The 72,089-nt window shown below is 45.8% G+C and overlaps 1 protein-coding gene and 1 long non-coding RNA gene across 27 annotated transcripts; one reads left to right on the top strand and one right to left on the bottom strand.

The window, feature by feature from the left end:
* Window positions 1-26,968: 26,968 nt before the first annotated feature.
* On the bottom strand, window positions 26,969-33,757 carry LOC123105474 (uncharacterized). 25 transcript variants are annotated; one of them, XR_006450861.1, is made up of 10 exons: window positions 32,586-33,757; window positions 32,390-32,493; window positions 32,007-32,076; window positions 31,769-31,927; window positions 31,122-31,630; window positions 30,942-31,011; window positions 30,116-30,821; window positions 29,513-30,029; window positions 28,270-29,430; window positions 26,969-28,154 (listed from the first exon to the last, which is right to left on the bottom strand). It is a non-coding gene; the product is annotated as an uncharacterized lncRNA (long non-coding RNA). The 25 variants fall into 25 exon arrangements; XR_006450858.1 differs by having other exon boundaries at window positions 31,769-31,891; XR_006450855.1 differs by having other exon boundaries at window positions 26,969-27,341; window positions 28,052-28,154; window positions 31,769-32,076; window positions 32,390-33,757.
* A 13,027-nt stretch (window positions 33,758-46,784) lies between these two features.
* LOC123105473 (uncharacterized) lies at window positions 46,785-50,211 on the top strand. 2 transcript variants are annotated; one of them, XM_044527548.1, is made up of 2 exons: window positions 46,785-48,392; window positions 49,911-50,211. In XM_044527548.1, the coding sequence occupies exon 1, from the start codon at window positions 46,838-46,840 to the stop codon at window positions 48,353-48,355; it is 1,518 nt and encodes a 505-aa protein (XP_044383483.1). In that variant the 5' UTR covers window positions 46,785-46,837; the 3' UTR covers window positions 48,356-48,392; window positions 49,911-50,211. The 2 variants fall into 2 exon arrangements, with proteins under 2 accessions (XP_044383483.1, XP_044383482.1); XM_044527547.1 differs by having other exon boundaries at window positions 46,795-48,347.
* The last annotated feature ends 21,878 nt before the right edge of the window (window positions 50,212-72,089 follow it).

The raw sequence follows: 72,089 nt of genomic DNA, 5'->3' as shown, positions 1-72,089 counted from the left end.
CCCGATCGGATTCGATCGACAGGGGCGCGGAGGGTTCGGAGTCCGGAGAGGAGTCCGGCTCCTTGGAGTCATGAGTCTCGTGGAGTGCGGGGCTGGCGTTCGGCTCGACCGCCGTTGGGATCGCAGCCCCCGAGGCGGCGTCCAACCACCCATCCTCGATCGGCGCAGTTGGCTTCAAATTAAGGGTCAAAGCCGATGCGGGTGCGGCCTCCAGGGAACTGTTCGGCGGCAGAGCTAGATCATGCCCGCCGTGACAGTGCGGCGCGCTCGGCAGTGGCTCGACTCCGTCGAGGATCAAGTCCCCTCGGATGTCAGTCGTGTATTTTAAACTTCCAAACCTGACCTAACAGCCAGGGGCGTAGCTTTCGATCTGCTCCAGATGGCCAAGTGAATTGGCCCGCTGTGCGAAGCTGCCGAAGACGAAGATCTGTCCGGAGAGGAAGGTCTCACCCTGGACTGCATCGCTATTGATGATCGTAGGAGCCATCAAGCCTGACGGTGACGACACAGAGGAACTCTCAATGAAAGCACCAATGTCGGTGTCAAAACCGGCGGATCTCGGGTAGGGGGTCCCGAACTGTGCGTCTAGGCCGGATGGTAACAGGAGGCAAGGGACACGAAGTTTTACCCAGGTTCGGGCCCTCTTGATGGAGGTAAAACCCTACGTCCTGCTCGATTAATATTGATGATATGGGTAGTACAAGAGTAGATCTACCACGAGATTAGAGAGGCTAAACCCTAGAAGCTAGCCTATGGTATGATTGTTGTTCTGTATGTTGTACTACGGACTAAAACCCTCCGGTTTATATAGACACTGGAGAGGGTTAGGGTTACACAAAGTCGGTTACAATGGTAGGAGATCTGCATATCTGTATCGCCAAGCTTGCCCTCCACGCCAAGGAAAGTCCCTTCCGGACACGGGACGAAGTCTTCAATCTTGTATCTTCATAGTCCAGGAGTCCGGCTGAAGGTATAGTCCGGCCATCCGGAAACCCCCTAATCCAGGACTCCCTCACACCTACTCATGTGTTGGGATCAAGAGATTCCAATCCAACCATTTGAACCTTGATTTCTATCCTATCCCAAGTTGCTTTCCACTCAAATCATCTTTCCACCATAGCCAAATCTATGAGAGAAAGTTGAGTGTTGGGAAGACTATCATTTGAAGCACAAGAGCAAGGAGTTCATCATCAACACACCGTCTATTACCTTTTGGAGAGTGGTGTCTCCTAGATTGGTTAGGTGTCGCTTGGGAGCCTCCGTCGTGATGTGGAGTTGAACCAAGAAGTTTGTAAGCGCAAGGAGATCGTCTACTTCGTGAAGATCTGCCCGAGTGAGGCAAGACCTTCGTGGGCGATGGCCATGGTGGGATAGACAAGGTTGCTTCTTCGTGGACCCTTCGTGGGTGGAGCCCTTTGTGGACTCACGTATCCATTACCCTTCGTGGGTTGAAGTCTCCATCAACGTGGATGTACGATAGCACCACCTATCGGAACCATGCCAAAAATCTCCGTGTCTCCATTGCGTTTGCATTCTTCAATCTCATCGATTTACATTCTTGCAAATTGCATGATTTAATCTTTCCGCTGCTCATACTCTTGTCATGCTTGCTTGATATGTATTGTGTGCCCATTAAACTATGCTAAAATCCACTTTGGTTTAAAGAAAACTAAAATTGCCACCTTTTCTAAGTCAAGGTCTAATCACCTTTTCTAAGAACTTTGCACCCATTGTATTTGAACGTAGAGCCTATCACACCTTAGGAGCCCCATTGCTTGATCATTTTTAGCAGCCGAGTTGTGTCTAGAAAAATGTTTTGAGTCATTTAGGAATTATATATCGGAGAGCTTAGGAATTCTTTTTACTTCCCAGTCTCCTCATCGCTCTGGTAAGGCATCCTGACGTAGAGTTTTGACTCTTCTCTTCTCAAATTTCACTAAAAAAAATTTAGGATCACGCGAGTATCTTGGAATCGTTCCGATGGCTTATGATGAGAACATTGTCTTGGTGCCTCCTGTCAGGGGTTTAGTGGAAGTGTCCCGGGGAGTTGAACTCTGAGGTGTTGTCATCATAATTTTATCGTTGCAATTCTGGAATACTTGAGATATTTTCGCCGACATCGAAAATCTCTTTTATGCAGTTCGTTGGTGAGATAACCTCGACGCCACCCAGTACTGGGGCGGGAGTTCGGGAGTATCGCCATAACTTGTATAACAGATGCTTTTCGAAGGTTGAGGTAGATGGTTTCCGAAGGTTTCTGGGTTATGTGTTGAAGGATGGATACAACTGGATGTAGGTATTGCTAGTTTGGGTGAGATATTATGCTTCCCCTGTATCCCCAACACCTGATTGCATAACCGGAAAATTTCGGGAGTTTCATAGGTGGGAATTCTCGTAGCTCTAGTTCTTCTTCCACGGATATTGGTTTGAGATTGGGAATTCTTACCGATTATTCGTTCTTGATCCGTACCTTATTGATTTAATTCTTCTACCTTAATTCTACGTGGCTTCGCAATTTATGGATATGTGACTACTTCAAGAGAAGTGCATTCGTTCATTTTGTTCGGATGTCAAGACTTATGTTGCAATTTTCATTCCGTTGGATTCAGCTTCATTTTTCTATCAATGTGCTAATGGATGTCAACCTCTTCAAGATGGCTCCTCCAACGCGCACGACTCCGAATCCTGATCCGCCACCACCTCCACCTCCTCCGGAGGCATGGCAAGCTGTGATGGCCGCAACCAATGCAAACACACAGTTGATCATGCAAATCCTCCAAGAGCGCCATCAAGGCAGTCAAGGGAATCAAGGCAACAATCAGCACCACTTTGCTACACTGAACCAGTTCCTTGCTAATGGGCCGAAGACGTTCAGCAATTGTGTTGAGGCTTCCGATGCTGACGATTGGCTTGTGGATCTGGGTAAGCATTTTGAGTGCAGCAACGTCAGGCCTGAAGATTTCGTCAAGTTCGCTTCCTTCCAACTCAAAGATCAGGCTGCAAAATGGTTCCAGCAGTACAAGGATTCCAGAGGTGGACGTCTGATCACTTGGGATGATTTCCGTCGAGATTTCCGAGCTCATCACATCCCTCAAAGTGTGGTTGAGAGTAAGCGTCAGGAATTCCGCAATTTGAAGCAAGGCTCTTTGTCTGTCTTTGACTACAACAAGTTGTTCTAGAAGCTCGCCCGCTTTGCCAAGCAGGACATCCCTGATGAGAAGAGCATGATATACCAGTTCAGGGGTGGTCTCAGAGAAGAAATTCAGCTCGCTCTTGTCCTCTTTGAGCCGTTGAGATACATGAGTTCTACAACATGGCACTGAAGCAAGAGGCTGCTCAGTTGAGGTGTGATGCTTCCAGGAAGTGAGTCAGAGATGCTACTCCTTCTTCCTCTACTCAAGTGGCCAAGCAGCAGAAGTATTGGCTTCCTCCTCCTCCGTTCCATCAGCCGTATCAGTAGAAGAGCAAAGGTGGCAGTGGTTCTTCCCACCCATCCAACCCAGGCTTTCAGAACAAGTCTTCGTCTCAACCTCCAAGATCGAGTGCTCCGTACCACCGTCCACTTTCAGAGGTTACGTGCAACAAGTGCCAAGAAAAGGGTCACTATGCCAACAAGTGTTTCAACCAGAGGCGTCTTCCTCCTCCTCCTCCGGTGAGATCGGCAAGTACAGCAGTGGTCAAGCATAACCCCAAGCATGCCAAGGTCAACTTGATGAACGCAGCTCAGGTAGAGGATTCTTCAGATGTCATCATGGGTAACTTTCCAGTTAACTCTTTTCCCGCAAGAGTTCTTTTTGACACTGGTGCATCGCATTGTTTCATGTCAAGATCATTTGTTTCCAAGCATGACTTTGTTTCACAAATGTTGGGTAAACCTATGGGAGTGGTTTCTCCGGCTAAGTCTATGAGGGCTACTTCAATAGTCCCGGATAATTCTATCATGATGGGTGATTTCAAGTTTCTGGCTTCTCCAATGGTTCTTGGTAACTCGGATATTGATCTTATTCTCGGGATGGATTGGCTTTCTAAGCACAAGGCTCAGCTTGATTGTGCAGCCAGGCAAATTCAATTGACTCATTCGTCTGAGGATGTAATTGTCTTTGCCGTGAATGATGATACCATCCGTCTGTTTTCTCTCAATGAGAAGGGTGAACTCGATGCTATCTCGCAAATTCCAGTCGTTTGCGAATATCAAGACGTCTTTCCAGAAGAGCTCCCAGGAATGCCTCCGCACCGGCCAGTTGAATTCGTTATTGATCTTGAGCCTGGTACGGAACCTGTGTGCAAACGTCCTTACAAGCTCGGACCTGAAGAGTTGAAGGAGCTGAAGAAACAACTCGATGAGCAAGAGAGAATGGGTCTCATCCGGCCTAGTTCTTCTCCGTCGGGTTGTGGTGTTCTTTTTGTGAAGAAGAAGGATGGATCGGACCGACTTTGTGTTGATTACCGGCCATTGAACAAGAAGACCATCAAGAACAAATACCCACTTCCCAACATCAATGAGCTGTTCGAACAACTCAAAGGTGCTCAAGTATTCTCCAAGCTTGATCTCCGCATGGGTTATCATCAGATTCATATTCGTGAGCAAGATATTCCCAAGACGGCTTTCAAGACAAGCTTTGGTTCATATGAATACACTGTCATGTCTTTTGGCCTCGTCAACGCTCCTCCGACGTTCTCTCGCATGATGAACTTCATCTTCAACGCCTACACCAATGACTTCGTTTTGGTCTATCTCGATGACATTCTGGTTTTCTCCAAGAACAAGGAAGATCATGCCAAACACTTGCGTTTGGTGCTTGATAAGCTCAGGGAACATCAGTTCTACGCCAAGTTCTCCAAGTGTGAATTTTGGCTCGATGAGGTTCTTTATCTTGGTCATATCATCTCTGCCAAGGGCATTGCCGTGAATCCTGAGAAGGTGTCTACAATTGTGAATTGGGAACCTCCTCAGAACGTGAAGCAACTCCGCAGTTTTCTCGGTCTCGCAAGCTATTGCTGAAGATTCGTTGAAAACTTTTCTAAGATCGCGAAGCCTCTCTCAAATCTTCTTCATAAGCACATCAAGTACGTTTGGTCTCCGGAGTGTGATATTGCTTTCAACACTTTGAAAGAGAAGTTGATCACTGCTCCAGTTTTGACTCCGCCTGATGAATCCAAACCGTACGAGGTCTTTTGTGATGCCTCTCTCCAAGGTCTTGGCGTAGTGTTGATGCAAGAGAAGAAAGTTGTTGCGTATACCTCTCGCCAGTTAAAGCCTAATGAGAAGAACTACCCCACTCATGATCTCGAGTTGGCGGCAGTTGTGCATGCTCTTTTGACTTGGAGACATCTTCTATTGGGAAGAAAAGTGGACATTTTCACTGATCACAAGAGTCTCAAGTACATCTTCACTCAGCCTAATCTCAACCTCAGGCAAACTCGATGGGTCGAAATGATTCAAGAGTATAATCCGAGTATCGAGTATACTCCAGGCAAGGCCAATGTGATTGCTGACACTTTGAGCAGGAAAGCGTATTGTAATAGTCTGATTCTTAAGCCTTATCAACCCGAGCTTTGTGAAGCTTTCCGCAAACTTAATCTGCAAGTTGTTCCTCAAGGTTTCCTTGCCAACCTTCAAGTCTCTCCTACCTTGGAAGACCAGATTTGCGAAGCCCAGCTTCTTGATGCTATGGTGAAAAAGGTGAAGACTGGGATTGCTAAGAGTTAGTCCAAGTACAAGTGCTACCGCCTTGATGACAAGGATACTCTCTTCTTCGAGGATCGAATTGTTGTACCCAAAGGTGAACTTCGTAAAGTGATCATGAACGAGGCTCACAATTCTCTCCTCTCCATCCACCCTAGGAGTACGAAGATGTATCAGGATCTCAAGCAAGCTTATTGGTGGACTCGAATGAAGCGCGAGATTGCTCAATTCGTGAATGAATGTGATGTCTGCAGAAGAGTGAAGGCAGAACACCAAAGGCCAGCAGGTCTCCTCCAACCTCTTGCCATTCCAGAATGGAAGTTTGACCACATTGAAATGGACTTCGTGACTGGGTTTCCAAAGTCCAAGCATGACAATGATGCTATATTCGTTGTCATCGACAAGCTCGCCAAAGTGGCTCATTTTCTGCCTATCAAAGAGTCGATCACTGCATCTCAATTGGCGGAACTCTATACCTCTCGAATTGTCTCTCTGCACGGTATTCCACAAGTGATATCTTCAGACCGTGGCAGCATCTTTACCTCCAAGTTTTGGGATTCTTTTCAGAAGGCCATGGGCACCAACATCCGCTTCAGCACTGCTTTCCATCCTCAAACAAGCGGTCAAGTCGAGCGTGTCAACCAGATTCTTGAAGATATGCTCAGGGCTTGTGTGATCTCCTTCGGCATGAAATGGGAGGATTGTCTTCCTTATGCTGAATTCTCCTACAACAACAGTTTTCAAGCAAGTTCGGGCAAGGCCCCATTTGAAATTCTGTATGGCAGGAAGTGCCGTACCCCTCTCAACTGGTCTGAAACCGGTGAACGTTAGCTGCTGGGTAATGACTTAATCACAGAGGCAGAAGAAATGCGCAAAGTCATTCGTGATAACCTCAAAGCAGCCCAATCCCGCCAGAAGAGCTACTATGATAGTAAGCACCGTGATTTGGCTTTCGAGATCGGAGATCATGTTTACCTCCGCGTCTCTCCTATGAAAGGTACTCGTCGCTTTGGTATCAAAGGGAAGCTTGCCCCTAGATACGTGGGACCTTTCAAGATTGTCAGCAAGAGAGGCGACCTCGCCTATCAACTCGAGATTCCTTCAAACTTTGCAAATGTTCATGATGTGTTCCATGTCTCTCAGCTTCGAAAGTGCTTCAAGACTCCTGACCGCACAGTCAACTTCGAGGACATTGAGCTCCAAGAAGATCTCTCCTATCGTGAGCATCCAGTGGCTATTCTTGAAGAGACTGAACGCAAGACTCGCAACAAGTCAATCAAATTTCTCAAAGTCAAGTGGTCACACCACTCCGACCGTGAAGCTACCTGGGAATGCAAGGATCACCTTCGTTCTGAGTACCCGGCGTTCTTTCAGTCCTAGATCTCGGGACGAGATCCTTTCATAGTGGTGGAGTGTTGTAACGCCCCAGATATAACTTTCCCAATTTGTACTCCAACTCTTGCCATTTCCGGCGTTAAGTTATATTTATTTCTCGGGTTCGGGTCTTTGTCTCCGTGTGTTGTTTTCGTTATCATGCATCTCATATCATGTCATCATGTGCATTGCATTTGCATATGTGTTCATCTCATGCATTCGAGCATTTTCCCCGTTGTCCGTTTTGCATTCTGGCGCTTCGTTCTCCTCCGGTGGTCAATTCTAGCTTTCTTTCGTGTGTGGGGATTAAACATTTCCGGATTGGACCGAGACTTGTCATGCGGCCTTGGTTTACTACCGGTAGACCGCCTGTCAAATTTCGTATCATTTGGACTTCGTTTGATACTCCAACGGTTAACCGAGGGACCGAGAAGGCACCGTGTGTGTCGCAGCCCAACACCCCTCCAATTTGGCCCAAAACCCACCAAACTCTGCTCCATCACCTACAGCATTCGATCATGATCGCGTGGCCAAAAACCACACCTCATTTGGACTCTCCTAGCTCCACTTATGCCTATAAATAGGACCCCCCGAATTTCGGATCTCCCCTCTCCCCGAAACCCTAAAAAAAATCCCTTCCGCCGCCGCCGGACGTGTCCGCGCCGCCGCCTCCAGCCTCCCACGCCTCGACACGTGGCAGCCGGCCACCGCCGCCGCCGCGGCCCGCCCAGGCCCGAGGAGGGCCCTCTCCCGCGCCTCGCCGGGCCCGAGGCGCTCGCCCGCGCCGCCGCCCGTCTTCCCTGGCTCCGGTTGCCCGCGCCGTCGCACCCCTGCCGGAGCCACCCCGCGCCATCGCCGGCATCGTCGACCCCGAGCCGCCGCGCCTCCTCCCGGCCCCGAGCGCCGCGCCTCCTCGATCCGAACGCCGCCCCGCCGCCCGCTCCCTCCTCCGACCTCCCCGGCGCCGCCCTGGCCTTCTTCTCCCTCGTCGGCGGTCTCCACCGGCTCCGGCGCCGGTCGTCCTCGGTTTCCGCGCTCGGTGAACAGTGCATGTCGGATCCGGATCTAGATCTAAAAACCCTAGGGGTTGACTTTTTCCCTCTCACCCTAATTTTTTATGCATACTTTGACCTGCCATATCTCCACATTCGTAGCTCCATTTTGGACATATAGCATATCAAAATGTTTGTCTCGACGAGTACATCATTTCATTCCATTGCATCATTTTCATTTGAGTTCATATTGATGCCCGAAATGCTGTTAGAAGGAGGCTTCATGAGTTAATTGTCAGATCTGCTAGTTAATCTTAGACTTTTGTCATTTTTGCCATGATTATTGTGTGCATGATATGCCTGTGAGTCCTTCATATGTTTTGTTAAGCATCTTGTTATCTTTCCATAGGTGCAACCCATGCATTTTTAGGATGTGTGTGGTGACTTGTGCAAGCTTGCAAAGAGAGGCACCCGGTAAATCTGTTTTCAGGGACTTGGTAGATTTCACTAAGTCTGGGATTGTTTAGTTCATGATGCCATATGTTCTTGCTATTTCTTAGTGATCCGTGCCTCTTTTGAGGATGATCAGTAAAGGAGTTTTGTTAATCTTGTTATGCTCTATCCATCCATGCCTTTGTTTGCAATTATGGAGCACCCTAGCTTGAGTCAATCGAGCTCTACTTTTGCTTCGTGGTGAATCTGGGCAGATCGTCAACTTGTTTGCGATTTTGCCGATGTTATTGTAGTTGATCCGTGCATGCTATGCCATTGTTCTTGCCATGTCTAGCTAGCATTTTGTGCCTTCTTAATGGATGTATACTTGCCTTGCCATGAATTGCTCCATAGTGAGTGCATCGAGCTCGTTTACATGTCTTCGTGAGTTATATTTCAGCATGTCTCAGTTTTCACTAAGTCTGAAAACTGATTGTGTTTTAGCTATGTTCGTGTGCTTGTTAGTATATTTTGTGATCCCTTTTGGCTCAAGGTCACTTAGGGTCTTTTGTTAAGCCTGTTGAGTAGCTCCATGCCATGTTCTTCTTTGGCTTAATCAGGTCCTGTAGCATGTTGTTTTGTTGCTCCGAAGAGGGCTTCATGATCTGAAATTTCAGACAAGTGTTAATTTCACTAAGTCTGAAATCTGTTTACCATTTGCGTTTTTGCCATGCTTGTTTGAACCTGTTAATGGATGAATTGGCCGTGGCTCAGTGCTAGTCTTTTGTTAAGCATCTTGTGTGCATCCCCATCATGTATTTTGTTGTCATGTTTGGTGGCTGTAGCATGTTCATTTCGTTGCATTTAGAGGCCTACTTGCTGTAAATCGCAGACCGGTGCCAATTTTGAATCGCTTGCCATTTCCAAACCGTAACTCCGATTCCGGCGTTCTTTATATCGTTTTCAAGCGATTTCATCTCATCTTTCCAGTGGCACACTTGATTTTCCAAGTTGAGGCCAGATTCATGCATTTTCTGTCATATCTTTCATTTCGCATCCCGCATCGCATCCCACATAGCATACCATCATTGCATCTTATTGTTTGAGCTTGCACGTGGTTGATTGTATCCTTGTTTCTTGTTTGTCTTGTTTGGGTAGATCCGGGAGACGAGTTCGCTAACGAGGAGCCCGTTGAGTTTGCTTTTGAGGATCTAGTCAACTCTGACAGCTTTGCAGGCAAGATGATCATACCCTCGAAATCAATACTATCTTTGCTATGCTAGTTTTGCTCGCTCTTTTGCTATGCCAATGCTACGATGCCTAACATTTGCTTGTCAGCCTCCCAATTGCCATGTCAAACCTCTAACCCACCATGTCCTAGCAAACCGTTGATTGGCTATGTTACCGCTTTGCTCAGCCCCTCTTATAGCGTTGCTAGTTGCAGGTGAAGTTTGGAGCCGTTCCTTGTTGAAACATTTATTTACTTGTTGGGATATCATTATATTGCTATGTTATTTTAATGCATCTATATAATTGGTAAAGGGTGGAAGGCTCGGCCTCTCGCCTAGTGTTTTGTTTCACTCTTGCCGCCCTAGTTTCCGTCATATCGGTGTTATGTTCCCGGATTTTTGCGTTCCTTACGCGGTTGGGTTATAATGGGAACCCCTTGACAGTCCGCCTTGAATAAAACTCCTCCAGTAATGCCCAACCTTGGTTTTACCATTTGCCACCTAGCCCCTTTTCCCTTGGGTTTCGCGGACTCAAGGGTCATCTTATTTTAAACCCCCCCGGGCCAGTGCTCCTCTGAGTGTTGGTCCAACCTAGAGCACCGTGCGGGGCCGTCCCTTGGCAACTTGGGTTACGTTGGCTCCCGTACGCTTAGCTTATCCGGTGTGCCCTGAGAACGAGATATGTGCAGCTCCTATCGGGATTTGTCGGCACAGCGGGTGGTGTTGCTGGACTTGTTTTAGCATTGTCGAAGTGGTTTTGTTGTACCGGGATGCCGAGCCTGATCGGAATGTCTCGGGTGGAGGTCTATTCCTTCGTTGACCGTGAGAGCTTGTCATGGGCTAAGTTGGGACTCCCCTGCAGGGATTGAACTTTTGAAAGACATGCCCGCGGTTATGGGCAGATGGGAATTTGTTAATATCCGGTTGTAGATAACTTGAACCTTAATTTAATTAAAATGAATCAACCATGGGTGTTACCGTGATGGCCCCTTCTCGGCGGAGTCCGGGAAGTGGACACGGTGTTGGAGTAATGCTTGCGCAGGTTGTTCCTCTAGATTCTCGCTCGCGCTTTGCCTCCTCTTCTCGCTCTCTTTTGCGTATAAGTTAGCCACCATATATGCTAGTCGCTTGCTGCAGCTCCACATATATTTGCCTTACCCCTTCCTATAAGCTTAAATAGTCTTGATCGCGAGGGTGCGAGATTGCTGAGTCCCTGTGGCTCACAGATACTATTACTACAGATGCAGGTCCAGGTGATTCCGCTCCAGGTGATGCGTATGAGCTCAAGTAGGAGTTCGACGAGGACTCTCAGCGTTACTATGTGTCTTTTCCTGATGATCAGTAGTGGTGCCCAATTGGGGTTTGATCGGGACCGTGTCGCATGTTGGGTTATTTTCCATTTTGGCGCCGTAGTCGGGCCATGAGTGTTTGGATGATGTATGTTATTTATGTACTTTGATGTGACGTGGCGAGTGTAAGCCAACTATGTATCTCCCCTTTTATTCTATATATTACATGGGATGTTGTGATGATTGCCTAACTTGCGACATTGCTTTCAGTGCGGTTATGTCTCTAAGTCGTGCCTCGACACGTGGGAGCTATAGCCGCATCGAGGGCGTTACAGAATGAAAGCTACATCATGTGATCAACTTGGATTCTTTCTGGGCGCAGCCTGGCTACCTAGATCTGCACATAGACCAGCGGCTTCCTGAGTTCCCGACCATCAGCTTGGATGACCTGAACGTTCTATGGTGCCTGTTAACAGAGGAGGAGTTTGAGGATGATGGGTGGATTATCATGGTTGCCAACAATGCACATCTGCTGTCATGTGAGTCTCTGGGTGCGGAACATCACCATAACCACTTTCCTGATACCCCCCTACTTCCAACTGTCTTCTGCAAATACCTTGAAAGTCCAACAGGGTAACTAGCTAGAAGATGTTCTCAATATTAAAATGCTATATATGATTCCCATCTAATTAACTTGGTTGCCTTTGCTTAGCTTTCTGTTGGATATATATGATACCGTAACACTTGATTTTGCTCGTGTATCTGACCTTATGATATAATATACATGTAATAGCTATTGTACCATTAGTCCTCTCTCAAGATTTCTTTTTCTTTTTTGCTATTTTGCATCATGAACCTCTAGCGTCGCTGTGTTATTGTGATAGGTATTATTTAACTGAAGCATTTAATGTATATACATTGTTGCCATGAATCTTCTGTTAAGCTGTTCAAGTGTTTGAGTTTTAGCTGCTCCAGTTGTACATCAATAATATCTTTGGTCCTTCTGCCATCTACTCCCTTCGTTCCTAAATATAAGTCTTTGTAGAGATTTCACTATGAACTACATACGGAGCAAAATGAGTGAATCTACATGCTCCATATGTAGTTCATAGTGAAATCTCTATAAAGACTTATATTTAGGAACGGAGGAAGTAGTTGTCCTCGTGAGTCTAGAATCCTACATTTCTCCTCGTTGGAACTTTTGCTCTTTATGGGCCTATCCATTATTATCTTCTTTTTTTGAGGAATTACTATCCATTATCTCTGCATATAGTTGATTTGTTATTACTTACTCCCTCCGTTTGGAAATACTTATCATTGAAATGGGTGTATCTAGATGTATTTTAGTTCTAGATACATCCATTTTCACCCATTTTGATGACAAGTATTTCCGGACGGAGATAGGCAGCTTTCTGTTGCAATTAGTCTGGTGTGCTATTTTCAGGTGAATTCTAGGAACTACACTATTTTGATTGCTCTCGTATACAGCATAAAAACTATATTGTCCTCTATTTTCTCTACGGGAGCAAATGTCTCATGCCTTTAGATGATATATGAAGCTTCTTGCAGATATTTTTCTGTCGGCAAATGTAGTATTAGAGCGTGTGTTTCGTTGGTGGACGCAGCGAGCGGGTTTTTTGGCCCGCTCAGGACCAGGCCGATCGGTCCCAGCCCGCTAGCACAATTGGCCGGTCCAGATTATAAAACAAGGCCCGCTCAGCACCTCTGTACGGTCCGCATTTTAACCGAGCCGCTCGGTCAGACGGAGAACTGCCGCCGCGACGTGGGAGCTGTCATCGAGCTGAGCATCCTTGGTCGCGTCAACCAGTCGAGCCTCATTCCATGCGGAACCACGGCGGCTACACGTACATGGTGTTCTAGTTCGCCGAGAACAGCGTCGCTCAGCGAGTGGCTCCACGTCCACGACGGCGAGGTGCGCGGTGGAGCTAGTGCGTGCAGGTCATGCTGGACGTGCCATGCGGGCTCAACTACCTGCACAACTACACAGACCCTCCGTACGTGCAAAAGAATCTCACGAGCAGGAACATCCTCCTCGACGCATGCTACCATGCCAAGCTCTCGAATTTCGGCCTCGCGCGCGCGATCACGGCCGACGATGGCCTTTGGATGACCCAGCACGTCGTCGGCAGCTGTACACGCATTGAAGCGGCGGCGCACACGCACGCATGCCCTATGACCACGGTGTTATTAGAAGTGTTGTCAAAGTTTCGGGAACATCAGTTTCGTCAGGCGTAGATATACTGTTAAAACTTCAGTTTCGTCGGTTAGCATTTTCTTCAGTTAGTGAAATAAGCCAAGCTGCGACCTGGTCTTAGTTTCTTATCGTAGCCCGTCGCTCTAATCGGATCATGGGATGGCGCGATACTAAACGATCATAGCGACGATGTAGGGTAGCGGGCGAGGAACGCCTGATGTCCCGGCCGTGGCCTGATTTTCTGTTTTCATGTCTTGCGATGTTGATGGCCAGTGCTCTCGGAGTCGAACAAGAGACGCCATCAAGACGCAGCATCACGTCATCCAGCTTCTAATGTTGCACGCCTATACCATGAACAACGCACGCAGCTCACGCTCCCTCTCCGTCGCTCGCTCCCTCGGTCCTGACCCTGACCGAGCTTTCACCTTGCCGGTCCGGTGTATGAAAAAGGGACCGCCGAGCTGCTCGTTCCGGACTGCCGACGGCCGGTTCAAATGGCGGCTGGTCAGGACCGGACCGTCCCGGACCATGTCCACCAGCTGACTTGTGGGTCAATCAGGTTACATTTTTTTGGCTGCTTCTGTTATCTAGAGCCCCTTTTTTTTAACATAGAGCTCTTTTGTTTAGCGTGTACTCTCTCATTAAACTAATACTAGCAACCTTTTAGATTATTAAAGTAGTAATGATCTAATAGGTCTTTTTAGTTTACAGAGAGAGTACTTATTATATCACGTTACTGGATATTGGACTAGTGAAAAACCATTCTTCCTCCATGGTAATGCCATTGGGTAAAAGTCTTGTAGTATTAGCCTCGCTGACCTTCTTAGGTATAATTGTTAGTGGCAAAAAGCACTAAGGAAAATTTATAATGAATTTGATGACACCACTAATTGGTCGGGCCCACTCGCCTGGGTGAGATGGCAAAAAAAATTAAAAAATCCACGTACACCCTTGGAATCGGTCTTCTTCTCCCATCTGTTTTCTCACTCTGTAGCATTGTGACAAACACCTCGCAAGCATACCTGCCGACTGCCCTCTACTCCTCCTTCGAGTTTGACTCTAGCTCCCGTGGCATGTCACCGGAGTACTCCGTGATCGCACCCGATCCTTAGGGTTGTCAACTGGTCCCGTTTAATCCCGATTAAAGTACACTCGTGATATGATAGTTCAAAAGAGTTTTTTTTTGACGAAAATGAACTAAGATGCTAGCAAAAATAATTAAATGGGACTGGCGTATGCCGTTTATTTGCCACTTACATTCCTACCGATCATTGGTCCTCTCGTGGCTCATGCACCTCCACCGGCGTGCCGTAGACCACCGCCGGAGATGGCGCGCACAGCCATGGCAGAGCACTAGCCCGATGTGAGCTGGCGGGGGTCGGAGGTGGCAAAACCAAGGCATGGCTAGGCGTTCGCGACCCCTCCCCCCCTGTCACATGTGTTGTTCCTGGCCGTGGTCGTTCCCACTTGTGGCCGGAGGCCGGTGCCGTCCCCTATTCCGGTGGTCGCCCCGCCCCTTGTCTCATGCGAGGACCTGCGCCGTCCCCGCCCTCATGTGCGTCAGTCAGCTGGCGAGGTCTGTTACGCCTTCTGGGCCGCTGTCACTTCAGGTTGGATCCCACGCCACGACTTGGTCCAGCTGCTGCACTAGAGGCCGAGGGTGTGGACGTGGCTGCCGGAGAAGAGCTCGTGGGCAGGCAGCATGGCCGAGACGGACGAGCACCCGATGCCTTCAGTGGCCCAAAACAATGCATCAGCTATCTCTTTATGCGCAGGCCATCATTCACGCGGCCAGTAACACGAGCAATAATTAAATCAATGACAGGGTCTGCAGACAGAGTAGTATCAGCAGGAAATAAACTTAAAAAGTATGATGTAGCCATAGCCGCCGTAGATTCATGGTCCTTGTGCGTCACCCCTGCATCATCCACAAGCAGTTTAATACGATTTTTCCGAGCACGCCATACCGTTTTTCAATGGGAAAAACTGGGCAAGCATGCACACACGTGATATTTGCATCTCTTCCCAGCACAAGAGTTCGTTCATCCGGTCAGTTGCCTCTCTAATTTCCTTCTTGTCGACGAGAAAACGAGACTTACTAATTTCCTTGATGACATTACCAAAAAAATTACGACTCCACTCCTACAAGTTTTTCATCATGTTACGCAAACCAGTAGCGATGTCATCAATATTAAGCATTGATCCCAATTTAGCCCATGTGTTCATGATTACCTCCGGAAGAGTATGATCCATCTCCCACATCACTTCATACTGGCGGCATCTTCCTCCCAGACGCCTGCTAGGGCTCCTGCAAAGCACACCAAAGCAGAATGGGAAGGTGATCCGAGATGGGAGCCACGAGGTGCTCCACCTTGGCGTGAGAGAAGATATCTCTCCAGGAATTATTTGCAACAACCCGGTCAAGGAGGACCTTGACGTTTGCCCACCCTCCGCGTTGATTGTCATAAGTATAAGGTAGATCTGCAAAACCAAGGTCATCCAAACCACAAACTTCAAGAACATCACGAAAGTCAATCATGTGATCTGCTGACCGTCAGTTCTGACTTTTTACCATGCTACTAGTTCTACTTATTCAATTTTACTGGTTATCGTGTTTTTGAACAGAGTCCTAAAATTTCCTACTCACCCTCTCTGGTCGATAAACCACAATATTTAAATTGCCGAGATTCCTCAGTGTCTTGAATTACCGTACCCATTAATCATGTGCTTCCAAACCTAGAACATATCTATGGAACTTGTGCATCAAGCAACCAGGGCGGAGAGTCAAGTACAAGAGGATTTGCGTTATGCCAAGACCTCCGCTTTTACATAGAAATATATGCGCATAGTTTTAAAAAAAATATCATACGGATAAAAAACGTGTTCATGTTTTTTAAAATTTTGCTCACATATTTTAAATAGTTAAAAATGTTTGTATTTTAAGCAAATGCTCATATAAATTTCTAAAATGTTTTTTCTTATTATAGAAGCCTAATCATTAAGGACGTGGCTTGGACATAGCTGACCTTTTTTATGCACGGAAGAAAGAAGCACAGAAGAAATAGAAAGCTTTGCAAATATTATCAAAAGGACCCAAATAGCCAGCGAACGATCGCTGGAAGAGGTGGCATTTGCTAATGTTCTTGCTGCCATTTTATGTTTGAGAGGTTGAAAATTTCTTGAGAGGCACATGGCAATCTCTAGAAAGAAGAAAAATTTGCGGCAAAAGGGTAGAATTTGCCATTATCTATCACCTAAAAATACCATAAAAAACATTCGTTACCTATCCTCCTCCCAAGGAATATTCGCCAGTTAATATTTCTGTTGTTAAAAGGCCTAGGTGGTTTTGTTGAACAATAATTTTTTTTGAGAGAAATGTTGAACAAAATCATTTTTCTCCCCGCAAAAACCGAACAACATTATTTTTCTCTTTTTGCATTGGATTATTTTTTGAGACAATCCGCAAAGCTTTATTATGTCGTCACCAGTTGAGCCGGGACGAAAGAGAGGTTTCCAGGGTGACCTAACCACACACGGCGGCCGACCCCGAGTTTCAGAGCATGCTTTGCTAAATTGTGAGCCTCTATATTGGAGCTCCTAAACTCATGAACGAAATTACAGGAATAAAAACTACTAGAGTGGGCTATGATTTCATGCACGATCGCTCCATATTCCGCCCTGTTCTTCTCCTTGATGCTATCTATCACCTCATTGCAATCGGAGGCAACATGTATTGACTGCAAATTCAGATCTTCCGCCAATGCTAGTGCTTCCCTCACTGCCAAAGCTTCCAGGATGGTCGGGTTGGTGATCGACATGAAGCCCAGTGTAGACGCCCCCAAGAACGAGCCATGCTCGTCTCTTGTTATAGTTGCAATGGTTCCCACGCCGCACCTTTCTGCAACTGCTGCATCCACATTAATCTTTGACATATTACGTGGTGGCTTAAGCCATTGCTTGGGTCTTTGATTCACCTGGCCAGGCGTTCTCTCTGTAGGAGCCCTTTTCTGAGTCTGAAACTCTGAAATATATCGTTGGATGAACATGTGTGTAAACATTGGAGATTAATGTATATCCTCATAGACAGCTTTCCTTTTCGCACTCCAGATAGCCCATAGTGTGCATGCCAACAGCATAAACTGTTGCTCATCTAGTGCCTCATTCAGGGCAAACAGCCATTGCCTCGGGTCCTCATCACTGTATTGGCTCAGCTTATCAACTAAATCTCCGTCAGAAAGTGCCCAGATGTATCGTGCGTTAGTGCAGTCTAACATTGTATGGCGCCAAGAGTCCCGTGTGCCACATAGCCTGCAAGCTTCAGAGGCACTCATGTTTCTGTGAGCCAGAACATCTGCAGTCGGGATGGAGCTTCTTGCTAGTCTCCACAGAAATTGTTTGATCTTTGGGGGTAGATGGGCTGCCCAAAGCGACGACCACGAGCTACTATCATGCCCAGTAGCCGAGGTTCCCTCCTCCCCATCTATCCACGCCTCCCTAACGATCTTTGTCTGTATGATCAGTCTGTAGGCCGATCGGACTGAGAAACCACCCTTCTTCTCCGCACTCCATGCCCAGAAGTCAGGAATGTTTCTTGTACAAAGTGGTTTGCTCAGTATTGCCTCAGCATCGATTGGCAAAAATACCTCCCGGACTAGTGCTTCGTTCCAAGTGGCAGTAGCAACTATGATCAGCTCCGAGACCGTCGCCGGAGGCGTTGGGATCTTGGATGTGATTGGCCTCATCATGCCATGTCTTGGAAGCCAGTTGTGACTCCAAATACGCGTGGTTTGCCCATTCCCAATGCGAAGTATGATCCCAAGCTTAAGCATGTCCCGTCCATCCAAAACCGCCCTCCAAATCTGAGATGGTCTGCCGCCAAGTTGAGCTTCGAGCAAAGTGGTCTCAGGAAAGTATGCAGCCTTTAATATTCTGGCGCTTAGGGAGTCCGGTTCTGTAAGTACTCTCCAGGCTTGCCTCGCAAGCAGCGCAAGGTTGAAAATTTCCATGTCACGAAAGCCCAGACCGCCCAAATGTTTTGGCCTTGTCATGACATCCCACGCCACCCAGTTGGGTTTTCTTCTGCCTGCCTTACTACCCCACCAGAACTGGCGTATAATTTTCGTGATGTTGTCACACAGGCCATGGGGGAGTCTGAAGCAGGCCATAGAGTAAATCGGCAGAGCTTGGGCCACCGCCTTAATAAGTACCTCCTTGCCTGTTGTCGATAGGAGATTCTCCATCCAGCCTGTCACCTTCTCCCAAACCCTATCTCATAGGTATCTGAAAGTTCCCATCTTTGACTAGCCCACTTCAGTTGGCATACCCAAATATCGATCACTCAGAGATTCATTCTGGACGTTGAGCGTGTTTTTGATGCTATCGCTGACTAGTTGGGGGGTCCCCTTACTGAAGAAAATAGATGACTTACTGTGGTTAACCCTCTGTCCGAAAGCATTACAGTATATATCCAACATGTTTGACACCTCAGTCGCCCCCTGCACACTTGACTTGAACAACAACATGCTATCATCGGCGAAGAGAAGGTGGTTGACAGCCGGAGCTGTGGGTGCCACCTTTATCCCACTGAGTGCTGATGATTGAGAACTAGTTTTTAAAAGGCACGAAAGGCCCTCTGCTGCGATCAAGAAGAGGTAGGGGGAGATCGAGTCTCCCTGACGGATGCCACGTGAAGGCAAAAAACTCTCAAGTCTTTCTCTATTAAACTGAACCGAAAACGATACTGAACTGATCATCCCCATGACTATGTTCACCCAGTGTTGGTTGAAACCCAGCTTGATCATAATTGCTTGAAGATAAGACCACTCCAACCTGTCGTAAGCTTTCATCATATCTAGTTTTAAAGCGCAAAAGATGTTGGACTTCGCCTTGCTGCGTTTCATAAAGTGTAAACACTCATATGCGCATATGATATTGTCAGTTATTTGTCTACCTGGAACGAAAGCTGACTGCTCTTCGGAAATGATGTCTGGTAGTACCAATTTCAGCATGTTCGCAACAACCTTTGACGCTATTTTGTAGATGACATTACATAAGCTTATAGGACGGAATTGAGTAAGCAGGGTTGGATTTATCACCTTGGGTATAAGCACCAAGACCGTGTCATTCACACATTCAGCGCTCTCCTCCCCTCGGACGATTCTCAAAACCGCCCTTGTAACCTCCTCCCCACATAAGTCCCAATGCCGCTGATAAAAGTGAGCAGGAAAGCCATCCGGCCCCAGGGATTTTGTGGGAAACATCTGAAAGAGCGCTACTTTCACTTCCTCATTTGTGTAGGGTGCCAATAGTTGTTCATTCATTGCTGTTGTTACTTTGACTGGCACATGTTGCAACACTTGATCAATTCCATTGACCCCTTCCGATGAGTACAAATCTCTATAGAAATCAAACACCATGCTCTTAAGTGTTGCTTTGTCATCAACCAAGACGCCTAGGGAGTTGGATAATGCTTTGATCATATTTTTCTTCCTCCTCTGGCTAGCTCTCATATGAAAAAACCTCGTGTTCTTGTCGCCCACAGCTAGCCATTCTATGCGTGACCGCTGACGCCACATCATCTCCTCCTGATGGTATAGCTCAACGAGTCTCTCGCTGATCTTGAGTTCTGCATGCGTCGGCCCCACCCTATCTGGCTCACCTCGAAGTCGATGTAGCTCCGAGTTTAAGTGCTTGATCTCCTTCCGGACTGACACAAAGGTCTCCTTGTTCCACCTTCCCAGATTGTTTGATAATCCCACAAGTTTTTCCTTAAGCCCTTCCATGGTTACCGGCTTCTGGTCATCGCTCCACTGCTCGATGATTATGTCACGCTAGTGCTCATGCGCCTCCCACATTACCTCATATCTGAAAGGGGGTTTCGCATGCGGACGCCCCAAGTCGCCTCTCAAGCTGAACAAAATAGGACAGTGATTGGAGCCAGCTGCTGTTTCAGGTTTCAGGTTGGCCTCCGGATACCGAGCACTCAGCTCAGCCGATATTAGGGCCCGATCCAACCTGCACCTAGTGTAAGTGCCACCTGCTACTCTTTTTTCGAAAGTTCAGAAATTACCATCATAGCCTACATCCATAAGCATGCAAACATCAACAACATCTCAAAACCCTTGGATCTGCGCATTGCTACGTTCTCCTATTCCCTCATGTTCTTCCGGACGTAGCACTTCATTGAAGTCGCCTATGCATACCCATGGAAGGTCACTTGAACTTGCTATTCCCTTCATGGTGTCCCACGTTTGATGTCTCAAGTGTGTCCTGGCCTCCCCATAGAAACAAGATGCTCGCCATTTATCATGACCTGGTTCGTCGACGGAGCAATCTATATGATACACTGAGTAACCCAAAATTTCAACTTTTATTGGATTGTTCCAAAAGATACCGAGGCCGCCACTCCGGCCATTACTACTAATAGCAAAAGAATTATCAAAGCCCAAAGTGCTTGTTAAATTTTCTACCCGTACTCTATCAAGTTGAGTTTCGACAATACAAAGTAGGGTAGGGACAAATCTCTTCACTAGTTCGCGAAGTTCTCGAACTGTCGCGGCTTTGCCCACACCGTGGCAGTTCCAACTTAGGATACTCATTGAGCCCGGCGGTACTCCTCACGGGAGCCCGCCGATTTTCCTTCCGAGCTACTGCCCAACTGCTTGATGATACTCTGACTCTGGTTCCCTTGTTCTGTCATTGACTCCATCCGAGCACGCTTAGGATCCTGCTTTGGGGGCGGGCTCACTAGCAGCTGTGGTGAGGGTAGAGCAAGTAATTCTGCCCCCTTAGTCGTCGTCTTGAACCCCCTCTGTATGTTGGCTATGGCATTTGAGACTCGAATGCATTTTATGTTTCCATCCGCATCAACCATGTGTTCATCCCTATCTGGATTGTTTGGTGCTTGCTGTCCTGAACCTTTGGCCTTTCCCCTGCTGTCGCTTCTTGCTCTCCCCGGTCCTGACCCTGCGCCCATTGACCACTCTGCCTTAAGACTCTTGAACACAAGTGCAGATGGTGGATGCACACCATCGCCATGCTCCTTGTAAAGGTGTCCCAACCTTCCGCAAACCGCACACCAGTTTGGAAGGCGCTCGTACTTCACCCGGAAGATCATTCTCTTTTCTCTTACTTTCAATGACACAACATTCTTTAGGGGTTTCCCTACATCAATCTTGACCTACACCCGGTGGAAATTACCTTCAAAATCATGCGATGCTGGTTCAGCGTATACGAAGTCGCCTAGCTTCGATGCAAGCAATGGGATCTGGGATACATAGCCATCCGGGAAGTCGTGGATCTGAGCCCAAATTTCCAACCGATCCAGCTTGATAGAGGACGGCTTGGAGAAGCCATCATATGGTGCAATCACCACCGCATCCCCTCGAAAAGCCCAGGGTCCGTCCATCATTACTCGCTCCCAATCCCCTAGACAAGAAAATTGGAGAGTGTATAGGTTGTCTTCCAGGGGGCGTATATTGACCTTTTGAGCAAGGTTCCAGGCCGCACACATGTTTCTATAGAACCAATATTGGCTGTACTGTTTTTCAGTGTTCACCCTAGCCACCGCCATCCATCTGGTCGCTTCCAGCGGCACAGATTGTTGGTCGATCACCACATCATCCAAATCCTCCTCAGAGAGGCCCAGCTCCTTCATCATAGCAGCCAGATCGTCCGGATCACCCGATCCTGAAGCTTCTGCCGCCATCTTCTTGATTCCCTTGCCCGAAAGTGGAAAAACAACCGGGCTGTGTGACCTAACCCTAACCAAAACCCCCGCCGCTAGTTCGTCGCCCGATGGGAGGAGAACGAGGCTAGGCGTCGCTCCCGTCAGAAGACAGAGAGGACTCGGCGGGAAGGGGTAGGGGAGAGAAAACTCAGAAAGTAGAACGGGGGACCAATGAGATGGCCCACTTGGTTTGCCTGGCCCAATGAGCTGTCCCTAGTTTTATAGAGTCTGTAGCCTTCTCTCAAAAAAAGAACTTGAGTCTATCGCCCTTCCTTCCTTCCCGTCAATCCGTTCCCCACGCAAAGCAAACCTAGGTTTAGGTTAGGGAGGCGGCGGCTGCTTTATTCCCATCGCCGATCGCCATGGACACCGGAGGCACGCCGGAGCTGGAGGAGGACACCGTCGTCCTCCCCGATTGGGTGGTGCTGGACCGCAAGGGCAACACCCTCTGCTACAACAGCCCAGAAGCTGCTCGTGTCGCTGTCGACAAGAACAAGACCGCCGCTCCGGTCGACATGGACGGCGGCCCCTCCTGCTACGTGACCTTCACCCTCACGGCTCCTCAAAAAGGGATCTCGTACCTCAACCTCCACTTGCCGGAGGGACCTCCAATTGCCTTAGACACCCCGCCCGCCTATGCCTTCCTCCGGGTAACCGACAACAACCTCGTCCTTTTCGACATCTCAACCCGCAGAAAAAATTCAAGGAAATCGTCCTCTTCGACATCTCCAACCCGAGCCGGACTTGCTGCCGGGAGCCCCCGGCAGATCTGTTCGTCTACAAGGCCGGCGGTCCTCGCCCCTCGGTGCAGGTGATACGTCTCCATCGTATCTACTTTTCCAAACACTTTTGCCCTTGTTTTGGACTCTAACTTGTATGATTTGAATGGAACTAACCCAGACTGACGCTGTTTTCAGCAGAATTGACATGGTGTTGTTTTATGTGCAGAAAACAAATATTCTCGGAATGACCTAAAACTCCACGGAACATCTTAGAAAAAATAAAAAAATCCTTGCCAAAGATGAAGACCAGGGGGCTCACACCCTGTCGACGAGGGTGGGGGCGCCCCCCCCCCCAGGGCGCGCCCCCTACCTCGTGGGCCCCCTGGATGCCCTCCAACGCCAACTCCAACTCTATATATTTGCGTTTGGAGAGAATAAAATCAAAGAGAAGAAATCATCACGTTTTGCGATACGGAGCCGCCGCCAAGCCCTAAAACCTCTCGGGAGGGCTGATTTGGAGTCCGTTCGGGGCTCCGAAGAGGGGGATTCGTCGCCGTCGTCATCATCAACCATCCTCCATCACCAATTTCATGATGCTCACCGCCGTGCGTGAGTAATTCCATCGTAGACTTGCTGGACAGTGATGGGTTGGATGAGATTTATCATGTAATCGAGTTAGTTTTGTTAGGGTTGATCCCTAGTATCCACTATGTTCTGAGATTGATGTTGCTATGACTTTGCTATGCTTAATGCTTGTCACTAGGGCCCGAGTGCCATGATTTCATATATGAACCTATTATGTTTTCATGAATATATGTGAGTTCTTGATCCTATCTTGCAAGTCTATAGTCACCTACTATGTGTTATGATCCGGCAACCCCGAAGTGACAATAATCGGGACCACTCCCGGTGATGACCGTAGTTTGAGGAGTTCATGTATTCAGTATGTGCTAATGTTTGTTCCGGTTCTCTATTAAAAGGAGGCCTTAATATCCCTTAGTTTCCAATAGGACCCCGCTACCACGGGAGGGTAGGATAAAAGATGTCATGCAAGTTCTTTTCCATAAGCACGTATGACTATATACGGAATACATGCCTACATTATATTGATGAATTGGAGCTAGTTCTGTGTCACCCTATGTTATGACTATTACATGATGAACCGCATCCGGCATAATTATCCATCACTGATCCGGTGCCTACGAGTTTTCCATATACTGGTTTACGCTTATTTACTTTCCCGCTGCTACTGTTACAATCACTACAAAATACCAAAAACATTACTTTTGCTGTCTTTACTTTTGTTGCCACTACCACCACTATCATATTACTTTGCTACTAAACACTTTGCTGCAGATACTAAGTTTCCAGGTGTGGTTGAATTGACAACTCAGCTGCTAATACTTGAGAATATTCTTTGGCTCCCCTTGTGTCGAATCAATAAATTTGGGTTGAATACTCTACCCTCGAAAGCTGTTGCGATCCCCTATACTTGTGGGTTATCAAGACCAATTTCTGGCGCCATTGCCGGGGAGCATAGCTCTATTCTTTGAGTCACTTGGGATTTATATCTGCTGGACACTATGAAGAACTTGAGAGATCCAAAAACCAAGATCTATTCCTCAACTACGAGGGGAGATAAGGAACTGCCATCTAGCTCTGCACTTGATTCACCTTCTGTTATAAGTAAGTTTGCGATATCTACACCTGCTTTGCTATTCGTTCTGATATGTCACATGTTATTGATGATGCCACTTCTGCTATGCATGATACTTGTGATGAAACTGCTTCTATGCCTGATACTATTGTGCCCCTTGGTGAATTTCTTGATGAACAAATTGCTAGGGCTAGAGAAAAAGAAATTATTGAATCTGAATATGATGATGATAGTGATGATGAAAATATGCATGTTATTCCTAAGGGCTATCTTTTTGATATGGAATCTTCTGCCGCTATTTTAGCTTGCAAAGATAGATATGAGCTTAAGAGGTTATTAGTTAAATGGAACAAAGAATCACTTAGAGATAAAATGAAACCCGACCCTGCTTTTGCTACTTCACCTATCTGTGTTCCTGATAAGGATTATGAATTCTTTGTTGATCCTGATATAATTACTTTGGTTGAATCTGATCCATTTTATGGCTATGAATCTGAAACTGTTGTGGCACATCTTACTAAGTTAAATGATAGAGCTGCCCTGTTCACTAATGATGAGAGATCGCGTTACTTCTATATAGTCAAAATATTTCCGTTCTCATTAAAGGGTGATGCTAAGATATGGTTTAATTCTCTTGATCCTGGTTGTGTGCGTAGTCCCCAGGATATGATTTATTACTTCTCTGTTAAATATTTCCCTGTTCATAAGAAACAAGCTTCTTTGAGGGAAATATACAACTTCGTGCAAATTAAAGAAGAGAGTCTCCCACAAGCTTGGGGGAGGCCTCTCAAGTTACTTAATGCTTTGCCTGATCATCCTCTTAAGAAACCTGAAATACTTGATATCTTTTATAATGGACTAACCGATGCTTCCAGAGATTACCTGGATAGTTGTGTTGGTTCTCTTTTCAGGGAAAGAACATCGGATGAAGCTGAAATTCTATTGAATAATATGTTGACAAATGAAAATAATTGGGCACCTCCTGAGCCAGCTCCTGCTCCAATTACTGAGCCTACTCTTAAACCAACTCCGAAGAAGAGAGGTGTTCTATTTCTCAGTCCCGAAGATATGCAAGTGGCAAAGAAATCTATGAAAGAAAAAGGTATTAAAGCTGAAGATGTTAAGAATTTACCTCCTATTGAAGAAATACATGGTCTAAATATACCACCTGTTGAAGAAACATATGATCTCAATTCTTTATTTATTGAAGAACCTCCTGATCCCGATATCCCGACATAGGTAGTAAAGGTAAATTCTCTCTATAGATATGATAAAGCTGAAGTCCCTCCTACTAAAATTGCTAGTCAGTGCTTGGATGAGTTTGATAACTTTATGTTTAAGCAAGACGACTTCAATGCTTATTTTGGTAGACAATTGAAAGAAAATGCTTATATGATTAGACGCTTGGGTGATTATATGGCTAATATTAAAGGTGAACTTAAACTTGTTAGCAAACATGCTTCTATGGTTACCACTCAAGTAGAACAAGTACTTAAGGCTCAAAAAGAGGTGCTTGGTGAAATGAATAGTAAGAAAAATGATTATGCTGTTAGAGTGGCTACTAGAACTGGTAGAATGACTCAGGAACCTTTGTATCCTGAAGGCCACCCTAAGAGAATCGAGCAAGATTCTCAAAGAAATAATATTGATGTTCCTAGTTCTTCTAAAAAGAAGAAGAAGAAAAATGATAGAACTATGCAAACTTCTAGTGAACCTATTGCTGAACCACCTGATAATCCAAATGATATATCTATGTCTGATGCTGAAACACAATCTGGTAATGAACATGAACCTAGTGAAAATATTAATGATGATGTTCATGATGATGCTCAACCTAGTAATGACAATGATGTAGAAATTGAACCTGCTGTTGATCTTGATAACCCACAATCAAAGAATCAACGTTATGATAAAAGGGACTTTGTTGCTAGGAAACATGGTAAAGAAAGGGAACCTTGGGTTCAAAAACCCATGTCTTTTCCTCCAAAACTATCCAAGAAAAAGGATGATGAGGATTTTGAGCGCTTTGCTGAAATGATTAGGCCTATCTTTTTGCGTATGTGATTAACTGATGTGCTCAAAACAAATCCTTATGCTAAATATATGAAGGATATCATTACTAATAAAAGAAAGATACCGGAAGCTGAAATTTCCACCATGCTTGCTAATTATACTTTTAAGGGTGGAATACCAAAGAAATTTGGAGACCCCGGAGTACCTACTATACCTTGCTCCATTAAAAAAATTATATTAAAACTGTTTTATATGATCTTGAAGCCGGTGTTAGTGTTATGCCTCTCTCTTTATATCGTAGACTTGACTTGAATAAGCTGACACCTACCAAAATATCTATGCAAATGGCTGATAAATCAACTGCTATACCTGTCGGTATTTGTGAGGATGTGCCTGTTGTGGTTGCAAACGTTATTATTTTAACAGACTTTGTTATTCTTGATATTCCCGAGGATGATAGTATGTCTATTATTCTTGAAAGACCTTTTCTTAATTCTACAGGGGCTGTTATTGATTGTAACAAAGGCAATGTCACTTTTCATGTTAATGGTAACTAGATGACCCGGTTGCGCCAATGGCGCAAGAACCGAATTAGAAAGAATGTTAGTAGTGAGTAAGTAGGAGATATAACTGAAAATATAATGCAATGTGGATTGTATTACGTCATATATTAACCACAAATCATGAAATCAATACCAGAGAACCAAATAATGTCACCACCTCTGTACGAACAACCAACATTTTAGCATAAGGAGTATCACATGAGTGTTTACTTGCACATCAGGAGTATCACAATTACAACTAAAGAGGCATAGTCCTCACTCTTGTCCCTGAGCCCTTCACAAGGAGAGTTCCAAGCCTCGCAACTTCTTCCTCCAGCTCTGCACATGACCCTCAGTTACGAACCTCGTCCCCCAGCTATGATTATTTCAAGATGAAATCAACATGCTAGTTCTCTCACATGGAACATGTTCAGAATTTAGTCAGTCTCACTAATCTTTCAGCTACAAAGGCAGAAAGAAAAATGGCATGATCAATAACTAAAAAATAGGAACAATAACGCTTGTAGCATTAAAAAACCAAGAAAGTGAATTGAGGACAACAGAACAATTATTTGTAACAACGGCAAGCTTGACTGATGCAAAATGATCACTCTGAAACTATATCTTTAGAACCAAATTAAAAAGGAACAAAATAATCTAATACTCCCTCCATTCAAAAATAACTGTCTCAACTTTGTATAAAAACATCATGTATCTTTAGGACCAATTTTTAGACCATGGTATCACATAAATCAAGAATTAGACATATCAGATTGCAAGGTATTCATGGTCAGTTACCAATCATGTCACACCAAGGATTTGCACATATAACCTGAAATAACTGCAGCTAGCTTGAAGTCTGAAATCTACCGGGTGACAGACAAAAGCAATACCACCAAACCTTATTCTTATTGGACGAGCACAAGATTTATGAGAAGATAACACATAAAAAATCCTATTTGGTTTCTGGATGGATGCACTTTCTGGATTGTGCACATCAAAGCATGGAAGAACATTCCTAGGAGAGCCATTGTAGCACAACGAAGTAAACCAAAAATCAAAAAAGAGAAGTGAGTTTGTATCATGTAATTTAGCAATGTATCAGTCCATATCACCATTTATTTTTCCGAGACCAAAGAAAATGACAGAAGTTTCCCTATTCTTTCCTGTACCTTTCTAGCATAATGCTCTCTAATTACGAGCGCCACACAAACTATTTCCACTTGGCGGCTAGCCACTTGGCGGCAGGTTGGACACAACAATCCTCGCCGCGAGCTGCAGAAGAACCACACACGCACATATGTTAGGCCAGGAGACACGAACACGGGCGCTGTAAGGGGGGAATGGAACGGACCGGAAGGGGAGAGACAGATCGAAAGAGGGAACGTACGGAGGCATAGTCAGGCTTGGAGACGTGAAGGGCTTTCTCCTTCCTAGCAGTTCTTGAGGGTTTCTCCTTCCTAGAGATTTGCATACATGGACAACATAGCAATGCCCTTCGTTTGGTGGGCATGTTTCTTTTTAAAAAAAATGTGTTGCTGGTGCTCTCAAATAATTAAATGGATTAGTTTGAAAGTCCAGATTAATCTAATGAAACTCCCAAATATATCTATAAATATTCCAATTTACCGAAGCTTAGCTTTGAGCCATAGGTTTTACATAACATTTCAGTAAATGTTCTTTTACACAACTTCCATAGTATACATGACTTCAAAAATAGCTTCAACTGACAATAAGTTTTCAGCCCAAGATAAAGAAACACACAAAAAGTACTATGAGATCAATGGAAACAACATATTGGTGTATATGTTAATAAATAAAGAATCATCTACTCAAAAGGAAAAACATGGCATCATTATATGGATGTGAAAAGCGTAGATAGGATATGTATGTTAGTTAACTAATCTCGAAGGTGACCTAGTAAATACCAAGAGGCATATGCAAAAACAACTAAAAAAAATTCTTTTAGTAAATTATGAGTGTGTTCCGGTAATCAGCCGCAACACACCGAATCAAAAATCATGAACTGAGAAGTAGGTGATCTAAAATGCATTTGTTTAAACTAAGCTAGCAAGAATAACACATTAGATTTTAATCTGGATCCTTCATGTAAAGAAATAACATAAAAAGAATCAAGAATTTCTCAATTTATTCAACAAAGAACAGTGAAAGTGAAACATAGCAGGCACACCAAATAAATCTGGGCACATATAGAAACATTCCTAACATTCTCACACATAAAAAAGCAGCTAACCACCCGTTGCGCCGATGGTGCAAAGGGCGACAACAAACCAAGCATCCAAATCATGCACGTAAAATTTGTTGAAGGACTGATAATAAGATCCTTAAAGTATAAAGAAATAGATACTTAGCTAGCATGTTAATACATAGTGATATATGTTACAATGCATGCTAGCATGATAGCCCAAAACAAAGTTGTCAGCAGTTCATGATAGGAAAGCAAAGCTATACAGGTAGCCTGAACCATGATTGGACTTGGTCCAGTGGGGTTTGTATAAACAGCATGCCCAGCACTTACAAAAGCATTAGCCTACAAAATAAAAAAAAGCTATCAGAATACTTAAACCTTGTGAATCACTTGTGTGATAGTGACATAGTAGAAAAATGCATACAGGAGATGGCCCCATTCTAAGCGTCATCATTGTCCGTCCAAGCTCAAAAAGCATAGCCCCCAGATGTTGTATCGCTAATCCCAACTCTATCGACTCATTCTGGATCTGGCTTCGCACAGATCTACACAAAAGTTCCGTTGTATAATAAATTATTTGAGAGTAAAAAATAATTTAGAAGACACAAAGCTACATCATAGCACTGCATAATCAGTTGCCGAAAAACAAAGCATGAAATTCTAACAGCAAAAAAGCATCAACAGTCCTATGAGCATTGTGTTCAGAGAGTAAGATGTGTTATCAGGAAAAAAACACATAAAACTGAAAGAGGCATGGTTGTATATAGATAGATCGATACAACCTTGTACAGTCGGTCTTCGGGCAAGCATCGCCTGCAGGTTCACTTCAATTACAGTGCCTCACATGAAACCAACGATGAAAAGTCTACCATCAACTGCTAAGCTATCCAGATTGCCTTGGAGATAAGATCTGCCTACTTTGTCCAGAATGAAATCAAGGTCTGGTAGAGATATTCCACATATTAAAGTTAGAATGTATATGAAATTGACGGGTATAACTTGGTAAAGCCAAATAATTTTATTTTACTTTTGCATCAGGGCATCAAGCGTCACAAGAGGATGGCAGGATAATACCATTTCCATTAGTTTCTTCTTCGATACGTGCTACAAAGGTTTTGTAGTTTCTGCATATATCCACACCTTAAACGTCGCAAGCGGTTAGTTTCTCTTTGGCTTTCTGAGCGGCATAACAGAGTTGCTTCCGAAAAACATCTTTGTACCATATATAATGTATCTATCTAAACCAATAAACCTGCAGTGACAAAAACCTTGATTCCAAGGCGCTTGGCAATCTGTATAGCAAATGTGCCAATTCCGCTTGATCCACTGTGGATCTGCATACGACTGGAGATAGGTCGGCATGGAAAAAAACATAGGCATGAAAATTCCGTTCCAGTTCAATTCTTACAACACCAAATTGAGCACCTCTTTTTGCATACAAGTGATTACTAAATCATTTCATACTCCATTCGAGTAGCACCATTAAATACTTTGTTGTTTTTCAGTTAGTCAGAGTATGCCAATTTGGTGATGACTAAGGAAGATTCACGTTCTGCAATCCTAATAAAAAATTAGCTAGAGAGATTTTCTTAAAGGGAAGGGATTCACCTGGGGAGATGTCTGGTCATGAAGACGTGCAGGCCACCTCAGGCAAGCCGGCGGCATCGGTCAGCGACACCCTCTCTGACACCGGGAGCAACAGCCTCGGCGGCACCACCACCTTCTCCGTGTACCTGCGTAAGCAACGAGAGCAGCTGCATGACCTCAAGCCAATACAAAATATTCAAGAAATCAATCAATCAATCAGTACACAATATTCTCTTAGTTGTCCCAATCAATCAGGAATTGTGTACCTTTTGAACAGTTATATTAAAATCCTCTTCTAGCCACTCTGTATCTTTGATGACTTCTTTTACTGGCCTCCTGTTAATTTTGGCATTCAAGAAATTAGGAACCTACTCAAGTGGAAATCATCAAATCAGTACTCCAAAGCACTACCAACAGAGTAGCCATGTTTATAATCATATCTTCACCTGAGTTGTTGAATGGTTTCCCCAAATAGTCATATTTGTCACTCTGTCATAAAACACACCAGCTTTTAATGCTAGCTGCAAAAACTTTGTGAATGACAGATTAGTCTTGTCATTTGGTGAAATAAAATAACTGAAACATATCAGAAATAATTAAGATTCATTGAGAGAATAACACATCAAACAAATGGTAGTGCCTGGTCCTTTCAACTGTAAACTGGTCTACTATTTTTTTTCCTGACGACATAAGTCGTAAGTTTCTTTTGCAGCTAGATGAACATACACAAGTTATCTGATGGCCTACATATGACAAAAAAATTAACATATGGCAGAAAAATTAACATTATGACCAAGGAAGAATAAAAGGACTGGAACTTGTAGTTTTGCGAACCTGGCTGGCAAAGACTAATGCAAACTTTATCCATGACTGCAGGATAAAGTTGGCAGTGGATAAATTCAAGAGATAACAGAGTCTTTACATGGCAGCAAAGAAGCAGGTATACACCATTAACCTGTCCGTGAAAATTGATAAGCGTATGATTATTTGAAACAAGTGTATGATCATTGATCACATAGCTGACACAAATTTGATTTTGCAAAAATGGAAGGATATTAGGATATAAAGTTTCAGTTTTTTTGTCACACCTAACCTTCTAATTCAGCCAGAGCAAGAGCAGAGCATGAGAGACCTTGAAGAGTCGGAGAGGAGCGGCGCTCTTGTCCTGTAGGTGGTGCTGACCTCCATTTCCAGATCCAGCTATCTCCTCTCTCGTCTCCTCATTGAAGAAACCAACATGGCCATGTAAATGCTTCCGTTTTGAGAATCAGTGCACATGAACTGCACATGTTCGCTTGCATACTGAAACTGAACAAAAGGGAGGGTGCTACCTGCAGCAGGGAAGGGAGCAGGGACCTTGTGCGGTGCATTGTGCGGGACATAAGAGTATTGAATATTGTGCTGAAATATGGAACATTGGATAATCTGATGTTAACATTGGACATCAAAGAGGAACCATCACAGTTTTAGTGGTACAACACTGAATTTCTACTTTTGAATATTGACAGTACAATATACTCAGAAGTTTAATTTCTGCTATTGAATATTGACAGTACACCAGTATTCAGTTTATATAAACAACAATATATTCTCTGAAGCTTTAGTTGCTTTCTTCAGTCAATCTTACCCGATGCAGTCAAAATTTTCAGTTTTGTTTGACAAGTCTTGTGATAATTCTAGCAAATTAATTGTCAAGATTGATGGCACTGCTTACCATCTCTCTCAGGAGCACATTGTCTTCTGCTTCCTTTGCAGTTTTTTTAGATATACCCACCGGCATTGACGAACAAGACATATTCATCTTCATGAGAGCAGGCACTAAAAGGGTAATAAGAAAATGTTCAGACAGAGCTAACAAAAGCATTATAAGATGAAGGTTTCTTAGCAGGGAGCAGTACACAAAAATGAACCTGAATCGGAGGGAACAAAAATGAAGGCTTTTTAGCAGGGAACAAAAACTTCAGTCAAGCAGGGGAGCAGCCAAGGCTAACTCTGAACCAACTCAAGGATTTGGGGACTGCACGATTCCTAGTGCTTATCAATCTGAGCCAACTCAAGGATTCCTATCCTGATTCTTATCAATCCGACCTTATGAATCCACTTGTCAACTCACGGACCACAACAGCCTAATCCACGGCAAGACCAGTGAAGGACCGTAACTTGACATGGCAGAGAGCATGACCTGCGTGGCAGTCAGCTCGCCTCAGCCAGGAGACGGCGACGCACGGCTCGGAGACCAGCATCATGGACTCCGCCTCCACCTCCTACGGCGGCGGGTTGGTCGGGGTCGGGGTTGGCATTGCAGGCTGGCGCCGCCGCCTCCCAGCCCGCGTTCCAGGCGAAGTCCATGGGGTGGCCGACGGATCCGGTGACCCATCGGCTCCTTGGACCGAAAGCACAACCTTTTCGGTGGCAAGCCGGAGCAGAGCACGGTGACGACAAGCCGGAGCAGAGCGCGGCGGGGACGAGCCGGAGCAGAGCGCGGCAGAGGCGAGAGGAGCAGAGTGCGGTGTCGGCGAGAACCATCCTCCTGCGTCTTGTGACGAGAACTCTCCGCGCCGTCCACCTGCTAGCCTGGGGCGCCGCGGACAAGAAAGGCAGAGGTACGGGGGCACAAGAGCAGGACGGAGCCGGCCGCCTCTGCGTCCCGCGCTCCTCCTGCTGAGGACCACAGTGATAGCGCCGTGGACCACCGCGGGGAGAAGACTGGAGCTGCGGCCTCATCCTGCATGACGTACCTGCGAGCGCCGGCCGGGGCCACCTATCCCGCTTCACCGCACACCACGGACCTGCTTCTTTGGTGCCGATGCCTCACCACCGCACACCCCCTTCTCCCATCTCCTCTGCAACGGCTTGCTCCCTCCTCGATCTCCCATCCTCTTCTTTGCTGCACCATCATCGATCCACACCTCCCCTGCCTCTGAACTCCCACGCGGGGCTGGGATGGGGGATCCTCCGTCGGCTGGGAAGGGCTCGAGATGAGAAGGGCAGGGGAGAGGCGGCGGCTGCGCGGGGGAGGGTGGGGAGTGGAGAGCGGGGGAGGGGGATGATGGACGCAGGGCTCGAGGAGCACGAGGGATTGGCTGATAGGGTTTCACCCCACGTTCTCGTCATCCCCACTGTAGTAAAATTCCCTCACGCATGCAAAATCGAAGCAAAACCACCTAATTCTCTCGACCCCACAGCTAACGAGCCCCACCCGTCACTGACATATGAAGCTGCTGCTGATGTACAGAAGGACCAACGGTTGACCAAACGCCAGCAGACAAAATCGATGAACAGTAAAAAAATCGAACAAACGACGAGGCTCAGCGCGCGCAAGGCCTCAGAATGGCGGGTTGCCTAGGAGGGTTTATATGTTCAATGAGCATACGGTACACTTTCCGAGGAAACAACCTCAAGTTCATAGTATCAACTCCATTGGAAAATTTTCATCGATTATATTTGGAGATTTTGAATTTCCTCTTCCTACTGTCAAGAAGAAATATGATATACTTATTATTGGGGATGTGCATATCCCCGTTGAGGTAACCTAGTGTTATTCAAAATTTCTTCGGTTTCATATTAATCGGAATGAGTTTGTTAACAAGACTTGATCAACCTTATTAGTGGATTCCTTTTGACGAGTATGAGATGGATGAAACTAGAGGCACAAACTTCTGTACCCTCTCTATATTTTCTGTCAATTGGTAGAAATAAAGTAAAAATAGTATTTTTTTGTCTGTTTCCTGACTTATCTGTGCAATATAAAAATATCCCGAAAATAAAAGTCCTCAGAATGACATGCCAATTTAATATGATTTTTTCGGAAATATTTGAGGATTTACTGTGCAAAAAATTACCGCGGGAGGAGCTGCCACCTGGCCACGAGGGTGGTGGGCGCCCCCCCCTCTAGGGCGCCCCCTGCCTCGTGGGCCCACGGTGGCCCTCCTCCACTTATCCCAGCACCCATCTTCTTTCTCTGTCTCACACAAACCCGAAAACCCAACTCAAGCACGAGTTCCAGCCACTTTTGCTGTAATTTTTGATCTCCTTGCTTAGAGCACCTCTTGCAAAACTGCTTGGGGAGATTGTTCCTTGGTATGTGACTCCTCCATTGGTCCAATTAGTTTTTGTTCTAGTGCCTTATTCTTTGTAAATTTATGCTGCATAAGTGACCATGTTCTTGAGCTTGCATGTCAAATTTATATGGTTCCAAGTAGTTCTAATGCTTGATATAGGCCCTAGGCACTTGTAAGAGTAGTTGCTATCAATATTATTGAGTTTGATTTACTTTTATTTTGAAGTTACTAAAAATTTCAGAATTTTTCAGAAAATGATGAGGAGATTATTGAGGGACTCATCGAGCCAAAGCTCGAAGGAGAAGGCACCGAAGCCTAAGTATAATTTACCGTGCACCACGGAGATTCGGGCGTATGAATGGCCTTCTGATAATTTCTTGAGAGCAACCGGTATCTATGAAGATTTTCATGAATTGGCTCATAATGCAGGCCTCACCACTTTCCTCCATGACCAATGCGATTAGTATCTCTTACTCACAAATACCTTTGTGCAAAACTTTCATTTTCATTCTAGGAACTCACCACCTATGGTGGAGTTTCATTTATATGATGAGCATAAGGAGATGTCATTTTATGATTTTTGTCGGATTTGTTTAGTCCCTTTTGAGGGCAAGACAGAAGAACCACATCATGATGATGTGGTTGGGTTTATTGATACGATCACTGTAGGAGAAGAAGGAAGGTTTCCGATGCACGAATCACTAGCATACATTTTCCTGTTTTACGTTACTTTGCATTATTCGCTAGTCGCTGTTTAATTGGACGCGGAAACTGTGAAAACCTTAGTATCCCTGATATAATTATTCTGCTCCACGGTTTATACAGTGATAACACTTTTAGTATGGGCGGTATTATTGCTAGACGGTTAAGTATGAACCGTACCAAAGGCCCCATCTTTGGAGGCATCTATGCTACACGCCTAGCCGTACATTTTAACATACCTATTAGGCATGCTGAGAAGGAAGAAAAGGTGTTGCCCCGTGTTTATCTAGATCATAAAAGTATGGTGGCCCATGATTTTATTGTTAAGAATAGGGCAGGAGAGCTTAAATACCAATTGTTCTTTAACAAACATCATCCTGAGACTATTATCCTGCCTGCTCCTTCTTTGTTTGATTTGACTATAGGCACGTACCATGTTCCGTTGACGGCTATTCACGCCTAACCCTACACCAGCCGAGGAGTCAGAACTGGAACCACAATTTGATCCTTCACGACAGTCTAACTATCAGTAGGATCCGGAGATGATTGCCAGCCAGTGGCAATCGGAGCCTTCTTCTTCCTCATCACAGTACGACCCCAACAACTATTATTATGGATATCAGTCAGGCCAGCCGTGGCCATAGACCAACTTTGGCCAAAAGACTAAGCTTGGGGGAGTATGTATTTCTCACCAACATTACATTTATGTGCACACACACTCATTGCTGGATGTCGGTGCTCATACTCTTTCACTGTAATATCCATGCTAGTTTATTTTCTTTTTTCTGCTTTCTTCTTTTGTGTTTGTTAAACCTTAAGAAAAACCAAAAAAATAGTAGTAGTTTATTTTTCTGCTGTAGTGGTAATAATTAAAAAGAAAACCCAAAAATATTTCACGTTCTTCTTTTGCTTGTTGGGATCTTTTCCGTATAAATAGTTTTATTTCTTTTCTTTTCTTTGGGGGTCAGTAGGAGAAGACCATAATTAAGTTGTTGAAGTGACTCTTATATGCATTATTGTTGATGTAACCCAGAGCCCATATTGCCTTGTCTTCTCCTGTTTATTGAATGCTCGCAGATTCCAGCTTAGTCTAATGCACGTACACTCTTATTATTATTCACACCGCTCAGTCGTGCAAGTGAAAGGCAATTATGATGATATATGATGGACTGACTGAGATGAGAAAATCTGGTATGAACTCGACCTCTTTTGTTTTTGTAAATATGATGAGTCCCTCGTTCTTGATTCAGCTTATTATGAATAAACATGTTTGCAATGACAATTAGAGATCATAGTTGTTTGTGTCATGCTTGATTAGCTATGAGTTATAATTATTTACCTTGTGTGCCAACATGCTATCGAGATGGTTATGATGTGGTGTGATGGGGTGGTATCTTCCTTTGAATGATTTAAGTGACTTGACTTGGCACATGTTCACGCATGTAGTTGAAACAAATCAACATAGCCTTCACGATATTTATGTTCATGGTGGATTATATCCTACTCATTGCTTGCATCCAATGTTTATTAATTTTAATGCATGTACATGGCTGTTGTCGCTCTCTAGTTGGTCGCTTCCTAGTCTTTTGCTAGCCTTCACTTGTACTAAGCGGGAATACTGCTTATGCATCCAATCCCTTAAACCCCAAAGTTATTTCAGATGAGTCCACTATACCTTCCTATATGCGGTATCTACCTGCCGTTCCAAGTAAATTTGTATATGCCAAACTCTAAACCTTCAAATAAACATTCTGTTTTGTATGCTCGAATAGCTCATGTATCAACCAAGGCTGTCCTTATCTTCCATGTTAGGCGGGTTATTCTCAAGAGGAGTGGACTCCGCTCCTCACTCACGAGGAAATGGCTGGTCACCGGGATGCCCAGTCCCATGCATTATGCAAACCAAATCAAAATTAATTGCAAACAAAACTCCCCCTGGGACCTGATGTATGTTGGAGGCACTCGTTGTTTCGAGCAAGCCATGGATTGATGCTTGTTGGTGGAGGGGGGTATAAACTTCACAATTCTGTTTGGGAACCGCCTATAATGTGTTTAGCATGGAAGATATCGCCATCTCTTAGTTGTTATGTTGACAATGAAAATATATCGCTTAAAATACAATTTATCTCTATTTCAAAACCGAGCTCTGGCACCTCTACAAATCCCTGCTTCCCTCTGCAAAGGGCCTATCCATTTACGTTTATGTTGATTCATCACCCTCTTATTAAAAAGCACTATCTGGAGAGCACAGCTGTCATTTGCATTCATCACTGTTAATCTATGTTGGGTGTGACTATGATTGGATCTCTTTTACCATGAATTACAATGTCTAGTCAGTCCTTGATCTTTAAAGGTGCTCTGCATTTATGTTTTGCGGTTTCGGAAAGGGCTAGCGAGATACCATCTTGTTATATCATATTATGATTGTTTTGAGAAAGTGTTGCCATCCGAGATTTATTATTATGACTTGCTAGTTGATTATGCTATTGATATGAGTAATTACGAGACCTGAGAATTATTGTAAATGTTGTTAATTATGATCTATGCTGAAAACTTGAATGCTGGCTTGACATAGTTACAACAACAAGAGCAAACAGAGTTTGTAAAAGTTTTTCTTGCTTTCTTTCAGTTTGTCAACTGAATTGCTTGAGGACAAGCAAGGGTTTAAGCTTGGGGGAGTTGATACGTCTCCGTCGTATCTACTTTTCCAAACACTTTTGCCCTTGTTTTGGACTCTAACTTGTATGATTTGAATGGAACTAACCCGGACTGACGTTGTTTTCAGCAGAATTGCCATGGTGTTGTTTTATGTGCAGAAAACAAATATTCTCGGAATGACCTGAAACTCCACGGAACATCTTAGAAAAAATAATAATAAATCCTTGCCAAAGATGAAGACCAGGGGGCCCACACCCTGTCAACGAGGGTGGGGGCGCCCCCCTACCTCGTGGGCTCCCTGGATGCCCTCCGACGTCAACTCCAACTTTATATATTTGCTTTCGGAGAGAAAAAATAACAGAGAAGAAATCGTCGCGTTTTGCGATACGGAGCCGCCGCCAAGCCCTAAAACCTCTCGGGAGGGCTGATCCGGAGTCCGTTTGGGGCTCCGGAGAGGGGGATTCGTCACCGTCGTCATCATCAACCATCCTCCATCACCAATTTCATGATGCTCACCATCGTGCGTGAGTAATTCCATCATAGGCTTGCTGGACGGTGATGGGTTGGATGAGATTTATCATGTAATCGAGTTAGTTTTGTTAGGGTTTGATCCCTAGTATCCACTATGTTCTGAGATTGATGTTGCTATGACTTTGCTATGCTTAATGCTTGTCACTAGGGCCTGAGTGCCATGATTTCAGATCTGAACCTATTATGTTTTCATGAATATATGTGAGTTCTTGATCCTATCTTGCAAGTCTATAGTCACCTACTATGTGTTATAATCCGGCAACCCCGAAGTGACAATAATCGGGACCACTCCCGGTGATGACCATAGTTTGAGGAGTTCATGTATTCACTATATGCTAATGTTTGTTCCGGTTCTCTATTAAAAGAAGGCCTTAATATCTGACGGTGTCCTGGACTAGGGGGTACTCACCACGTCCTCTCCCGATCTATTAGATTGGGCCGAGGACCCCCATGGCTGTATACTCATGGGCCAGTTCGGACAGCTGCCGCATACAAGGAAGATTCCACAAGACTTGGCGATCAAGACAAGGACTTCTCCGGCGTATTCGGCTAGGACTCTTGTTAACCTAGGCCTCTGGTGCATTATATAAACCAGGGCCAGGCTAGTCGATAGAACATACACATCAACAATCATACCATAGGCTAGCTTCTAGGGTTTAGCCTCTCTGATCTCGTGGTATATCTACTCTTGTACTACCCATATCATCAATATTAATCAAGCAGGACGTAGGGTTTTACCTCCATCGAGAGGGCCCGAACCCGGGTAAAACTTCGTGTCCCTTGCCTCCTGTTACCATCCAGCCTAGATGCACGGTTCGGGACCCCTACCCGAGATCCGCCGGTTTTGACACCGACATTGGTGCTTTCATTGAGAGTTCCGCTGTGTGATCGATAAAGGGATCGATGGCTCGCCTGCAGATCAACTGCGACTTTGGCATCTTCGTCACCAGCTCGACTGGTCACCTTGGTTCGACCAAGAACTGCGCCCCGTGTTCGGATCACCATGTTCGGACGAGGGCCTTCATCAAACAACAACTCCGATCTCTATCAAGATCACGGAGGAATCATCTATGGAGCTCAGGGGCTCAACGTCAACATTGCCCTCAAGCGACCGTGCTGTTTTTTTGGACAATGAACTCATATCTGCCGCCACCACCTCCTCGGGTATCGCTTTGACGATCGCTTTGGTGGAATTGTGCGGAATTGAGTCTATAACAACCCTGGAAATTTTCATCGAGTTCCGATGGAGGAATCTCTGGCAATTCACGATATACCGGAGCCCTGTCAAATCTGGACGGGAATTTGGATGAGTTTAGGGCGTGGTGTCCAGCTTCTAGCTCGGATGTCCTTTGGAAGATCCAACCGTTTATCGGCTGCGAAATTCCTATATCTACCACCTCTCAAAATTTCAGCTTGATCCGACCGTCCAAACTCTAGTAACCTTCCAATTAGTGCATCACTTTTCGGATCTGTTTTCTGCGTGAAAACGAATCCGACCCGAGTTCATCTTTTTTATGAACGGGGTTTCGGACATCCCTTTTGAAGGAAGTTTTGTATGGGGTATTGTGTTTTGTTGCCGAACACATCCCACTAACTTTAAGATCTTTTGAACATGATCTTCAACATCATGCTGGTGTCAAACCAGTCCGGCAATATTACTCCACGGCTGCTGACCTGCGCTAGACACGGCGTCACTTTGTTGAGCCGAGCTCAACTTCTTCGGATCATCATCTCGGCAAGCCGAACAAGAGTCCGGCATCGTGAAGGGTAAATCATCACCAACAGCGCCGCCCCATGGATTACACTGAGCGGGCATACCGGCATCGCCGCACGGTCGCTTCATCAAGCCGGCATCGACCACGTCACGACCTGCATCGACAGGGCCGCACTATTGCTTCTTCAAGATGGTGTCCATCACGCCGACCTACTTCGACTCATCAGCTGACATCGAGGCTTCGACATCTCGGCTGGACCGGGGGCTTCGCCATCTCTTCATCAACCTACTCCGGACACTTCGGCGTCACTAGCCAACCAGCTCTGTCACGTTAGATGGGCCGAGGGCTTTGCCTCGGCGAGCCAACCTTTACCAGCATTGCCGTGCCGTCGTTTTATCGTCCATCAGGCAATGGGTGTGCGGAGCGAGTCTCAATTTTGGGAATCACCTTCCTTCGGATTGCTACAACAAATAAACCAGGTGCTATTAGTCTCAGTATTTTTTGCTTGTTTGGGTTCATGTTTCCCAAGGAATTATTACTCTGGTTTGCCCATCATATGTACACAGGTCTATCAAATGATGGCCTCATTAACGACGGTCGCGTGGTGGTTCGGTCAGTCTCCGTACATAGTCCGGCGAACGCCGCATCCGGAACTCAGACCAACTTGTGAATTCAGGCTTTGCCACGCCTTTACCGCATCACGCCGATGCCCTGCATCGACATTGGTGCTTTGACTTCGGCGCCAGGCCATATTTCTTTTATTACTCACTTTGCATAAATTATTTATTATGCAACGATTTTTTTAATAATCATCATTACTATTATCTCCCGTTTGCACTATTTTTGTGCACAGGAAAATGATCCGGAGACTTCGGGCGTCACTCTGCCGGTCTACATCGACCGTCCTATGTCACCACTTCGGCGTGTCGAGCTCTCCGCTCTGCCACCTCGGGACCGGCTTGGGGGATGGAACCTTGTCCCGCATCAAGCTCGGACCGCGTCATCAATACCGAACACATTAACCAGCTAAGTCGCTTTCATGCTCAAAGCTTTAATTTCTAACTTGTGTTCGGTTCGACCAAGCGTTATACTTTTTTGGAAAAAAGTTGCTTGTAAAAAATTTCCTTGTCCAAACTTTGTTTGTGACCCATAAATTCAAATACCCAATTCATTTGGGGGCTTCCTTTATGAAGCTTTTCCTGTTGCATATGGTTATACTTGTACGGCTTCGTTCCTTGTTCGTGTATTACGCCATAATATGCACCATATTGACTTAAGCGATTTGCAAGCTGGGTTGCCTTGCTCCTGTGTTTACCCCTACGTTTCCGATTGTTCGGCTAGGGAGTAAAGGGAGCACCTCTGCGATTGTCACGATTGGGTAGCCCGAGCCGGACCTCAGACTGGGTGAAGCCGAAAGCTAGCGCTCTTATAGTTTTCAATGATGGTCGGCACACAACGGAACTCATGAGTACAAAAAATCTATTGCACAAGTCTCATAATAACAATGAGCACCGAAGAAAGGTATCGGTGGGGGTACCATTTTCTTGGAAGATGCTTCTTACACTTCACAGTAATATAGCATAAGTTCCCTGAGTGCGCTTTGTCTATTACAGCCTTATGGCCTGATTGCCTGGTTATTGGAAACACCGTCGATATTCTCGACCGATGGAGTACATAACACTTTTCGGTCCTTGACCAAAGAGGGAGAAGCCGACGGTCGGTTAAGACGCGTTTAAAGTTCAGTTGAACATAGATATGATATAAGTACTTCGGTACATGCAATCATTCTTCTACCCAAGTCACTTGGGGGCTCTTAAGTTTATTTGAGCCGTTTTATAATAAGTGTTCTTCTTCTTAGTCGTTGCAAAGTTTTATCATTATTATTTATCACTCCTTTTTTCGACACGAGTGTGCGGTCACTAGCCGGTGAGCCTAATTTCTCTCTCAAAGCCGCTAGAGTTTAGTTGGCTAAACTGGCCTGATGAGAAGTACTCCACCCTCGGGATAGGAGGTTGAAGCCATAGGCTGACCCGCTCGAAGTCTTGAGATACGATATATCATGTTAAAGCACGACAGAAGCACTTCTTTTTTCTAAGACCAATTTTCGGATTGGCACCGAACACTTGATCTTGTTCGGACGTCATGTTTTTACTGACGTTTCTTGGTTTTCCAAGCTTTTTGGCACTTTTAAACTATTTGTGCTTTTCCAGCATTAGTCTCGCAGTGCAACGCTGGACACCTTTAGGGATTCGGCAAAAACATTCTCGGATATTGCTATATATGCATCGGTTTCGAATTGTGTCTTCAGTTAATAGTTGGGTTTCCCGGCTCCTGTGCTTTCCTCCTACATTCCGCTTTGTTCGGCTAGATGTGCAAAGGGAGAACCGCTGCGATTGTGCTTCCAGCTTGCATGGTCAAGCACCTTAGTGGAGAAAGCCGAAAACTGACTGTCACAATAAGCGTAAACTAGTCAGCGATCCGATGACTATGACGGGCCGTTCATAACATTGGACGAAGTGTTTACGGCATGACCTCGACTGTCGCCGAACACTACCGGGGGCTATTAACTGGCCTCCCAAACTAAATCCTCGATATTTTGCTCTTACATTCGAGCTGAGGTTTCATGATCATGCTTAGCATGACAACCCAAAGAAAGGAACCGATAGCGGGACTATTTTCTTTGGAAGACATTTCTTCTGTTAAACAGTAATATAACATATCTCTCTGCGTACCTTTATTTATAAAACCGTATGACCAGATTGCCTTGTTTGTTGTAAATCTTTGCCCTCATAAAGGCTTTATAAAGTAGGACAAACACTCCTCGGCTACTGGCCGAGGAGGTGGAAGCCGATGGTCGGTCAACAAGGTTTTGTACAATGTGGATCTGAGCATTAATGACATAAAGTACTTGGATACATAGAGTCATTACACATAATTTGTGATTTTACTATGGATATTGATCCTTAATTCGGCCACCCGTGCCCACATTAAGGCTCGGGGGCTACTGGGCTTCGGGCTTATTATTTACAAATATTAAAGGGGCACATCGATCCCCTGATCTGGTGTTGCCACCCGACCAATGTCTCGGGGGCTACTGCATTGCTTGTCCAATGCAGAAAATTTTATGTGCAATATAGTTTCCGAGGAGATTTTGATCCTCAGGTTGGTCGGCCGCACCCAACCTGAGTCTCGAGGACTGAGCACGCCACTTTTAGTGTCCCGAAGTATTCTGCCGAGCTTGGACTCGATCCTCAGGCCGATTTTGCAAATCAACCTGAGTCTCAGCGGCTACTGGAATCAGCGGTCTTACGTCATCCTTCAGGTGCATCTCGGGTTTTAGACCGATACACACCTTGAGGGCTACTGGCTATATATCTCGGTAGAGAATAAATTGCACCAATAAAAATATTCACAAAAATCGGCCCACATTCAGGGTGGTGCACCACCTCGGAAGCAGCCCGACATAAAGCTCGGGCGCTAGTGGCTGGCTCCATAGAGGGCATTTCCGGCATTAAGCTCGGCTAAACTCATTCAAACATCTTTGAACCAAGGTGATTTACGACACCTCGGATATAGTCCGGCGTTGGATCTCGGATACAGTCCGGCGTTGGAGCTCGGATATACAGTCCAGCGTTGGAGCTCGGATACATAGTCCGGCGTTGGAGCTCGGATACATTCCGGCGTTAGAGCTGGGAAGCGGTCCGGCGTTGGTGCTCGGTTGCAAAAGATACCTCGAAAACAGTCCGGTGTTGGACCTCGGACGCAAGAGGACGCTGCCGCCCGGGAACAACTTCAAACCCGAGGTGTGGCATAAAAATAACAAGGCATTGATAAAGGCCGGAAACTTAAAGGGGCTCCTCGGATACCCGACGTGTAAACTCGTCGAATGCATTTCGGCGATCCTCAAGATCGAAGATGAGAAGATTTGTTGAACCAGTTTTCAAGACCGGCGACCGAAGATGAAGAACAGTTCGGAAGAATCGAGGAGCGTCCCTAACTTGAAGACCGGTTCAGGGGGCTACTAACGGTGTCCTGGACTAGGGGGTACTCACCATGTTGTCTCCCGATCTATTAGATTGGGCCGAGGACCCCCATGGCCGTATACTCATGGGCCAGTTCGGACAACTGCCGCATACAAGGAAGATTCCACAAGACTTGGCGATCAAGACAAGGACTTCTCCCCACCGGCGTATTCGGCTAGGACTCTTGTTAACCTAGGCCTCTGGTGCATTATATAAACCAGGGCCAGGCTAGTCGATAGAACATACACATCAACAATCATACCATAGGCTAGCTTCTAGGGTTTAGCCTCTCTGATCTCGTGATAGATCTACTCTTGTACTACCCATATCATCAATATTAATCAAGCAGGACGTAGGGTTTTACCTGCACCGAGAGGGCCCGAACCTGGGTAAAACTTCGTGTCCCTTGCCTCCTGTTACCATCCAGCCTAGACGCACAGTTCGGGACCCCTACCCGAGATCCGCCGGTTTTGACACTTGACACCGACAATATCCCTTAGCTGCCACGGGAGGGTAGGACAAAAGATGTCATGCAAGTTCTTTTCCATAAGCACGTATGACTATATACGGAATACATGCCTACATTACATTGATGAATTGGAGCTAGTTCTGTGTCACCCTATGTTATGACTGTTACATGATGAACCGCATCCGGCATAATTATCCATCACTAATCCGGTGCCTACGAGTTTTCCATATACTGGTTTACGCTTATTTACTTTCCCGCTGCTACGGTTACAATCACTACAAAATACCAAAAACATTACTTTTGCTGTCTTTACTTTTGTTGCCGCTACCACCACTATCATATTACTTTGCTACTAAACACTTTGCTGCAGATACTAAGTTTCTAGGTGTGGTTGAATTGACAGCTCAAATGCTAATACTTGAGAATATTCTTTGGCTCCCTTGTGTCGAATCAATAAATTTGGGTTGAATACTCTACCCTCAAAAGCTGTTGCGATCCCCTATACTTGTGGGTTATCAGCAGGGTCTCCCTCCCTTCGCCGAGTACAGTAGAAGGCCGTTCCTGACGGATGACCTCACCACAGGCATCCTGCAGCTCGCGGAGGACCACTACATTGTTGCCGACCTCAATGTCTACCCCAAAAGAAAGGGCAATGGCATGCGTGCCGTACTCCGCGTCTTCAACTCCGAGACTGGAAAGTGGAAAATCATCCCCAAATTGGACCCGGGCAATGGCGGCCAGTTCCCCGAACTCTGGTCAACCGACAATGTGCTCGCTTTCGACGGCTGTTTCCTGTGCTGGGTCGACTACTTCGCGGTGTCCTGCTATGTGACTTCTCTGGAAACATAGACTCCCTGTCGCTCTGCTTCGTGCCTTTCCCTGGAGGAAAAGAGTACCGTGGTAAGGTACGGGTTGAAAGGTACTTCCCGGAGAGATTCCGAAGTGTGTCCATCAGCCAAGGCAAGATCTGCTTTGTCCACATTGACAATGACTTCCATGACAGAGTCCCTGGTCGCTGCCGCCGATGCCTTGAGCTTCGTGATAGAAAAAGGCAAGGGCAGCAGCAGCAGACTCCGAAGAAAATCACCAGTTGGACTTTGAACTCCGAGTTTGAGTGGAAGCTACATCGTGTGATCAACCTGGACTCTCTCTGGGCGCAAGCTGGTTACAGGGATCTGCACATAGATCAGCGAAAATAATTATTAAAACATGTTCCAACGTGTATCTGAAAAACGTTTATCATGTATTTGAATGTTTTTCAAACATGTTTTTGTAAAAATTGTAATAATGTATTTGAAAAATATTAAACATGCATAAAAATGTTTTAGATGCATACAAAAGATATAGAACTTGTATGAAAAGGTAGACATCAAAACATATACTTGAAAAAATGTTAATAATATATATTTGAAAATGTTTAACATGTATAAAAAATATGATGTATATTTATTTACAAGGCGTATGAAAAATGTAGATGTCTGTTGAGAAAAAAGAAAATGAAGAAACAAAGATAAGCGAATAAAACCAGTGAAATGTTCTTATATTTATTTATAAGAACATTTTTTACACTAGTGTAGTGTCAAAAACGTTCTTATATTATGGGACAGAGGGAGTAGGAAAGAAACAAAGAAAACCGAGGAGAAAAAAGGAAAAAAAAGAAAATGAAAAAAGAAGGAAAAAGAGGAAAACCGAAGAAAAACCAAAGAAAACCTAGCAAAAAGTGGAGACGAAAAAACCTAGCTACAGGAAAAGGCCAGCCCAGTAGAGTGCCAGTCAGACGCGAGACGGACTCCGCTTCGGACTTGTTTCCGGTTGCTGGCCTAACCGTCTCGTGGCCGGCCCAGTGAGATTTTTTATTTAGTAACTTATTATATAGCCTGTGGCCCTTCTTTCCCGTCCACCAAAGACCAAACCAGTTCCTCCCCACCAGAAAGAAACATGGTTAGGGTCGTTTCAAAAAAAAAAAAAAAACATGGTTAGGGTCGTTTCAAAAAAAAAAGAAACATGGTTAGGGTTAGGGTTAGGATTACGGAGGAGGCGGAGGCGGCTGCTTTATTCCCGATCCCGATCTCAATCCCGATGCCGATCCCCATTACCACCGGAGGAAAAAAGATTAGGGAGGAGGCGGAGGCGGAGGCGGCTCCTTTATTCCCGACGCGGATCCCGATCGGCATGGCCAGCGGAGGCGGAGGAGCGCCATGGGCGGACGGTGCCTTCCCCGATTGGGTGATGCTGAACCGCATCGGCCGCACCAAGTCCTACGACGGCATATGCGCTGTTCGTGAGGCCGTCAACCAGAACAAGACCGCCGCTGCAATTCACATGGCCAGCGGCCGCTCCTGCTACGTGTCCTTCGCCCTCGCGGACCCTCCAGAAGGGGTCTCCTACTTCGACCTCCACTGGCCGGAGAAAGAGGCCTCAGCCACCCGGCCCGCCTGTCCCTACGTCCGGGCAACTGACGAGGACCTCGTCCTCTTCCACATCTCCATCCCGAGCCAGACTCGCTACTTCAACATCGCGTCAGATCTGTTCGTCTACACGGCCGCCGGTCCTTCCCCCTCGGTGCAGCAGCTCCCTCGGTACACCAAGGACAGGAAAAGGCCGTTCCTGATGGATAAATTCGCCACAGGCATCCTGCAGCTCGCGCCGGACTGCTACATTGTTGCCGACCTTAATGTCTACCCCAAAAAAAGCGACACTGGCAATAATCCCATGCTTGTTGAACTCTGCATCTTCAACTCCGAGAAAGGACATTGGGGAACCATCTGCAACAGGCCTGCCCCGCGGCCGCATGACCAGAGCAATGTCCAGTTCCCCTTCCTGTGGTCAACTGACGATGTGCTCGCTCTTGATGGTCGTTTTCTGTGCTGGGTAGACTACTTCAGCGGTGTCCTAATATCTGACTTCTCAGATACATGCTCCCCTGTGCTTCACTTCGTGCCTTTCCCCGGGGGAAAAGAGTACCATGATGACGTACGGGTTGAAAGATACTTCTCCGGGAGATTCCAAAGTGTGTCCGTCAGCCAAGGCATGCTGCGCTTTGTCCACATTGACAATGACTTCCATGAGAGAATCCATGGTGGCCATCGTCACCTTCTTGAGAGAAGACAAGGGCAGCACCCTCGCCAAAAGATCACCATTTGGGATTTGAACATGATGTCCAAGTTCAAGTGGGAGCTCCATCGTGTGATCTACCTGGATTCTGTCTGGGGTAGCTCTGGTTACCAGGAGCTGCACATACCTCGCCGTCTTCCTGAGTTCCCAATCATCAGTGCGGATGACCCGGATATTGTATGCTGCCTTTTAAGGGAGGAGGAATTTCACGGTGAGGCGTGGATGATCATGGTTGACATGAAACAGGCACATGTTCAGTCATGTACTCCATATATCAATCAACAGTCCTGCTATGCTAAGTCTGTGGATGTGGATGTGGATGTGCAAGCTCGCAAAAGCCGTTTTGCTAATGTGCCCCTACTTCCAGCTGTCTTCTCCAGACACCTTGAAAGGCCAACTGGTAACTAGAAGAAGTTCTCTTAGTGTTTAAATGACGCCCTTTTATGTACGTTATCACATATTACCTAACATGGTTGCCTTTGATTAGCTTTCTGTTGGATATGGTAGTGTAACGCTGCTTTTTTTCTTACTACTATTTATCTTGCCTATGATGCAAATACATATGCTGCCTGGTTGCGTGTGCAATTCTCATGGGTAATTGAATTGTGACTTTGGTGCACGCTTATTACCCCCCTCCATTAGCGGCATTGGTTCTACTGATCAGGGTTGTTTGCCCGGCATTATTCTCTGTAGCTTTGGTCCTGCTTCAGAATTTCTAATTTGCCGCTTTCCGACACTGCATCGCTGTGTTATCGTAATATATACTCCTGTTAATAATAGCTTTAACTAATTGAAGCATTTGATATATTGTTACCATGAATCTTCTGTTAGGCTGTTCAAGCGTTTGAGTTTTAGCCACTCTAGCTGTGTAGGGCTCTACACTGTATGTCAATAAAAGCTTTGGTCCTTATGCCATCAAGATGTCCTTGAGAGAGTCCTCTATTTCTCCTAGTAGGATCTTTTGCTCTTTATGGGACTGTCCATTGCCTGTACAGGTTTAGTTCTTGATTCATCACACAGCCTTCTGTTGCTACTAGTATGGTGTGCTATTTTTAAGTGAATTTTAGGAACAAGAAAAACACTATTTTGATTGCTCTTGTAAAGCATATTATATTGTCCTCTATTTTCTAGTAGCAACCTGACAGAAGTATATATAGACATGCACACGCGCGCGCATGCATTTAGCTTTTAACACATATTATTTCTGTTGGCGAGAGTTTTAAAATGTGTTTCGTTGGGTTGCTTTGGGTCAATCAGGTCACATCTTTGGCTGTTTCTGTTAGAATCAGTTTGTTTCAGATAGTGTGTACTTTCTGTATCATGTAACTGGATACTGGGCTGGTGAAAAGCCATTCTCCCTGCATGAGAATGTCATTGGGTAAAACTCCTGTATTATTTAGCCTTGCCGGCCTTCTCATGTGTCTGTCTTTGTCTTGATTCTGGCGACAAACTTTCCCGCTGGTTTCTTCATCTTCTCACGCCTCATCCGACATCCTTAAACCTGCCTTGTGCGACCTGAATGCACCACCCCATCCTCGGCCCATCAGCAGCATGTTCGCCACCAGTCCCCTGTTTGTCAGTTGTGGTCTTTTCAGCTGGTTGATAAAGTCGATACCTGCTCATTGAGGCCACAAACGCAACGTCATGACTATGTGGCAGAAATGAAAGAAAACGCTTTGATGACAAGTTACTCGAGAGCTAACGATGAAGAGCATAATGCCATCACCTTCCAAAACAAGATCAATTATATGATGTCATTACATTTATATTAATTGAGGGCGATACCATTTTCTTTATTAAAAATACTCCAGTGCAATGCCATTAGTCTTTCTAGTTTGTCTATTTCTTTTTTTGAACTAGTATTGTGTACAACATTTTTGTAAAGTGGCAACTAATCATATCTGTCCATACTGCTCATGAACAAAGTGTATATAGCTAAGTTATTTTGTTTCTGTTTTTAAAGGGATGCTATGGAACAACGACAAGCTTGCACCTCATCCTTCAAAGAAGAGTAAGTTTGCAAGGTAAAGACTTGGGAGTATGGTTCGCTCAAATCGAAGATGATGTTTGTCAAAGGTGCAACTTTTGGGATTCTCAAACCGAAGATGATGTTTGGTGCGGTGCAGACAGAAATGTGGGAAAATATCATATTTATGTGATGAAGATGATGTACTAATGAATATCCATTAGAGTAAACGATACATATTATGGATCCTGTAATCGTATGTTTGAAAGCCAGCCTGTTATATGTTTGGGATTGAACATTGCTGGGTGTTAATTATGTTTGCCGTCGTCTTTTAGACCAGTACATTTTTGCCCTCGATAGCAAATGGTTTAGGCCCTGCCTGGGAGCTCAGATTCATTTCCGAGCTGTAACATTTTACAGCTGTAACCTGACGGTGATGGGCCGAGGTGGTGGTGTCCTCTCTGGTCGACATGTCGCCCACGGTGGGGAGAAGAAATGGTGGCGGCCGCCGCCCATTCTTGCGTGTCGAGCTGCTGCAGCACTTGTACCGCCGCCGCCCATTCTTGCGTGCCGGCTGCCATTGATTTTTGAGTCACCCTCCCCTTAGTTTTGCTAAGGGTATTTCAATCGGGATATTTTGGCTGAATTTTTTATATTTTTGAGTCACCGTCCCTCTAGTTTTGCTAAGGGTATTTCAATGGCAAACGTTTTACACTTGGCCGGTCGCTCGTGACACGCGGCCTGACTCGTGGCCCCGCACCGCTCCTTTTCCCCACCTTATCCTTAGCCACACCACACCGTTATCCTTTCCCCACCTTATCCTGAGCCACACCAGCATCTATCTTCATCAAATCCCTCTCACCATGGAAGCCCTCATCGGCAGTGACGAGGAGGACAGCGGCAGCGACGACGAGGGCAGTAGGCGGCAGGATGACGGGTCCGACTAGGTGTCGGGTGCCGCTCCGTGCGGCATCGGCGCCCCCATCATCCGTGTCGCCGGCTCCTTGAACTTCTCGGGGTTGTCTCCTTGGGCGGCAAGGCCGTCAAGTCGGAGTACGCGGGCACCGACGCCTTCGACGCGTGCTGACGTCCTGCCGCCTCGTCTTCGAGCTCTGCTTCCAGCGCCGCCATCACCATCCAGCCTTTGGACGGCCACCAAGATGTTCTCTTGATGTCTTCTGCCACCCGTAGCTCGCCTAGGCGCTCCTTTTGTCCCTTTCGCCTCCTTGACCTGCCTCCCGAGGAGAGGGACAAGAAAGGGATTACGGGCACCTTATCTCTTTTTAGTTTGTAAGCCTTCGGGCCTTTGTTGAATTTAAAACTTGTAATCCCATCATTCATGTTTTTCATTCCCTATGGACTGTACCTGAGTGGAATGTTTTTTTAATGAAAAAGGGATGCTTGCCGGGTCATTTGTTTGCGGGTGGAACCCACAACAAAGAGCAAATCCTTGATATCTTCAAGATAAACATTTCCTTGCCCGGCAACAGGCCTTGCCGTCTCCCCACTTCGCTCGACCTTCCTCACGCCTTTGGCGGAGGCAGGGATGAGGCGGGTTCAAGCTCCTTGTTTCATCCTTTCGCTGCCGCGACTACGACCAAACTTGGCCCCAGGAACGAGCCCTAGGGCCTAGAGTTATGGGAGCACGATAGCTTAGGGGAAAACGAGGTTTCACATACCTCAATCCATAATGGAATGCATGATAAGGGATGAAGAACTTATCTGAAGCTGCAGTCCCCGGCAACCCTGGTTCGCCGTGGGTGAATCTTTGCTCTTGCAGCCCCCGGCAATACTGGCTTGCCGGGGGCTAGATGCTGGTCTGTTCCTCTTTTTTTTCTCCCCAAGTGGTTCGGCACGGATATGTGTGTGTCCTGTGAACCAAAGAAGAGAAAAGAAAGACAAAGAGACGCACACTCGACCTCTAAGCTAGGGGTTAGTCGCCGCTAAGCACTATCAACCCTAACCAAGGACGAGACTCGACCTAGCATGCATGCTATAACTTAGGGCGCCAGCGCTTCATTTACTTATGCTCAGGGTCTGCGCCTGGCTTTGTACAAAGGGTTACATGCGTCATCGACAAGGCTCGTACAAAAGGTGGCTTGCCGGGGGGCCCGGCAAGCCGCGCCTCACGGGTAAAACTTGCGAAGATGCTCAATGTTCCAGGAGTTACTCACCGGACGGCATCTTCGGTCTCTAGGCGGACTGCGCCGGGCCTGGTGACTCGTACTACCCGATAAGGGCCTTCCCACTTTGGCGTCAACTTGTTGGAATTCTTGGCCGATTGAACGTGCCGAAGAACAAGGTCGCCTTCCTCAAAGCTTCGGGCATGAACCTTGCGGCTATGGTAGCGGCGCAAGGCTTGCTGGTAGCGCGCTGCTCTCACAGCCGCCCGAAGACGATCTTCCTCAAGGAGCGTTGCGTCATCTTGCCGCAATTGCTCTTGCTCAAGCTCGTCATAAGCGAGTACTCGAGGTGACCCGTATATGAGTTCCGTGGGGAGAACTGCTTCTGCCCCGTATACCAGGGCAAAGGGTGTCTGACCGGTGGCTCGTTTTGGTTTCGTTCTGATTGACCAAAGAACCGCCGGCAATTCATCAATCCAGCGCCTTCCACTCTTGTGCAGTCTGTCAAAGGTCTTTGTCCTCAGGCCTCGCAGTACTTTAGCATTTGCCCTCTCAGCTTGACCATTGCTTCGTGGGTGAGCAACGAAAGCGAAACAGACCTTGCGACCGAGGTCTTGAATATATTGCATGAAGGTGTGGCTTGTGAACTGCGTGCCGTTGTCGGTGATAACCCTATTGGGTACACCAAAACGGCACACCAGTCCTTTGAAGAACTTGACGGCTGACTGTGCTGTGACCTTCCTCACTGCTTCCACTTCTGGCCACTTTGTGAACTTGTCGATTGCAACGTACAAGTACTCAAAGCCCCCGACAGCGCGGGGGAAAGGGCCCAGTATGTCGAGCCCCCAGACCGAGAAAGGCCAGGAGAGAGGAATGGTTTGAAGGGCTTGAGCTGGCTGATGAAGCTTCTTTGAATGGAACTGACACACTTCACACCTGGTGACTAGTGTCGTCGCATCCTGGAGGGCGGTGGGCCAAAAGAAGCCTTGCCGAAACGCTTTGCCGGCAAGGGCCCTTGACCCGATGTGGGATCCACATATGCCTTCATGTATCTCCGCCAACAGCCCCAGTCCTTCCTCTCGAGGGATACACTTCAATTTCACGCCGTTCGGCCTCTTTCTGTACAGGACGTCATCGACGAACAGGTACATAGTAGAGCGACGGGCTACTTTTTCCGCTTCTTCCTGTTCCTCAGGAAGTTCCCCTGTTTGGAGGAATCGGACGGTATGCTGTGCCCACGCTGGAGCCTGGGGCTCGACGGCGAGGACTAAAGGCATTTCCTCTGCTATTGGAGCGGCTGTCTCCATGGCAAGAGCTTGATGCTCTGTCGGAGCTAGCTGTCCCGTGGCGGGCTCAGCGTCTCCGGCAACATCCTTGCCGGCGGCTTCGGGGAGCTCGGCGGGAAAGTACTTGCCGGGCCCTGATTTTCTCCTCTTGTTCTGCTCTGTTGATGGATCAACGGATGGCTGAGTTAGCCGAAGCACAAAGGTACCTGGTTCCACAGGTAGCTTGAGGGCAGCGCATTTTGACAGGTAATCGGCGATATCATTCTCCGCTCGGGGAACGTATTGATGCGTGCCGTTGCCTTCATCAATGGGCTCTGGTAATCCTTGTTGACTTGCTTGACGACAAGTTGCGAGTCGCCTCTGACGACGAGTTTCTTGATTCCGAGGTCCGCCGCGATCCTAAGACCGGCAAGCAGCCCTTCGTATTCAGCCGTATTGTTTGTTGACACCTCCCTGGGGAAGTGCATCTGGATCACGTACTTGAGGTGCTCTCCGGTGGGTGCGACAAGCAGTACGCCAGCCCCGACGCCCTGTAAGGAGAAAGCTCCATCAAAGTACATGATCCAGTCGCAACTTGCCTCCTTGCCGAGGAGAGTAGTCTCTTGGGTTTCTTCGTCAGGCGTCGCGGTCCATTCTGCAACGAACTCCGCCAGGACTCGGCTTTGAATCGTCGAGGTACTCTCAAACTTGAGGCCAAAGCTGGACAGTTCCAGTGCCCACTCTACGATCCTTCCCGTTGCGTCTGGATTGTGCAATATCCATTGCAGAGGGAGGCGAGTGACGACAGTGATTTCGTGCGCCTGGAAGTAGTGACGCAGCTTCCTCGAGGCCATAAGAAGGCCGAAGAGCAGTTTCTGCACACCGGAGTACCTCGATCTAGCCCCCTGCAGGAGGGAACTAACAAAGTAGACCAGGTGCTGCTCGACGGCACTTCAATTGGTTGCGTCGTCTCGGCATCAGTGGCATCGGGCTCCGTCGCTGCTATTACCTCAGCATCAATTTCTCTCTGCGCCACTAGTGCGGCGATGACCACCTGGTTCGTTGCCGCCAGGTACAGCAGCAACAGTTCCTGTGGCCTAGGCGCAACTAGTATTGGCACGGAGGAGAGGTACCTCTTCAAATCTTGTAATGCTGCTTCGGCTTCTGGCGTCCACTCCATCGGGCCCGCCTTTTTCAAAATCTTGAAAAAGGGAAGGGCGCGCTCGGCGGACTTGGAAATGAACCTGCTCATGGCGGCAACGCAACCAGCAAGCCGATGCACATCCTTGACTCGCTTGGGCGCTTCAATCTTCTCTATAGCTTTGATCTTGTCCGGATTGGCCTCTATCCCACGCTGTGACACAAAGAACCCGAGAAGCTTGCCAGACGGGACGCCGAAGACACACTTCTCAGGGTTCAGCTTGAGATTGATCTTGCATAGGTTTGCAAATGTTTCTTGTAAATCTGATATGAGGGTTGCCTTGTTCTTGGTTTTGACCACTATATCATCCATATAAGCTTCCATATTTCTATGGAGCTGGGGTTCAAAACCAATCTGGACCGCCCTTGCAAACGTTGAACCAGCACTCTTCAACCCGAAAGGCATCCGTATAAAGCAATACGTACCACATGGGGTGATGAATGCCGTTTTCTCTTCATCTTCCATTGTCATGAAGATCTGGTGGTAGCCGGAGTAGGCATCGAGGAATGACAACAGATCACACCCAGCTGTGGAGTCAACAATCTGGTCGATGCGCGACAACGGAAAGGGGTCTTTGGGACAAGCCTTATTAATATCTGTGTAATCAATACACAGCCTCCACTTCCCATTTGCCTTGCGCACTACCACCGGATTGGCCAACCACGTTGGATGGAGCACTCCTCTTACCAAACCCGCTGCTTCCAGTTTTCGGATCTCCTTTGTGATGAACTCTTGTTGTTCCAAAGCTTGCTTTCTGACCTTCTGCTTGACGGGCCGCGCATGAGGACAGACAACAAGGTGGTGCTCAATCACCTCCCTGGGAACGCCAGGGATGTCGGATGCTTGCCATGCAAACACATCGACATTCGCCCGTAGGAAGGTGACGAGCGCGTCTTCCTATTTGTCGTCAAGGGTGGAGCTTATGGTAAAAGCTCCTCCCGTGCCGTCCTCCATGACAGAAACCTTCTTGGTTCCCGACGGTGTGGCCCTGGACTTCTTGTTTCTGTCGGCGGAGCTCTCTGGCACGTCCTCGACGGGAGCGCTACACTCCGAAGAGGTGCGCTTGCCGGAGTGGGTGCCTGAGGTCTCACCGGTCTTCTTCTTTTGCCTTCCCGGGGCTCCAGCGGCAGGAGCAAGCGCCTTAGCAGTGGCGGCTGCTGCAACTGCTTGTTGGTAGAGTTGGTCAGTGCAAATTAGTGCATCCTTCTTGTCTGATGGGACGGTGATGATCGTCACAGGCCCCAGCATCTTCAGGGTGTTGTAGGCGTAATGTGACGCCGCCATGAACTTGGCCAGCGCTGGGCGGCCAAGGATCCCGTTGTAAGGCAAGGGGATCTTGGCAACGTCGAACACAATCCTTTCTGTCCTGTAGTTCAGATCACTCCCAAAAGTCACGGGCAACGTGACCTTTCCCTTTGGTTGACTTCTTCCCGGGTTGACCCCCCTGAAACGTGCCCGTCTCTTCGAGGTCTTCATCAGGAATCTGCAATTTCTCGATCACGGCAGGCGAGATTAAGTTCAGACCGGCCCCGCCATCGACTAGCATCTTTGTCACCTTGAGGTTGTGTATTATTGGTGAAACCAACAATGGCAAGCACCGGACTGCAGTAGTGCGATCAGGGTGATCCTCAGTGTCAAAAATGATAGGTGTGCTGGACCACTTCAGTGGCCTTTGGGCATCAAACGACGGTTCCGCCGCTGTAACCTCACGCGCCCACTGTTTAAGCTGGCGGTGAGAGGTATGCAGCGAGGCGCCGCCATCGACGCACATGGCCTCTGTAGCTTTCTGAAATTCTTGGTCACCAGACTCATCGTCCTCTTCGTGATCATCGTTTTCTGGCTTTTTGTCATGGCCCCGGGCAGGCCTCTCCTGTTGTTTATCTTTGCCGCGACGGCCCGCCTGGCCGTCACGCTTCTTGCCGGACCCCTCAGCACCGTCCCGGCCTTCCTCCTTGTCCCGCCTCTCATATTCAGCCCTCTGCTTCTCAGCAAGGAGCACAACCTGTCGACAGTTTTGGAGATCATGGCCTTTGGTGCGATGGATCTTGCAGTATTGCTTGTCGGAGTTTCCTGGCTTCTCAGCAGCCGCCAAGGCCCGGCAGGCGACACATCCGGCAATTTCCTTGCCGGGGTCATCTGCCTTGGTTTTCTTGGCGGAGCCGGCGTCGTCAGATCCCTCGATGGCAAGCACAACTTTACCTTTGCGCTTCCTGTTGCGGCGCTGGCCTTTCTTCGCCGGGGCGGAAGTATCCTCATCTGAGGAGTCGATTTCCACGCCGGCATCTTCACCGGGGTACTTCCTTCCCTCTTCAGCTCGGGCACATCTGTCAGCAAGAACATAGAGTTCTGCCACATCTTTCACCTTGTTCATTGCCAGTTCTTCGCGCATCTTGCGGTTACGCACGTTCTGATGGAACGCGCTGATGATGGCGGTAGGGTGACCATCAGGGATATTGTACTGTACCCGGCTGAACCTCTGTATATACTTGCGCAGACTCTCGCCTCCCTTCTGGGGAATGACATGCAGGTCGCTTGCTTGGCCATGGGCTTGGTGACCTCTAGTAAAGGCGCCCACAAACTCATGGCACAAATCCGACCAGGAGGAAATAGAGTCTACCGGCAAGTGCATCAACCACGACATGGCGTTGGGTTTAAGAGCCAATGGAAAGTAATTGCAAGCACCTTATCGTCGCGGGCTCCGGCGGATTGCATCGCGATGGTGTAGATGCTGAGGAACTCAGACAGGTGAGTCTTGCCGTTGTACTTTTTGCCAACGTCAGGTTTCAAGGTGCGGTGAGTGGGCCACTGGAACTGCCGCAGCTCACGGGTAAAAGCCGGATAGCCTACCTCATAAGGTAGGCCTCCAGGGCTCTCTGGGGCCGGGTGTGTTGGGGAACGTAGTAATTTCAAAAAAAATTCTACGCACACGCAAGATCATGGTGATGCATAGCAATGAGAGGGGAGAGTATGATCTACGTACCCTTGTAGATCGACAACGGAAGCGTTTGGTTGATGTAGTCGTACGTCTTCATGGCCCGACCGATCAAGCACCGAAACTACGGCACCTTCGAGTTCTAGCACACGTTCAGCTCGATGACTATCCCCGGACTCCGATCCAGCAAAGTGTCGGGGAAGAGTTCCGTCAGCACGACGGCGTGGTGACGATCTTAATGTACTACTGTCGCAGGGCTTCGCCTAAGCACCGCTACAATATTATCGAGGACTATGGTGGAAGGGGGCACCGCACACGGCTAAGAATATGATCACGTGGATCAACTTGTGTGTCTCTGGGGTGCCCCTGCCTCTGTATATAAAGGTTCAAGAGGGGGAGGCCGGCCGGCCATCATAGGGTGCGCCAGGAGGAGTCCTACTCCCTCCGGGAGTAGGACTTCTCCCCCAATCCTAGTTGGAATAGGATTCACGAGGTGGGAAAAGAGGGAGAGAGAAGGAGGGGGGCGCCGGCCCCCTCTCTCCTTGTCCTATTCGGACTAGGGGGGAGGGGCGCGCGGCCCAGCCCTGGCAGCCTCTCCTCTTCTTCCACTAAGGCCCATTAAGGCCCATATAGCTCCCGGGGGGTTCCGGTAACCTCCCGGTACTCCGGTAAAATCCCGATTTCACCCAGAACACTTCCGATATCCAAACATAGGCTTCCAATATATCAATCTTTATGTATCGACCATTTCGAGGCTCCTCGTCATGTCCGTGATCTCATCCAGGACTCCGAACAACCTTCGGTACATCAAAACGTATAAACTCATAATATAACTGTCATCAAAATCTTAAGCGTGCGGACCCTACGGGTTCGAGAACAATGTAGACATGACCGAGACATGTCTCCGGTCAATAACCAATAGTGGGACCTGGATGCCCATATTAGCTCCTACATATTCTACGAAGATCTTTATCGGTCAGACCACATAACAACATACGTTGTTCCCTTTGTCATCGGTATGTTACTTGCCCGAGATTCGATCGTCGGTATCCAATACCTAGGTCAATCTCGTTACCGGCAAGTCTCTTTACTCGTTCCGTAATACATCATCCCGCAACTAACTCATTAGTTGCAATGCTTGCAAGGCTTAAGTGATGTGCATTACCGAGAGGGCCCAGAGATACCTCTCCGACAATCGGAGTGACAAATCCTAATCTCGAAATACGCCAACCCAACATGTACCTTTGGAGACACCTGTAGAGCTCCTTTATAATCACCCAGTTACGTTGTGACGTTTGGTAGCACACAAAGTGTTCCTCTGGTAAACGGGAGTTGCATAATCTCATAGTCATAGGAAAATGTATAAGTCATGAAGAAAGCAATAACAACATACTAAACGATCGGGTGCTAAGCTAATGGAATGGGTCATGTCAATCAGATCATTCACTTAATGATGTGATCCCGTTAATCAAATAACAACTCCTTGTTCATGGTTAGGAAACATAACCATCTTTGATTAACAAGCTAGTCAAGTAGAGGCATACTAGTGACACTCTGTTTGTCTATGTATTCACACATGTATTATGTTTCCGGTTAATACAATTCTAGCATGAATAATGAACATTTATCATGATATAAGGAAATAAATAATAACTTTATTATTGCCTCTAGGGCATATTTCCTTCAGTCTCCCACTTGCACTAGAGTCAGTAATCTAGATTACACAGTAATGATTCTAACACCCATGGAGCCTTGGTGCTGATCATGTTTTGCTCGTGGAAGAGGCTTAGTCAATGGGTCTGCAACATTCAGATCCGTATGTATCTTGCAAATCTCTATTTCTCCCACCTGGACTAGATCCCGGATGGAATTGAAGCGTCTTTTGATGTGCTTGGTTCTCTTGTGAAATCTGGATTCCTTTGCCAAGGCAATTGCACCAGTATTGTCACAAAAGATTTTCATTGGACCCGTTGCACTAGGTATGACACCTAGATCGGATATGAACTCCTTCATCCAGACTCCTTCATTTGCTGCTTCCGAAGCAGCTATGTATTCCGCTTCACACGTAGATCCCGCCACGACGCTTTGTTTAGAACTGCACCAACTGACAGCTCCACCGTTTAATGTAAACACGTATCCGGTTTGCGATTTAGAATCGTCCGGATCAGTGTCAAAGCTTGCATCAACGTAACCATTTACGATGAGCTCTTTGTCACCTCCATATACGAGAAACATATCCTTAGTCCTTTTCAGGTACTTCAGGATGTTCTTGACAGCTGTCCAGTGATCCACTCCTGGATTACTTTGGTACCTCCCTGCTAGACTTATAGCAAGGCACACATCAGGTCTGGTACACAACATTGCATACATGATAGAGCCTATGGCTGAAGCATAGGGAACATCTTTCATCTTCTCTCTATCTTCTGCAGTGGTCGGGCATTGAGTCCGACTTAACTTCACACCTTGTAACACAGGCAAGAACCCTTTCTTTGCTTGATCCATTTTGAACTTCTTCAAAACTTTGTCAAGGTATGTGCTTTGTGAAAGTCCAATTAAGCGTCTTGATCTATCTCTATAGATCTTAATGCCTAATATGTAAGCAGCTTCACCGAGGTCTTTCATTGAAAAACTCTTATTCAAGTATCCCTTTATGCTATCCAGAAATTCTATATCATTTCCAATTAGTAATATGTCATCTACATATAATATCAGAAATGCTATAGAGCTCCCACTCACTTTCTTATAAATATAGGCTTCTCCAAAAGTCTGTATAAAACCAAATGCTTTGATCACACTATCAAAGCGTTTATTCCAACTCCGAGAGGCTTGCACCAGTCCATAAATGGATCGCTGGAGCTTGCACACTTTGTTAGCTCCCTTTGGATCGACAAAACCTTCTGGTTGCATCATATACAACTCTTCTTCCAGAAATCCATTCAAGAATGCAGTTTTGACATCCATCTGCCAAATTTCATAATCATAAAATGCGGCAATTGCTAACATGATTCAGACAGACTTAAGGATCGCTACCGGTGAGAAGGTCTCATCGTAGTCAATACCTTGAACTTGCCGAAAACCTTTTGCGACAAGTCGAGCTTTGTAGACAGTAATATTACCGTCAGTGTCAGTCTTCTTCTTGAAAATCCATTTATTCTCAATTGCTTGCCGATCATCGGGCAAGTCAACCAAAGTCCACACTTTGTTCTCATACATGGATCCCATCTCAGATTTCATGGCTTCAAGCCATTTTGCGGAATCTGGGCTCACCATCGCTTCTTCATAGTTCGTAGGTTCATCATGATCTAGTAGCATGACTTCCAGAACAGGATTACCGTACCACTCTGGCGCGGATCTTACCCTGGTTGATCTACGAGGTTCAATAGTATCTTGTTCTGAAGTTTCATGATCATCATCATTAGCTTCCTCACTAACTGGTGTAGGTGTCACAGAAACAGTTTTCTGTGATGCACTACTTTCCAATAAGGGAGCAGGTACAGTTACCTCGTCAAGTTCTACTTTCCTCCCACTCACTTCTTTCGAGAGAAACTCCTTCTCTAGAAAGTTTCCGAACTTAGCAACGAAAGTCTTGCCTTCGGATCTGTGATAGAAGGTGTATCCAATAGTCTCCTTTGGATATCCTATGAAGACACATTTCTCTGATTTGGGTTCGAGCTTATCAGGTTGAAGCTTTTTCACATAAGCATCGCAGACCCAAACTTTCAGAAACGACAACTTTGGTTTCTTGCCAAACCACAGTTCATAAGGCGTCGTCTCAACGGATTTTGATGGTGCCCTATTTAACGTGAATGCGGCCGTCTCTAGATCGTATCCCCAAAACGATAGCGGTAAATCAGTAAGAGACATCATAGATTGCACCATATCTAGTAAAGTACGATTATGACGTTCGGACACACCATTACGTTGTGGTGTTCCGGGTGGCGTAAGTTGTGAAACTATTCCACAATTTTGAAATGTACACCAAACTCGTAACTCAAATATTCTCCTCCACGATCAGATCGTAGGAATTTTATTTTCTTGTTACGATGATTTTCTACTTCACTCTGAAATTCTTTGAACTTTTCAAATGTTTCAGACTTGTGTTTCATTAAGTAGATATACCCATATCTGCTTAAGTCATCTGTGAAGGTGAGAAAATAACGATATCCGCCACGAGCCTCAATATTCATCGGACCACATACATCTGTATGTATGATTTCCAACAAATCTGTTGCTCTCTCCATAGTACCGGAGAATGTTGTTTTAGTCATCTTGCCCATGAGGCACGGTTCGCAAGTACCAAGTGATTCATAATCAAGTGGTTCCAAAAGTCCATCAGTATGGAGTTTCTTCATGCGCTTTACACCGATATGACCTAAACGGCAGTGCCACAAATAGGTTGCACTATCATTATGAACTCTGCATCTTTTGGCTTCAACATTATGAATATGTGTGTTACTACTATCGAGATTCAATAAGAATAGACCACTCTTCAAGGGTGCATGACCATAAAAGATATTACTCATATAAATAGAACAACCATTATTCTCTGATTTAAATGAATAACCGTCTTGCATCAAACAAGATCCAGATATAATGTTCATGCTTAACGCTGGCACCAAATAACAATTATTTAGGTCTAATATTAATCCCGAAGGTAGATGTAGAGGTAGCGTGCCGACTGCGATCACATCGACTTTGGAACCGTTTCCCACGCGCATCGTCACCTCGTCCTTAGCCAATCTTCGCTTAATCCGTAGTCCCTGTTTCGAGTTGCAAATATTAGCAACAGAACCAGTATCAAATACCCAGGTGCTACTGCGAGCATTAGTAAGGTACACATCAATAACATGTATATCACATATACCTTTGTTCACCTTGCCATCCTTCTTATCCGCCAAATACTTGGGGCAGTTCCGCTTCCAGTGACCAGTCTGCTTGCAGTAGAAGCACTCAGTTTCAGGCTTAGGTCCAGGTTTGGGTTTCTTCTCTTGAGTAGCAACTTGCTTGCCGTTCTTTTTGAAGTTCCCCTTCTTCTTCCCTTTGCCCTTATTCTTGAAACTAGTGGTCTTGTTGACCATCAACACTTGATGCTCCTTTTTGATTTCTAACTCCGCAGCTTTTAGCATTGCGAAGAGCTCGGGAATAGTCTTATTCATCCCTTGCATATTATAGTTCATCACGAAGCTCTTGTAGCTTGGTGGCAGTGATTGGAGAATTCTGTCAATGACGCAATCATCTGGAAGATTAACTCCCAATTGAATCAAGTGATTATTATACCCAGACATTTTGAGTATATGCTCACTGACAGAACTGTTCTCCTCCATCTTACAGCTATAGAACTTATTGGAGACTTGATATCTCTCAATCCGGGGATTTGCTTGAAATATTAACTTCAACTCCTGGAACATCTCATATGCTCCATGACGTTCAAAACGTCGTTGAAGTCCCAATTCTAAGCCGTAAAGCATGGCATACTGAACTATTGAGTAGTCATCAGCTTTGCTCTGCCAGATGTTCATAACATCCGGCGTTGCTCCAGCAACAGGCTTGGCACCCAGCGGTGCTTCCAGGACGTAATTCTTCTGTGCAGCAATGAGGATAATCCTCAAGTTACAGACCCAGTCCGTGTAATTGCTACCATTATCTTTCAACTTTGCTTTCTCAAGGAACGCATTAAAATTCAACGGAACAACAACACGAGCCATCTATCTACAATCAAGCATAAACAAGCAAGATACTTATCAGGTACTAAGTTTCATGATAAATTTAAGTTCAGTTAATTTACTTAAAGAACTCCCACTTAGATAGACATCCCTCTAATCCTCTAAGTGATTACGTGATCCAAATCAACTAAACCATGTCCGATCATCACGTGAGATGGAGTAGTTTCATTGGTGAACATCACTATGTTGATCATATCTACTATATGATTCACACTCGACCTTTCGGTCTCCGTGTTCCGAGGCGATATCTGTATATGCTTGGCTCGTCAAGTATAACCTGAGTATTCCGCGTGTGCAACTATGAACATAGAGCCTATCACACCCAATCATCACGTGGTGTCTCAGCACGAAGAACTTTCGCAACGGTGCATACTCAGGGAGAACACTTCTTGATAATTAGTGAGAGATCATCTTATAATGCTACCGTCAATCAAAGCAAGATAAGATGCATAAAAGATAAACATCACATGCAATCAATATAAGTGATATGATATGGCCATCATCATCTTGTGCTTGTGATCTCCATCTTCGAAGCACCGTCGTGATCACCATCGTCACCGGCGCGACAACTTGATCTCCATCGTAGCATCGTTGTCGTCTCGCCAATCTTATGCTTCCACGACTATCGCTACCGCTTAGTGATAAAGTAAAGCATTACAGCGTGATTGCTTTGCATACAATAAAGCGACAACCATATGGCTCCTGCCAGTTGCCGATAACTCGGTTACAAAACATGATCATCTCATACAATAAAATTTAGCATCATGTCTTGACCATATCACATCACAACATGCCCTGCAAAAACAAGTTAGACGTCCTCTACTTTGTTGTTGCAGGTTTTACGTGGCTGCTACGGGCTTAAGCAAGAACCAATCTTACCTACGCATAAAAACCACAACGATAGTTTGTCAAGTTGGTGCTTTTTTAACCTTCGCAAGGACCAGGCGTAGCCACACTCGGTTCAACTAAAGTTGGAGAAACTGTCACCCGCTAGCCATCTTTGTGCAAAGCACGTCGGTGTTGGGGAACGTAGTAATTTCAAAAATTTTCCCACGCACACGCAAGACCATGGTGATGCATAGCAACGAGGGGAGAGTGTGATCTACGTACCTTGTAGATCGACAACGGAAGCATTGACACAACGTAGAGGAAGTAGTCGTACGTCTTCCTGATCCGACCGATCCAAGCACCATTACTCCGGCACCTCCGAGTTCTTGGCACACGTTCAGCTCGATGACGATCCCCGGGCTTCGATCCAGCAAAGCGTCAGGGAGGAGTTCCGTCAGCACGACGGCGTGGTGACGATCTTGATGTTCTACCATCGCAGGGCTTCGCCTAAGCACTGCAACAATATGACCGAGGTGGAATATGGTGGAGGGGGCACCGCACACGGCTAAGGAACGATCATGAAGATCAACTTGTGTGTCCATGGGGTGCCCCTTGCCTTAGTATATAAAGGATGGAGGAGGAGGAGGCCGGCCAAGGCTTGGTGCGGCCAGGATGTGGAGTCCTACTAGGACTCCAAGTCCTAGTAGGAGTCCACCAAGAGGGGAGGAAGGGAGAAGGAAGTGGAGGAGAAGGAAAGGTGGCCGGCCCCCTTTTCCCTAGTCCAATTCGGACTAGAGGGGAGGGGGGGCGCAGCAGCCCCTTGGCCCTTTCTCCTCTTCCCACTAAAGCCCATCAAGGCCCATTGCTTCTCCCGTAACTACCCGGTACTCCGAAAAATACCCGAATCACTCGGAACCTTTCCGTTGTCCGAATATAGTCGTCCAATATATCGATCTTTACGTCTCGACCATTTCGAGACTCCTCGTCATGTGTCCGATCTCATACGGGACTCCGAACTACTTCGGTACATAAAAACTCATAAACTCATAATATAACTGTCATCGAAACCTTAAGCGTGCGGACCCTACGGTTCGAGAACAATATAGACATGACCGAGACACGTCTCCGGTCAATAACCAATAGCGGGACATGGATGCCCATATTGGCTCCTACATATTCTACGAAGATCTTTATCGGTCAGACCGCATAACAACATACATTGTTCCCTTTGTCATCGGTATGTTACTTGCCCGAGATTCGATCGTCGGTATCCAATACCTAGTTCAATCTCGTTACCGGCAAGTCTCTTTACTCGTTCCGTAATACATCATCCCGCAACTAACTCATTAGTTGCAATGCTTGCAAGGCTTAAGTGATGTGCATTACTGAGAGGGCCCAGAGATACCTCTCCGACATTCGGAGTGACAAATCCTAATCTCGAAATACGCCAACCCAACATGTACCTTTGGAGACACCTGTAGAGCTCCTTTATAATCACCCAGTTACGTTGTGACGTTTGGTAGCACACAAAGTGTTCCTCCGGCAAACGGGAGTTGCATGATCTCATAGTCATAGGAACATGTATAAGTCATGAAGAAAGCAATAGCAACATACTAAACGATCGGGTGCTAAGCTAATGAAATGGGTCATGTCAATCAGATCATTCAACTAATGATGTGATCCCGTTAATCAAATAACAACTCTTTGTCCATGGTCAGGAAACATAACCATCTTTGATTAACGAGCTAGTCAAGTAGAGGCATACTAGTGACACTCTGTTTGTCTATGTATTCACACATGTATTATGTTTCCAGTTAATACAATTCTAGCATGAATAATAAACATTTATCATGATATAGGGAAATAAATAATAACTTTATTATTGCCTCTAGGGCATATTTCCTTCAGTCTCCCACTTGCACTAGAGTCAATAATCTAGATCACATCGCCATGTGATTTAACATCAATAGTTCACATCTTTATGTGATTGGTTCACATCTCCATGTGACTAACACCCAAAGGGTTTACTAGATTCAATAATCTAGTTCACATCGCTATGTGATTAAGACCCAAAAAGTGATCATGTTTTGCTTGTGAGAGAAGTTTAGTCAATGGGTCTGCCACATTCAGATCCGCATGTATTTTGCAAATTTCTATGTCAACAATGCTCTGCATGGAGCTACTCTTGCTAATTGCTCCCACTTTCAATATGTATCCAGATTGAGACTTAGAGTCATCTGGATCAGTGTCAAAACTTGCATCGACGTAACCCTTTACGACGAACCTTTTGTCACCTCCGTAATCGAGAAACATATCCTTATTCCAGTAAGGATAATTTTGACTGCTGTCCAGTGATCTACTCCTAGATCACTATTGTACTCCCATGCCAATCAGTGTAGGGTATACAATAGATCTGGTACACAGCATGGCATACTTTATAGAACCTATGGCTGAGGCATAGGGAATGACTTTCATTCTCTTTCTATCTTCTGCCGTGGTCGGGCTTTAAGTCTTACTCAATTTCACACCTTATGACACAGGCAAGAACTCTTTCTTTGACTGTTCCATTTTGAACTACTTCAAAATCTTATCAAGGTATGTACTCATTGAAAAAACTTATCAAGCGTCTTGATCTATCTCTATAGATCTTGATGCTCAATATGTAAGCAGCTTCTCCGAGGTCTTTCTTTGAAAAACTCCTTTCAAACACTCCTTTATGCTTTGCAGAATAATTCTACATTATTTCCGATCAACAATATGTCATTCACATATACTTATCAGAAATGCTGTAGTGCTCCCACTCACTTTCTTGTAAATACAGGCTTCACCGCAAGTCTGTATAAAACTATATGCTTTGATCAACTTATCAAAGCGTATATTCCAACTCCGAGATGCTTGCACCAGTCCATAGATGGATCGCTGGAGCTTGCATATTTTGTTAGCACCTTTAGGATTGACAAAACCTTCTGGTTGCATCATATACAACTCTTCTTTAATAAATCCATTAAGGAATGCAGTTTTGTTTATCCATTTGCCAGATTTCATAAAATGCGGCAATTGCTAACATGATTCGGACAGACTTAAGCATAGATACGAGTGAGAAACTCTCATCGTAGTCAACACCTTGAACTTGTCGAAAACCTTTTGCGACAATTCTAGCTTTGTAGATAGTAACACTAGTATCAGCGCCCGTCTTCCTCTTGAAGATCCATTTATTTTCTATGGCTTGCCGATCATCGGGCAAGTCAACCAAAGTCCACACTTTGTTCTCATACATGGATCCCATCTCAGATTTCATGGCCTCAAGCCATTTCTCGGAATTTGGGCTCATCATCGCTTCCTCATAGTTCGTAGGTTCGTCATGGTCAAGTAACATGACCTCCAGAATAGGATTACCGTACCACTTTGGTGCGGATCTCAATCTGGTTTACCTACGAGGTTCGGTAGTAACTTGATCTGAAGTTACATGATCATCATCATTAGCTTCCTCACTAATTGGTGTAGGAGTCACAGGAACAAATTTCTGTGATGAACTACTTTCCAATAAAGGAGAAGGTACAATTACCTTATCAAGTTTTATACTTTCCTCCCTCTCACTTCTTTCAAGAGAAACTCCTTCTCTGGAAAGGATCCATTCTCAGCAACGAATATCTTGCCTTCGGATCTGTGATAGAAGGTGTACCCAACATTTTCTTTAGGGTATCCTATGAAGACGCATTTTTCCGATTTGGGTTTGAGCTTATCAGGATGAAACTTTTTCACATAAGCATCACAACCCCAAACTTTAAGAAACGACAACTTTGGTTTCTTGCCAAACCACAGTTCATAAGGCGTCGTCTCAACGTATTTTAATGGTGCCCTATTTAATGTGAATGCAGCTGTATCTAATGCATAACCCCAAAACGATAGTGGTAGATCGGTAAGATACATCATAGATTGCACTATATCCAATAAAGTACGGTTATGACGTTCGGACACACCATTATGCTGTGGTGTTCCAGGTGGCATGAGTAGTGAAACTATTTCACATTGTTTTAACTGAAGACCAAACTCATAACTCAAATATTTTACCTCTGCGATCATATCGTAGAAACTTTTATTTTCTTGTCACGATGATTTTCCACTTCACTCTGAAATTCTTTGAACTGTTCAAATGTTTCAGACTTATGTTTCATCAAGTAGATATCCCCATATTTGCTCAAATCATCTTGTGAAGGTCAGAAAATAATGATACCTGCTGTAAGCCTTAATATTCATCGAACCACATACATCAGTATGTATGATTTCCAACAAATCTGTTGCTTGCTTCATTGTTCCGGAGAACGGCGTTTTAGTCATCTTGCCCATAAGGCATGGTTCGCAAGCATCAAGTGATTCATAATCAAGTGATTCCAAAATCCCATCAGCATGGAGTTTCTTCATGCGCTTTACACCAATATGACCTAAACGGCAGTGCCACAAATAAGTTGCACTATCATTATTAACTTCGCATCTTTTGGTTTCAATATTATGAATATGTGTATCATTAAGATCGAGATCCAATGAACTATTTTCATTGGGTGTGTAACCATATAAGGTTTTATTCATGTAAACAGAACAACAATTTATTCTCTTACTTAAATGAATAACCGTATTACAATAAACATGATCAAATCATATTCATGCTCAACGCAAACACCAAATAACACTTATTTAGGTTCAACACTAATCCCGAAAGTATAGGGAGTGTGCGATGATGATCATATCAATCTTGGAACCACTTCCAACACACATCGTCACTTCACCCTTAACTAGTCTCTGTTTATTCTGCAACTCCCGTTTCGAGTTACTAATCTTAGCAACTGATCCAGTATCAAATACTGTGGGGTTGCTATAAACACTAGTAAAGTACACATCAATAACATGTATATCAAATATACTTATGTTCACTTTGCCATCCTTCTTATCCGCCAATCACTTGGGGTAGTTCCGCTTCCAGTGACCAGTCCCTTTGCAGTAGAAGCACTTAGTCTCAGGCTTAGGATCAGACTTGGGCTTCTTCACTTGAGCAGCAACTTGCTTGCCGTTCTTCTTGAAGTTCCCCTTCTTCCCTTTGCCCTTTTCTTGAAACTAGTGGTCTTGTCAACCATCAACACTTGATGTTTTTCTTGATTTCTACCTTCGTTGATTTCAGCATCACGAAGAGCTTGGGAGTTGTTTCCGTTATCCCTTGCATATTATAGTTCATCACGAAGTTCTACTAACTTGGTGATGGTGACTAGAGAATTCTGTCAATCACTATCTTATCTGGAAGATTAACTCCCACTTGATTCAAGCGATTGTAGTACCCAGACAATCTGAGCACATGCTCACTAGTTGAGCGATTCTCCTCCATCTTTTAGCTATAGAACTTGTTGGAGACTTCATATCTCTCAACTCGGGTATTTGCTTGAAATATTAACTTCAACTCCTGGAACATCTCATATGGTCCATGACGTTCAAAACGTCTTTGAAGTCCCGATTCTAAGCCATTAAGCATGGTGCACTAAACTATCAAGTAGTCATCATATTGAGCTAGCCAAACGTTCATAACGTCTGCATCTGCTCCTGCAATAGGTCTGTCACCTAGCGGTGCATCAAGGACATAATTCTTCTGTGCAGCAATGAGGATAAACCTCAGATCACGGATCCAATCCGCATCATTGCTACTAACATCTTTCAACACAATTTTCTCTAGGAACATATCAAAATAAACACAGGGAAGCAACAACGCGAGCTATTGATCTACAACATAATTTGCAAAATACTACCAGGACTAAGTTCATGATAAATTTAAGTTCAATTAATCATATTACTTAAGAACTCCCACTTAGATAGACATCCCTCTAATCCTCTAAGTGATCACGTGATCCAAATCAACTAAACCATGTCCGATCATCACATGAGATGGAGTAGTTTCATTGGTGAACATCACTATGTTGATCATATCTAATATATGATTCACGCTCGACCTTTCGGTCTCCGTGTTCCGAGGCCATATCTGTATATTCTTGGCTCGTCAAGTATAACTTGAGTATTCCGCGTGTGCTACTGTTTTACACCCATTGTATTTGAACGTAGAGCCTATCACACCCGATCATCACATGGTGTCTCAGCACGAAGAACTTTCGCAACGGTGCATACTCAGGGAGAACACTTGTTGATAATTAGTGAGAGATCATCTTAAAATGCTACCATCAAACTAAGCAAAAATAAGATGTATAAAAGATAAACATCATATGCAATCAAAATATGTGACATGATATGGCCATCATCATCTTGCTTCTTTGATCTCCATCTCCAAAGTACTGTTATGATCTATATCGTCACCGACATGACACCATGATCTCCATCATCTTGATCTATATCAATGTGTCGTCGCGTGGTCGTCTCGCCAACAATTGCTCTTGCAACTATTGCTATCGAATAGCGATAAAGTAAAGCAATTATTGGACGCTTGCATCTCATTTAATAGAGAGACAACCATAAGGATTTTGCCAGTTGTTGATAACTTCAACAAAACATGATCATCTCATACAACAACTTATATCTCATCATGTCTTGACCATATCACATCACAACATGCCCTGCAAAAACAAGTTAGACGTCCTCTACTTTGTTGTTGCAAGTTTTACGTGGCTGCTACGGGCATAAGCAAGAACCAATCTTACCTACGCATCAAAACCACAACGATAGTTTGTCAAGTTGGTGATGTTTTAACCTTTGCAAGGACCGGGCGTAGCCACACTCGGTTCAACTAAAGTTGGAGAAACTGTCACCCGCAAGCCACCTATGTGCAAAGCACGTCGGGAGAACTGGTCTCGTGTAAGCGTACGCGTAATGTCGGTCCGGGCCGCTTCATCCAACAATACCGCCGAACCAAAGTATGACATGCTGGTAAGCAGTATGACTTATATCGCCCACAACTCACTTGTGTTCTACTCGTGCATATAACATCAACACATAAAACCTAGGCTCGGATGCCACTGTTGGGGAACGTAGTAATTTCAAAAATTTTCCTACGCACACGCAAGATCATGGTGATGCATAGCAACGAGGGGAGAGTGTGATCTACGTACCTTGTAGATCGACAACGGAAGCGTTGACGCAACGTAGAGGAAGTAGTCGTACGTCTTCCCGATCCGACCGATCCAAGCACCGTTACTCCGGCACCTCCGAGTTCTTGGCACACGTTCAGCTCGATGACGATCCCTGGGCTTCGATCCAGCAATGCGTCGGGGAGGAGTTCCGTCAGCACGACGGCGTGGTGACGATCTTGATGTTCTACCGTCGCAGGGCTTCGCCTAAGCAATGGAACAATATGACCGAGGTGGAATATGGTGGAGGGGGCACCGCACACAGCTAAGGAACGATCATGAAGATCAACTTGTGTGTCCATGGGGTGCCCCTTGCCTCAGTATATAAAGGATGGAGGAGGAGGAGGCCGGCCAAGGCTTGGTGCGGCCAGGATGTGGAGTCCTACTAGGACTCCAAGTCCTAGTAGGAGTCCACCAAGAGGGGAGGAAGGGAGAAGGAAGTGGAGGAGAAGGAAAGGTGGCCGGCCCCCTTTTCCCTAGTCCAATTCGGACTAGAGGGGAGGGGGGGCGCAGCAGCCCCTTGGCCCTTTCTCCTCTTCCCACTAAAGCCCATCAAGGCCCATTGCTTCTCCCGTAACTACCCGGTACTCCGAAAAATACCCGAATCACTCGGAACCTTTCCGATGTCCGAATATAGTCGTCCAATATATCGATCTTTACGTCTCGACCATTTCGAGACTCCTCGTCATGTGTTCGATCTCATCCGGGACTCCGAACTCCTTCGGTACATCAAAACTCATAAACTCATAATATAACTGTCATCGAAACCTTAAGCGTGCGGACCCTACGGTTCGAGAACAATGTAGACATGACCGAGACACGTCTCCGGTCAATAACCAATAGCAGGACCTGGATGCCCATATTGGCTCCTACATATTCTACGAAGATCTTTATCGGTCAGACCGCATAACAACATACGTTGTTCCCTTTGTCAATGGTATGTTACTTGCCCGAGATTCGATCGTCGGTATCCAATACCTAGTTCAATC

The sequence above is a fragment of the Triticum aestivum genome, chromosome 5A (assembly GCF_018294505.1).
Source record: "Triticum aestivum cultivar Chinese Spring chromosome 5A, IWGSC CS RefSeq v2.1, whole genome shotgun sequence".
Lineage (NCBI taxonomy): Eukaryota > Viridiplantae > Streptophyta > Magnoliopsida > Poales > Poaceae > Triticum > Triticum aestivum.
The sequence above is the reverse complement of the archived record's forward strand: the minus strand, read 5'-3'. Positions and strand labels throughout refer to the sequence as shown.

Excerpts from the sequence above, each read along its gene's own strand:
- LOC123105473 (XM_044527547.1), top strand. The coding sequence starts at position 46,838 with ATGGTTAGGGTTAGGGTTAGGATTACGGAGGAGGCGGAGGCGGCTGCT. Across the intron at positions 48,348-49,910 it reads ACACCTTGAAAGGCCAACTG|GGATGCTATGGAACAACGAC; the intron begins GTAACTAGAAGA and ends CTGTTTTTAAAG.